Here is a 72,089-nt window from a genome sequence, read left to right as displayed (position 1 = left end):
ATAATCGTCGGTTTGGAAAGCACTGATAACTTAGAAATTAAGTTATATTGTTTCAACAATTTTAAGCCACTAATTATATAAGGAATAAAATCGCAATCTTATTATGCCAACTTATTTACAATTATAGTTCGATACATTGATTTTTTTTTACAAAATCCATACATGAACAATTCTTTGAATCCAATGCATTCATAACGGATTTGCTAAAAGTCATACTTTTGTACAGACAAATAACGCCAGTAATTGAATATATATATATATATATATATATACTTTGAATTTAGGTCGTACACGTTTTGGCTTGAAACCTAATATGCTAATTTAGTTATCATTCTGGTAGAACAAATTCATGTCTTAAAATAATATTTCTTTCATGGATACACAATTTATTTATCCTATCCTTTTTTACACATGCATTTACAAAAAATAAATTGCGTATAATCTTAGGATTGGAGAGCACAAATAACTTAGAAATTAAGCTTTATAGCTTGAATATGCACCTAATTATACTAGGCATCAAATCGCAGTCTTGTTATGCTAACTTATTTACCATTATTGTTCGATAAATTGATTAGTTTACAAAATTCATGCATGAACAATTCGTTGAATCCAACCTCACCGAAATATGCAATCATGGAAAATAGTTTTCAAATTCGCCTATATATCTTTTAGTCTTTTAAAAAACTAGTGACTCCGAATTTAAGTTTTATAGCACGTACAAACCTATAATCCTTCCTAGCTTTCAACAAATTGAATAGATATGGAGAAAGGTTCATTCAAGTCAGCTTTCCTCATTATGCTCTTTCTTGTTTCATATGATGGTAAAATACTTCTCTCAATTTATATTTTTGTTACAATGAAAGAGAAATTTATTCTTGACATACTATAATCCGAACAACATAGGCTAACCTCAGGGGCTGACTTCTTTGAGCAATACAACTGCATATAGGAATTTTTTTTTCTCCAACGTGGTTGACTTCACTTATTTTTTAAAATGTGTATATGTCGTTGATACATCGTTGAAATTATATACTTTAACCTAACAATTGTCGATATTTTCAGCCATAAAGTCTAGTTTAAGTGTATATTTTTGTAACGTCAACTTATGCATAAAGCAGTATGTTCACAATAAAGACAAAAAATAGTTTTATTATGAATTATTGAAATATTACTTGTGGTAGGTGTGCAATTTGGAGTCGAAGCAAGGGGTCCAATTGTAAATTATTCGTGCCAAACATCTTCTGAATGCGCCCACTGCAAATGCGTCGAGGGTTGGTGTAAGTGTCCGTCAAATGAAATATTGAAGTTCATTCCTCAAGACATCTCTACACACTCGCAAGCACAGAAGGAAATGCCATAATCAGTGCTACTTGATACATCAATATATATCATGTACTTATGATGTGCACCAAAAATCTTATGTTCTCCCAATATGTTCATTAAGTGTTTGAATGGATAATAAATAACATCACCTTCTTACTTATAGTTTGCTTGGTTTGAAATTCTTTTCATAATACTGTGACGATAAAGGTGTGGTATACGAGCAAACAGTGAAGTGATTCTAAATTACCGAACACAACGAAAAAAAATAATTGAAATAGTGTAACACCTAACAATTCTCGCTAATTAGGCGACAACATGAAATTCCACTTTATAGGACATAGTCTTCTATTCTCAAATCGTTGTAGTAAATATGGTAAATATAAGTGGTAATCACTTGAAAAACAGATAAATTTGTACATATGAGGATTACACAGAAGTTAACTAATATGTAGTTATTGTATATTTTAGTCTCAAGCACGTAGTTCTGAATCTCAAAACAAGTAAATATTACTAATTTATTCAGTGTGTGCTAAATATTATTATTTCTTACTAGTTTAGTGTTCGATCCACCGAATTACACGAAAGACTTAAATTTAAAAAACACCAGTATCTCTTTGCTTGTCATTTTTATTTTATTTTATCACCACATAACTCTGTTTTAAAAAAACCAGTATCTCTTTCTCATACAAAAAGTGGGTAAACAAGTTCGGCCACGTAGCGTTTTTGTATTTAAAAAAATAGACCATCAAGGTCCATTAATTCGATAACATATTGGGATCGGATTCTGGCCTTAGTTTCAATAAGATAATATTGAGAAATCTAAATTCCAATCTACCGTGGTTTCATCGCAGATTTACTAAAATTCATACTTATGTACCAACAAACAACGCCGAACTTGGAGTCATATATACTTCAATCGCAAGTTGTACTCGTTTAGGTTGCCAAGTTATTTATGGCATGAAACATAACATGTCAATTTAGTTACCGTTTTGTTCAACAAATAAATCTCTGGAAAAAAAAAAATCCTTTCATGAATACACAATTTATTGGATTTATCCATATGCACACATGTACATGTGAAAAATAAGTTACATATAATCGTCGGTTTGGAAAGCACTGATAACTTAGAAATTAAGTTATATTGTTTCAACAATTTTAAGCCACTAATTATATAAGGAATAAAATCGCAATCTTATTATGCCAACTTATTTACAATTATAGTTCGATACATTGATTTTTTTTTACAAAATCCATACATGAACAATTCTTTGAATCCAATGCATTCATAACGGATTTGCTAAAAGTCATACTTTTGTACAGACAAATAACGCCAGTAATTGAATATATATATATATATATATATATATATACTTTGAATTTAGGTCGTACACGTTTTGGCTTGAAACCTAATATGCTAATTTAGTTATCATTCTGGTAGAACAAATTCATGTCTTAAAATAATATTTCTTTCATGGATACACAATTTATTTATCCTATCCTTTTTTACACATGCATTTACAAAAAATAAATTGCGTATAATCTTAGGATTGGAGAGCACAAATAACTTAGAAATTAAGCTTTATAGCTTGAATATGCACCTAATTATACTAGGCATCAAATCGCAGTCTTGTTATGCTAACTTATTTACCATTATTGTTCGATAAATTGATTAGTTTACAAAATTCATGCATGAACAATTCGTTGAATCCAACCTCACCGAAATATGCAATCATGGAAAATAGTTTTCAAATTCGCCTATATATCTTTTAGTCTTTTAAAAAACTAGTGACTCCGAATTTAAGTTTTATAGCACGTACAAACCTATAATCCTTCCTAGCTTTCAACAAATTGAATAGATATGGAGAAAGGTTCATTCAAGTCAGCTTTCCTCATTATGCTCTTTCTTGTTTCATATGATGGTAAAATACTTCTCTCAATTTATATTTTTGTTACAATGAAAGAGAAATTTATTCTTGACATACTATAATCCGAACAACATAGGCTAACCTCAGGGGCTGACTTCTTTGAGCAATACAACTGCATATAGGAATTTTTTTTTCTCCAACGTGGTTGACTTCACTTATTTTTTAAAATGTGTATATGTCGTTGATACATCGTTGAAATTATATACTTTAACCTAACAATTGTCGATATTTTCAGCCATAAAGTCTAGTTTAAGTGTATATTTTTGTAACGTCAACTTATGCATAAAGCAGTATGTTCACAATAAAGACAAAAAATAGTTTTATTATGAATTATTGAAATATTACTTGTGGTAGGTGTGCAATTTGGAGTCGAAGCAAGGGGTCCAATTGTAAATTATTCGTGCCAAACATCTTCTGAATGCGCCCACTGCAAATGCGTCGAGGGTTGGTGTAAGTGTCCGTCAAATGAAATATTGAAGTTCATTCCTCAAGACATCTCTACACACTCGCAAGCACAGAAGGAAATGCCATAATCAGTGCTACTTGATACATCAATATATATCATGTACTTATGATGTGCACCAAAAATCTTATGTTCTCCCAATATGTTCGTTAAGTGTTTGAATGGATAATAAATAACATCACCTTCTTACTTATAGTTTGCTTGGTTTGAAATTCTTTTCATAATACTGTGACGATAAAGGTGTGGTATACGAGCAAACAGTGAAGTGATTCTAAATTACCGAACACAACGAAAAAAAATAATTGAAATAGTGTAACACCTAACAATTCTCGCTAATTAGGCGACAACATGAAATTCCACTTTATAGGACATAGTCTTCTATTCTCAAATCGTTGTAGTAAATATGGTAAATATAAGTGGTAATCACTTGAAAAACAGATAAATTTGTACATATGAGGATTACACAGAAGTTAACTAATATGTAGTTATTGTATATTTTAGTCTCAAGCACGTAGTTCTGAATCTCAAAACAAGTAAATATTACTAATTTATTCAGTGTGTGCTAAATATTATTATTTCTTACTAGTTTAGTGTTCGATCCACCGAATTACACGAAAGACTTAAATTTAAAAAAAACAAGTATCTCTTTGCTTGTCATTTTTATTTTATTTTATCACCACATAACTCTGTTTTAAAAAAACCAGTATCTCTTTCTCATACAAAAAGTGGGTAAACAAGTTCGGCCACGTAGCGTTTTTGTATTTAAAAAAATAGACCATCAAGGTCCATTAATTCGATAACATATTGGGATCGGATTCTGGCCTTAGTTTCAATAAGATAATATTGAGAAATCTAAATTCCAATCTACCGTGGTTTCATCGCAGATTTACTAAAATTCATACTTATGTACCAACAAACAACGCCGAACTTGGAGTCATATATACTTCAATCGCAAGTTGTACTCGTTTAGGTTGCCAAGTTATTTATGGCATGAAACATAACATGTCAATTTAGTTACCGTTTTGTTCAACAAATAAATCTCTGGAAAAAAAAAAAATCCTTTCATGAATACACAATTTATTGGATTTATCCATATGCACACATGTACATGTGAAAAATAAGTTACATATAATCGTCGGTTTGGAAAGCACTGATAACTTAGAAATTAAGTTATATTGTTTCAACAATTTTAAGCCACTAATTATATAAGGAATAAAATCGCAATCTTATTATGCCAACTTATTTACAATTATAGTTCGATACATTGATTTTTTTTTACAAAATCCATACATGAACAATTCTTTGAATCCAATGCATTCATCACGGATTTGCTAAAAGTCATACTTTTGTACAGACAAATAACGCCAGTAATTGAATATATATATATATATATATATATATATATATATATATATACTTTGAATTTAGGTCGTACACGTTTTGGCTTGAAACCTAATATGCTAATTTAGTTATCATTCTGGTAGAACAAATTCATGTCTTAAAATAATATTTCTTTCATGGATACACAATTTATTTATCCTATCCTTTTTTACACATGCATTTACAAAAAATAAATTGCGTATAATCTTAGGATTGGAGAGCACAAATAACTTAGAAATTAAGCTTTATAGCTTGAATATGCACCTAATTATACTAGGCATCAAATCGCAGTCTTGTTATGCTAACTTATTTACCATTATTGTTCGATAAATTGATTAGTTTACAAAATTCATGCATGAACAATTCGTTGAATCCAACCTCACTGAAATATGCAATCATGGAAAATAGTTTTCAAATTCGCCTATATATCTTTTAGTCTTTTAAAAAACTAGTGACTCCGAATTTAAGTTTTATAGCACGTACAAACCTATAATCCTTCCTAGCTTTCAACAAATTGAATAGATATGGAGAAAGGTTCATTCAAGTCAGCTTTCCTCATTATGCTCTTTCTTGTTTCATATGATGGTAAAATACTTCTCTCAATTTATATTTTTGTTACAATGAAAGAGAAATTTATTCTTGACATACTATAATCCGAACAACATAGGCTAACCTCAGGGGCTGACTTCTTTGAGCAATACAACTGCATATAGGAATTTTTTTTTCTCCAACGTGGTTGACTTCACTTATTTTTTAAAATGTGTATATGTCGTTGATACATCGTTGAAATTATATACTTTAACCTAACAATTGTCGATATTTTCAGCCATAAAGTCTAGTTTAAGTGTATATTTTTGTAACGTCAACTTATGCATAAAGCAGTATGTTCACAATAAAGACAAAAAATAGTTTTATTATGAATTATTGAAATATTACTTGTGGTAGGTGTGCAATTTGGAGTCGAAGCAAGGGGTCCAATTGTAAATTATTCGTGCCAAACATCTTCTGAATGCGCCCACTGCAAATGCGTCGAGGGTTGGTGTAAGTGTCCGTCAAATGAAATATTGAAGTTCATTCCTCAAGACATCTCTACACACTCGCAAGCACAGAAGGAAATGCCATAATCAGTGCTACTTGATACATCAATATATATCATGTACTTATGATGTGCACCAAAAATCTTATGTTCTCCCAATATGTTCGTTAAGTGTTTGAATGGATAATAAATAACATCACCTTCTTACTTATAGTTTGCTTGGTTTGAAATTCTTTTCATAATACTGTGACGATAAAGGTGTGGTATACGAGCAAACAGTGAAGTGATTCTAAATTACCGAACACAACGAAAAAAAATAATTGAAATAGTGTAACACCTAACAATTCTCGCTAATTAGGCGACAACATGAAATTCCACTTTATAGGACATAGTCTTCTATTCTCAAATCGTTGTAGTAAATATGGTAAATATAAGTGGTAATCACTTGAAAAACAGATAAATTTGTACATATGAGGATTACACAGAAGTTAACTAATATGTAGTTATTGTATATTTTAGTCTCAAGCACGTAGTTCTGAATCTCAAAACAAGTAAATATTACTAATTTATTCAGTGTGTGCTAAATATTATTATTTCTTATTAGTTTAGTGTTCGATCCACCGAATTACACGAAAGACTTAAATTTAAAAAAAACCAGTATCTCTTTGCTTGTCATTTTTATTTTATTTTATCACCACATAACTCTGTTTTAAAAAAACCAGTATCTCTTTCTCATACAAAAAGTGGGTAAACAAGTTCGGCCACGTAGCGTTTTTGTATTTAAAAAAATAGACCATCAAGGTCCATTAATTCGATAACATATTGGGATCGGATTCTGGCCTTAGTTTCAATAAGATAATATTGAGAAATCTAAATTCCAATCTACCGTGGTTTCATCGCAGATTTACTAAAATTCATACTTATGTACCAACAAACAACGCCGAACTTGGAGTCATATATACTTCAATCGCAAGTTGTACTCGTTTAGGTTGCCAAGTTATTTATGGCATGAAACATAACATGTCAATTTAGTTACCGTTTTGTTCAACAAATAAATCTCTGGAAAAAAAAAAAATCCTTTCATGAATACACAATTTATTGGATTTATCCATATGCACACATGTACATGTGAAAAATAAGTTACATATAATCGTCGGTTTGGAAAGCACTGATAACTTAGAAATTAAGTTATATTGTTTCAACAATTTTAAGCCACTAATTATATAAGGAATAAAATCGCAATCTTATTATGCCAACTTATTTACAATTATAGTTCGATACATTGATTTTTTTTTACAAAATCCATACATGAACAATTCTTTGAATCCAATGCATTCATCACGGATTTGCTAAAAGTCATACTTTTGTACAGACAAATAACGCCAGTAATTGAATATATATATATATATATATATATATATATATATATATATACTTTGAATTTAGGTCGTACACGTTTTGGCTTGAAACCTAATATGCTAATTTAGTTATCATTCTGGTAGAACAAATTCATGTCTTAAAATAATATTTCTTTCATGGATACACAATTTATTTATCCTATCCTTTTTTACACATGCATTTACAAAAAATAAATTGCGTATAATCTTAGGATTGGAGAGCACAAATAACTTAGAAATTAAGCTTTATAGCTTGAATATGCACCTAATTATACTAGGCATCAAATCGCAGTCTTGTTATGCTAACTTATTTACCATTATTGTTCGATAAATTGATTAGTTTACAAAATTCATGCATGAACAATTCGTTGAATCCAACCTCACCGAAATATGCAATCATGGAAAATAGTTTTCAAATTCGCCTATATATCTTTTAGTCTTTTAAAAAACTAGTGACTCCGAATTTAAGTTTTATAGCACGTACAAACCTATAATCCTTCCTAGCTTTCAACAAATTGAATAGATATGGAGAAAGGTTCATTCAAGTCAGCTTTCCTCATTATGCTCTTTCTTGTTTCATATGATGGTAAAATACTTCTCTCAATTTATATTTTTGTTACAATGAAAGAGAAATTTATTCTTGACATACTATAATCCGAACAACATAGGCTAACCTCAGGGGCTGACTTCTTTGAGCAATACAACTGCATATAGGAATTTTTTTTTCTCCAACGTGGTTGACTTCACTTATTTTTTAAAATGTGTATATGTCGTTGATACATCGTTGAAATTATATACTTTAACCTAACAATTGTCGATATTTTCAGCCATAAAGTCTAGTTTAAGTGTATATTTTTGTAACGTCAACTTATGCATAAAGCAGTATGTTCACAATAAAGACAAAAAATAGTTTTATTATGAATTATTGAAATATTACTTGTGGTAGGTGTGCAATTTGGAGTCGAAGCAAGGGGTCCAATTGTAAATTATTCGTGCCAAACATCTTCTGAATGCGCCCACTGCAAATGCGTCGAGGGTTGGTGTAAGTGTCCGTCAAATGAAATATTGAAGTTCATTCCTCAAGACATCTCTACACACTCGCAAGCACAGAAGGAAATGCCATAATCAGTGCTACTTGATACATCAATATATATCATGTACTTATGATGTGCACCAAAAATCTTATGTTCTCCCAATATGTTCGTTAAGTGTTTGAATGGATAATAAATAACATCACCTTCTTACTTATAGTTTGCTTGGTTTGAAATTCTTTTCATAATACTGTGACGATAAAGGTGTGGTATACGAGCAAACAGTGAAGTGATTCTAAATTACCGAACACAACGAAAAAAAATAATTGAAATAGTGTAACACCTAACAATTCTCGCTAATTAGGCGACAACATGAAATTCCACTTTATAGGACATAGTCTTCTATTCTCAAATCGTTGTAGTAAATATGGTAAATATAAGTGGTAATCACTTGAAAAACAGATAAATTTGTACATATGAGGATTACACAGAAGTTAACTAATATGTAGTTATTGTATATTTTAGTCTCAAGCACGTAGTTCTGAATCTCAAAACAAGTAAATATTACTAATTTATTCAGTGTGTGCTAAATATTATTATTTCTTACTAGTTTAGTGTTCGATCCACCGAATTACACGAAAGACTTAAATTTAAAAAAAACCAGTATCTCTTTGCTTGTCATTTTTATTTTATTTTATCACCACATAACTCTGTTTTAAAAAAACCAGTATCTCTTTCTCATACAAAAAGTGGGTAAACAAGTTCGGCCACGTAGCGTTTTTGTATTTAAAAAAATAGACCATCAAGGTCCATTAATTCGATAACATATTGGGATCGGATTCTGGCCTTAGTTTCAATAAGATAATATTGAGAAATCTAAATTCCAATCTACCGTGGTTTCATCGCAGATTTACTAAAATTCATACTTATGTACCAACAAACAACGCCGAACTTGGAGTCATATATACTTTAATCGCAAGTTGTACTCGTTTAGGTTGCCAAGTTATTTATGGCATGAAACATAACATGTCAATTTAGTTACCGTTTTGTTCAACAAATAAATCTCTGGAAAAAAAAAAATCCTTTCATGAATACACAATTTATTGGATTTATCCATATGCACACATGTACATGTGAAAAATAAGTTACATATAATCGTCGGTTTGGAAAGCACTGATAACTTAGAAATTAAGTTATATTGTTTCAACAATTTTAAGCCACTAATTATATAAGGAATAAAATCGCAATCTTATTATGCCAACTTATTTACAATTATAGTTCGATACATTGATTTTTTTTTACAAAATCCATACATGAACAATTCTTTGAATCCAATGCATTCATCACGGATTTGCTAAAAGTCATACTTTTGTACAGACAAATAACGCCAGTAATTGAATATATATATATATATATATATATATATATACTTTGAATTTAGGTCGTACACGTTTTGGCTTGAAACCTAATATGCTAATTTAGTTATCATTCTGGTAGAACAAATTCATGTCTTAAAATAATATTTCTTTCATGGATACACAATTTATTTATCCTATCCTTTTTTACACATGCATTTACAAAAAATAAATTGCGTATAATCTTAGGATTGGAGAGCACAAATAACTTAGAAATTAAGCTTTATAGCTTGAATATGCACCTAATTATACTAGGCATCAAATCGCAGTCTTGTTATGCTAACTTATTTACCATTATTGTTCGATAAATTGATTAGTTTACAAAATTCATGCATGAACAATTCGTTGAATCCAACCTCACCGAAATATGCAATCATGGAAAATAGTTTTCAAATTCGCCTATATATCTTTTAGTCTTTTAAAAAACTAGTGACTCCGAATTTAAGTTTTATAGCACGTACAAACCTATAATCCTTCCTAGCTTTCAACAAATTGAATAGATATGGAGAAAGGTTCATTCAAGTCAGCTTTCCTCATTATGCTCTTTCTTGTTTCATATGATGGTAAAATACTTCTCTCAATTTATATTTTTGTTACAATGAAAGAGAAATTTATTCTTGACATACTATAATCCGAACAACATAGGCTAACCTCAGGGGCTGACTTCTTTGAGCAATACAACTGCATATAGGAATTTTTTTTTCTCCAACGTGGTTGACTTCACTTATTTTTTAAAATGTGTATATGTCGTTGATACATCGTTGAAATTATATACTTTAACCTAACAATTGTCGATATTTTCATCCATAAAGTCTAGTTTAAGTGTATATTTTTGTAACGTCAACTTATGCATAAAGCAGTATGTTCACAATAAAGACAAAAAATAGTTTTATTATGAATTATTGAAATATTACTTGTGGTAGGTGTGCAATTTGGAGTCGAAGCAAGGGGTCCAATTGTAAATTATTCGTGCCAAACATCTTCTGAATGCGCCCACTGCAAATGCGTCGAGGGTTGGTGTAAGTGTCCGTCAAATGAAATATTGAAGTTCATTCCTCAAGACATCTCTACACACTCGCAAGCACAGAAGGAAATGCCATAATCAGTGCTACTTGATACATCAATATATATCATGTACTTATGATGTGCACCAAAAATCTTATGTTCTCCCAATATGTTCGTTAAGTGTTTGAATGGATAATAAATAACATCACCTTCTTACTTATAGTTTGCTTGGTTTGAAATTCTTTTCATAATACTGTGACGATAAAGGTGTGGTATACGAGCAAACAGTGAAGTGATTCTAAATTACCGAACACAACGAAAAAAAATAATTGAAATAGTGTAACACCTAACAATTCTCGCTAATTAGGCGACAACATGAAATTCCACTTTATAGGACATAGTCTTCTATTCTCAAATCGTTGTAGTAAATATGGTAAATATAAGTGGTAATCACTTGAAAAACAGATAAATTTGTACATATGAGGATTACACAGAAGTTAACTAATATGTAGTTATTGTATATTTTAGTCTCAAGCACGTAGTTCTGAATCTCAAAACAAGTAAATATTACTAATTTATTCAGTGTGTGCTAAATATTATTATTTCTTACTAGTTTAGTGTTCGATCCACCGAATTACACGAAAGACTTAAATTTAAAAAAAACCAGTATCTCTTTGCTTGTCATTTTTATTTTATTTTATCACCACATAACTCTGTTTTAAAAAAACCAGTATCTCTTTCTCATACAAAAAGTGGGTAAACAAGTTCGGCCACGTAGCGTTTTTGTATTTAAAAAAATAGACCATCAAGGTCCATTAATTCGATAACATATTGGGATCGGATTCTGGCCTTAGTTTCAATAAGATAATATTGAGAAATCTAAATTCCAATCTACCGTGGTTTCATCGCAGATTTACTAAAATTCATACTTATGTACCAACAAACAACGCCGAACTTGGAGTCATATATACTTCAATCGCAAGTTGTACTCGTTTAGGTTGCCAAGTTATTTATGGCATGAAACATAACATGTCAATTTAGTTACCGTTTTGTTCAACAAATAAATCTCTGGAAAAAAAAAAAATCCTTTCATGAATACACAATTTATTGGATTTATCCATATGCACACATGTACATGTGAAAAATAAGTTACATATAATCGTCGGTTTGGAAAGCACTGATAACTTAGAAATTAAGTTATATTGTTTCAACAATTTTAAGCCACTAATTATATAAGGAATAAAATCGCAATCTTATTATGCCAACTTATTTACAATTATAGTTCGATACATTGATTTTTTTTTACAAAATCCATACATGAACAATTCTTTGAATCCAATGCATTCATCACGGATTTGCTAAAAGTCATACTTTTGTACAGACAAATAACGCCAGTAATTGAATATATATATATATATATATATATATATATACTTTGAATTTAGGTCGTACACGTTTTGGCTTGAAACCTAATATGCTAATTTAGTTATCATTCTGGTAGAACAAATTCATGTCTTAAAATAATATTTCTTTCATGGATACACAATTTATTTATCCTATCCTTTTTTACACATGCATTTACAAAAAATAAATTGCGTATAATCTTAGGATTGGAGAGCACAAATAACTTAGAAATTAAGCTTTATAGCTTGAATATGCACCTAATTATACTAGGCATCAAATCGCAGTCTTGTTATGCTAACTTATTTACCATTATTGTTCGATAAATTGATTAGTTTACAAAATTCATGCATGAACAATTCGTTGAATCCAACCTCACCGAAATATGCAATCATGGAAAATAGTTTTCAAATTCGCCTATATATCTTTTAGTCTTTTAAAAAACTAGTGACTCCGAAGTTAAGTTTTATAGCACGTACAAACCTATAATCCTTCCTAGCTTTCAACAAATTGAATAGATATGGAGAAAGGTTCATTCAAGTCAGCTTTCCTCATTATGCTCTTTCTTGTTTCATATGATGGTAAAATACTTCTCTCAATTTATATTTTTGTTACAATGAAAGAGAAATTTATTCTTGACATACTATAATCCGAACAACATAGGCTAACCTCAGGGGCTGACTTCTTTGAGCAATACAACTGCATATAGGAATTTTTTTTTCTCCAACGTGGTTGACTTCACTTATTTTTTAAAATGTGTATATGTCGTTGATACATCGTTGAAATTATATACTTTAACCTAACAATTGTCGATATTTTCAGCCATAAAGTCTAGTTTAAGTGTATATTTTTGTAACGTCAACTTATGCATAAAGCAGTATGTTCACAATAAAGACAAAAAATAGTTTTATTATGAATTATTGAAATATTACTTGTGGTAGGTGTGCAATTTGGAGTCGAAGCAAGGGGTCCAATTGTAAATTATTCGTGCCAAACATCTTCTGAATGCGCCCACTGCAAATGCGTCGAGGGTTGGTGTAAGTGTCCGTCAAATGAAATATTGAAGTTCATTCCTCAAGACATCTCTACACACTCGCAAGCACAGAAGGAAATGCCATAATCAGTGCTACTTGATACATCAATATATATCATGTACTTATGATGTGCACCAAAAATCTTATGTTCTCCCAATATGTTCGTTAAGTGTTTGAATGGATAATAAATAACATCACCTTCTTACTTATAGTTTGCTTGGTTTGAAATTCTTTTCATAATACTGTGACGATAAAGGTGTGGTATACGAGCAAACAGTGAAGTGATTCTAAATTACCGAACACAACGAAAAAAAATAATTGAAATAGTGTAACACCTAACAATTCTCGCTAATTAGGCGACAACATGAAATTCCACTTTATAGGACATAGTCTTCTATTCTCAAATCGTTGTAGTAAATATGGTAAATATAAGTGGTAATCACTTGAAAAACAGATAAATTTGTACATATGAGGATTACACAGAAGTTAACTAATATGTAGTTATTGTATATTTTAGTCTCAAGCACGTAGTTCTGAATCTCAAAACAAGTAAATATTACTAATTTATTCAGTGTGTGCTAAATATTATTATTTCTTACTAGTTTAGTGTTCGATCCACCGAATTACACGAAAGACTTAAATTTAAAAAAAACCAGTATCTCTTTGCTTGTCATTTTTATTTTATTTTATCACCACATAACTCTGTTTTAAAAAAACCAGTATCTCTTTCTCATACAAAAAGTGGGTAAACAAGTTCGGCCACGTAGCGTTTTTGTATTTAAAAAAATAGACCATCAAGGTCCATTAATTCGATAACATATTGGGATCGGATTCTGGCCTTAGTTTCAATAAGATAATATTGAGAAATCTAAATTCCAATCTACCGTGGTTTCATCGCAGATTTACTAAAATTCATACTTATGTACCAACAAACAACGCCGAACTTGGAGTCATATATACTTCAATCGCAAGTTGTACTCGTTTAGGTTGCCAAGTTATTTATGGCATGAAACATAACATGTCAATTTAGTTACCGTTTTGTTCAACAAATAAATCTCTGGAAAAAAAAAAAATCCTTTCATGAATACACAATTTATTGGATTTATCCATATGCACACATGTACATGTGAAAAATAAGTTACATATAATCGTCGGTTTGGAAAGCACTGATAACTTAGAAATTAAGTTATATTGTTTCAACAATTTTAAGCCACTAATTATATAAGGAATAAAATCGCAATCTTATTATGCCAACTTATTTACAATTATAGTTCGATACATTGATTTTTTTTTACAAAATCCATACATGAACAATTCTTTGAATCCAATGCATTCATCACGGATTTGCTAAAAGTCATACTTTTGTACAGACAAATAACGCCAGTAATTGAATATATATATATATATATATATATATATATATATATATATATATACTTTGAATTTAGGTCGTACACGTTTTGGCTTGAAACCTAATATGCTAATTTAGTTATCATTCTGGTAGAACAAATTCATGTCTTAAAATAATATTTCTTTCATGGATACACAATTTATTTATCCTATCCTTTTTTACACATGCATTTACAAAAAATAAATTGCGTATAATCTTAGGATTGGAGAGCACAAATAACTTAGAAATTAAGCTTTATAGCTTGAATATGCACCTAATTATACTAGGCATCAAATCGCAGTCTTGTTATGCTAACTTATTTACCATTATTGTTCGATAAATTGATTAGTTTACAAAATTCATGCATGAACAATTCGTTGAATCCAACCTCACCGAAATATGCAATCATGGAAAATAGTTTTCAAATTCGCCTATATATCTTTTAGTCTTTTAAAAAACTAGTGACTCCGAATTTAAGTTTTATAGCACGTACAAACCTATAATCCTTCCTAGCTTTCAACAAATTGAATAGATATGGAGAAAGGTTCATTCAAGTCAGCTTTCCTCATTATGCTCTTTCTTGTTTCATATGATGGTAAAATACTTCTCTCAATTTATATTTTTGTTACAATGAAAGAGAAATTTATTCTTGACATACTATAATCCGAACAACATAGGCTAACCTCAGGGGCTGACTTCTTTGAGCAATACAACTGCATATAGGAATTTTTTTTTCTCCAACGTGGTTGACTTCACTTATTTTTTAAAATGTGTATATGTCGTTGATACATCGTTGAAATTATATACTTTAACCTAACAATTGTCGATATTTTCAGCCATAAAGTCTAGTTTAAGTGTATATTTTTGTAACGTCAACTTATGCATAAAGCAGTATGTTCACAATAAAGACAAAAAATAGTTTTATTATGAATTATTGAAATATTACTTGTGGTAGGTGTGCAATTTGGAGTCGAAGCAAGGGGTCCAATTGTAAATTATTCGTGCCAAACATCTTCTGAATGCGCCCACTGCAAATGCGTCGAGGGTTGGTGTAAGTGTCCGTCAAATGAAATATTGAAGTTCATTCCTCAAGACATCTCTACACACTCGCAAGCACAGAAGGAAATGCCATAATCAGTGCTACTTGATACATCAATATATATCATGTACTTATGATGTGCACCAAAAATCTTATGTTCTCCCAATATGTTCGTTAAGTGTTTGAATGGATAATAAATAACATCACCTTCTTACTTATAGTTTGCTTGGTTTGAAATTCTTTTCATAATACTGTGACGATAAAGGTGTGGTATACGAGCAAACAGTGAAGTGATTCTAAATTACCGAACACAACGAAAAAAAATAATTGAAATAGTGTAACACCTAACAATTCTCGCTAATTAGGCGACAACATGAAATTCCACTTTATAGGACATAGTCTTCTATTCTCAAATCGTTGTAGTAAATATGGTAAATATAAGTGGTAATCACTTGAAAAACAGATAAATTTGTACATATGAGGATTACACAGAAGTTAACTAATATGTAGTTATTGTATATTTTAGTCTCAAGCACGTAGTTCTGAATCTCAAAACAAGTAAATATTACTAATTTATTCAGTGTGTGCTAAATATTATTATTTCTTACTAGTTTAGTGTTCGATCCACCGAATTACACGAAAGACTTTAATTTAAAAAAAACCAGTATCTCTTTGCTTGTCATTTTTATTTTATTTTATCACCACATAACTCTGTTTTAAAAAAACCAGTATCTCTTTCTCATACAAAAAGTGGGTAAACAAGTTCGGCCACGTAGCGTTTTTGTATTTAAAAAAATAGACCATCAAGGTCCATTAATTCGATAACATATTGGGATCGGATTCTGGCCTTAGTTTCAATAAGATAATATTGAGAAATCTAAATTCCAATCTACCGTGGTTTCATCGCAGATTTACTAAAATTCATACTTATGTACCAACAAACAACGCCGAACTTGGAGTCATATATACTTTAATCGCAAGTTGTACTCGTTTAGGTTGCCAAGTTATTTATGGCATGAAACATAACATGTCAATTTAGTTACCGTTTTGTTCAACAAATAAATCTCTGGAAAAAAAAAAATCCTTTCATGAATACACAATTTATTGGATTTATCCATATGCACACATGTACATGTGAAAAATAAGTTACATATAATCGTCGGTTTGGAAAGCACTGATAACTTAGAAATTAAGTTATATTGTTTCAACAATTTTAAGCCACTAATTATATAAGGAATAAAATCGCAATCTTATTATGCCAACTTATTTACAATTATAGTTCGATACATTGATTTTTTTTTACAAAATCCATACATGAACAATTCTTTGAATCCAATGCATTCATAACGGATTTGCTAAAAGTCATACTTTTGTACAGACAAATAACGCCAGTAATTGAATATATATATATATATATATATATATATATATACTTTGAATTTAGGTCGTACACGTTTTGGCTTGAAACCTAATATGCTAATTTAGTTATCATTCTGGTAGAACAAATTCATGTCTTAAAATAATATTTATTTCATGGATACACAATTTATTTATCCTATCCTTTTTTACACATGCATTTACAAAAAATAAATTGCGTATAATCTTAGGATTGGAGAGCACAAATAACTTAGAAATTAAGCTTTATAGCTTGAATATGCACCTAATTATACTAGGCATCAAATCGCAGTCTTGTTATGCTAACTTATTTACCATTATTGTTCGATAAATTGATTAGTTTACAAAATTCATGCATGAACAATTCGTTGAATCCAACCTCACCGAAATATGCAATCATGGAAAATAGTTTTCAAATTCGCCTATATATCTTTTAGTCTTTTAAAAAACTAGTGACTCCGAATTTAAGTTTTATAGCACGTACAAACCTATAATCCTTCCTAGCTTTCAACAAATTGAATAGATATGGAGAAAGGTTCATTCAAGTCAGCTTTCCTCATTATGCTCTTTCTTGTTTCATATGATGGTAAAATACTTCTCTCCATTTATATTTTTGTTACAATGAAAGAGAAATTTATTCTTGACATACTATAATCCGAACGTTAATCCTAACAACATAGGCTAACCTCAGGGGCTGACTTCTTTGAGCAATACAACTGCATATAGGAATTTTTTTTTCTCCAACGTGGTTGACTTCACTTATTTTTTAAAATGTGTATATGTCGTTGATACATCGTTGAAATTATATACTTTAACCTAACAATTGTCGATATTTTCAGCCATAAAGTCTAGTTTAAGTGTATATTTTTGTAACGTCAACTTATGCATAAAGCAGTATGTTCACAATAAAGACAAAAAATAGTTTTATTATGAATTATTGAAATATTACTTGTGGTAGGTGTGCAATTTGGAGTCGAAGCAAGGGGTCCAATTGTAAATTATTCGTGCCAAACATCTTCTGAATGCGCCCACTGCAAATGCGTCGAGGGTTGGTGTAAGTGTCCGTCAAATGAAATATTGAAGTTCATTCCTCAAGACATCTCTACACACTCGCAAGCACAGAAGGAAATGCCATAATCAGTGCTACTTGATACATCAATATATATCATGTACTTATGATGTGCACCAAAAATCTTATGTTCTCCCAATATGTTCGTTAAGTGTTTGAATGGATAATAAATAACATCACCTTCTTACTTATAGTTTTCTTGGTTTGAAATTCTTTTCATAATACTGTGACGATAAAGGTGTGGTATACGAGCAAACAGTGAAGTGATTCTAAATTACCGAACACAACGAAAAAAAATAATTGAAATAGTGTAACACCTAACAATTCTCGCTAATTAGGCGACAACATGAAATTCCACTTTATAGGACATAGTCTTCTATTCTCAAATCGTTGTAGTAAATATGGTAAATATAAGTGGTAATCACTTGAAAAACAGATAAATTTGTACATATGAGGATTACACAGAAGTTAACTAATATGTAGTTATTGTATATTTTAGTCTCAAGCACGTAGTTCTGAATCTCAAAACAAGTAAATATTACTAATTTATTCAGTGTGTGTTAAATATTATTATTTCTTACTAGTTTAGTGTTCGATCCACCGAATTACACGAAAGACTTAAATTTAAAAAAAACCAGTATCTCTTTGCTTGTCATTTTTATTTTATTTTATCACCACATAACTCTGTTTTAAAAAAACCAATATCTCTTTCTCATACAAAAAGTGGGTAAACAAGTTCGGCCACGTAGCGTTTTTGTATTTAAAAAAATAGACCATCAAGGTCCATTAATTCGATAACATATTGGGCTCGGATTCTGGCCTTAGTTTCAATAAGATAATATTGAGAAATCTAAATTCCAATCTACCGTGGTTTCATCGCAGATTTACTAAAATTCATACTTATGTACCAACAAACAACGCCGAACTTGGAGTCATATATACTTTAATCGCAAGTTGTACTCGTTTAGGTTGCCAAGTTATTTATGGCATGAAACATAACATGTCAATTTAGTTACCGTTTTGTTCAACAAATAAATCTCTGGAAAAAAAAAAAATCCTTTCATGAATACACAATTTATTGGATTTATCCATATGCACACATGTACATGTGAAAAATAAGTTACATATAATCGTCGGTTTGGAAAGCACTGATAACTTAGAAATTAAGTTATATTGTTTCAACAATTTTAAGCCACTAATTATATAAGGAATAAAATCGCAATCTTATTATGCCAACTTATTTACAATTATAGTTCGATACATTGATTTTTTTTTTACAAAATCCATACATGAACAATTCTTTGAATCCAATGCATTCATCACGGATTTGCTAAAAGTCATACTTTTGTACAGACAAATAACGCCAGTAATTGAATATATATATATACTTTGAATTTAGGTCGTACACGTTTTGGCTTGAAACCTAATATGCTAATTTAGTTACACTATGTCAAATTTCACTTACAGCAACACTAGATAGGCATCGGTAAAGAGGGAAATCGATGCTATTAGCAGATTAGGCATCAATTTGGAAAATAACGATACTAAACAGGTATAAAGACATCAGCGCGCATTTTTGTTTATTTATGATGATGGCTTTATTCCCCTTTAGCATCATCTACATAAATATAGATGCCTAAAGTGATTAGTTTTTATTTTATTTTTAAGAGGGTCATTTTTTGGTAATATACCTCTGATGCCTAAAGTCTGAGTCAACGCCCTAACCCAAAATTTTTACTCTCCCTCGCAAACACTCTCTGAAACTTCAGCTCCCTCTCAAACTTCAGCCCCAATTCTTCTAACTCCCTCTCAATTTTTTCACTCACTCTGAAACTGTACCCTAAAAATTCATCTCCTAAACAAAACTCTCCTTCAATCCCTCTGAAACTCTCTCATTCTTCTCTCTCCTCCATCGTTGCCCCATTCTTGCTAAAACCCTCAGATGCTCAACCATTACGATTCACAGTGAGAATCATTCTTCCATTCGACGATTCTCAAGCTAGCTCACGCAATTTCTCAAGCCCAGACACTCAGACGGAAGTTTAAGTTGACAATTGTGTGATTTCATCTATCAGTTCGAAGCACATTTCCCTTTCCCCCAAAAGTTAGGGTTTTGACCACACCCCACACCTCCTCTTCCGGTAAGCTTTTCTTCTCTCTTCACAACTAAAATTTAAGGTTAAACATTCTTTCTCTCAATACTAGGAAAATCTTCGAATTTTAGTAAATAGCACCAGATCAATTTTTTTAAATATTTTTTTATAGCTTTTTGTTGTGTTATGTTGCTAAATTTGTGATTGATTATCTTGGAACCTGCTTGATGGTTTAATTTGATTCGGTGGCTTGGTTTATTTGATAATTTTATTCCGTGGCTTTTGTATTTTCATGTAGAATTGAGTTTTGGGAATTTTAGTTTTTGATGGGTGTTTGCTTTCAGTCTAAGCTATAAACATAATTGGGTTTTTTTTTCACATTCGTCAAGTTAGTAAAATACGTAGAGCTTGGCTTGGTATTGACCATTTATGTAATTCATCAAACAAAATTCCTACAACTCTCATATATGAGAAAGACAGGTGAACCATTGCAAAGCTCATTGACTATGCAATGGGAACTGAATTGACGTCACAAATTGCCACCATCAGTTTCAGAGACCATGTGTTTAGCTTGTTATGTAATTAGTTTGACAAGTGGTTTTGCTATTTTCTAAGTGTAATTTGTCAGTTTAGGTTTTGAATTGTTCTTTTATCTAAGAGAGAACATTTATCAGTTTGGGTAGTTTGTTGGAAGTTGCAAATTTAAGGTGGGTTTTTAAACATTCCTTACATGTTCAATACACCTGAAGGTGGCTGTAACTTCTATTAGTAGATTAGCTTTTTATTTTTATTTTTACTAAGTTTCAATTTCTGTGTTTACTTTGTAAATAATATTGTACAGTTTTCTAGTCCAAGTTGCCTTAATTTCTGTGTTTACTTTGTAAATAATATGTTAATTTGTATTTGCCTTAATTTGCAGGGTTGTCAAAGAGGGATCAGATCTGTTTCTGCAACTACTGATCTTTTGACTGCTGTAAGTACACTTGTATTTCATCAAAATTTACAAGTTCTTGCACTTTTTCATGCCATGCTTAAATTTGGGTTTCTTTCTTTCTTTCTTTTTTTTCTTTTTTTTTGTGAAGTACTCTAAATGCTAGCTATAGGATAAACTGCATATGCATCATTAAAACACTCATTCAGTTAGGGTTCAATTTATATATTGTTTGGGCATATTTGTTTTTTATTTGCAATATTAAAGCAACTTGAGATGCTCTCATATAATAGGCAGCTTCCCTCATTATTTGAAATGTGAACTCAAGTTGTTTATAATATTTTTTGTGTTTATGAAATGGATTGGTTAAAGGGATATGGATAAATCTTGGATGCATGAAGATAGAAGAAGCAAAGAGTATGAAGATGGGGTTGAAGAATTTCTAAGGATAGCATTAGCAAATGCTATTGATCATAGGCGCATTCATTGTCCATGCCAGAGATGTGGGAATAGAAGAAAGTTTACTATTAGAGTAATAAGGGAGCATTTGTATTTCAATGGGGTTGACCAAAGGTATAAGGATTGGATATGGCATGGGCAACCTATTGAATCAAATGGAAGTGAAAGTGTAAATCAAGAACCATATCTTGAACGTGATGTAGTGGATGAGACAATTGATATGTGCGAAGGTGCACATGAATACTTCACTGAAAATCCGGACGAATTTAGGAAGTTTGTGGAAGAAGCAGAAAAACCTCTTTATCCTGGGTGTCATAAGCACACCAAGTTGTCGGGATTGGTTAAGTTGTACAATCTTAAAGCAAGGCATGGCATGACCGACAATTGTTTCTCCAATATGCTTATTGAAGTTGGACATTTGCTTCCAATTGGTCAAGAGCTACCATCATGTATGTATGAGGCAAAGAAGACATTGAATGCCTTGGGATTGAAGTATGAGAAGATACATGCATGCTACAATGATTTCATTTTATATAGGAATAAGTATCACGATTTGACAACCTGCCCTAAATGTGGCCTCTCACGATGGAAGGTGACAAACAAGAAAGATGATGGAAGAACAACAAAAAAGGCATGAAGCTGCGCAACAAGCTCTTCAAAACCAAATCGAGATGCTAAAGGTGGTGATTAACACTCAAGTTCCTAATAACACATCTCTCCAATCCCCAAATATGCATCCATCTCCCATCTTATCCGAGAAAGCATCAACAAACATAGAGAGAAATTTGTGGTGAAGAAGGTTGTGAGGATGTGGTGGAGCAAACTGAAAGTGAGTTTATGAAGGTAATGCTGATTTTTCATTTACTTTGATATACTTGCTCTAAATATGTACACACAAAATTACTGATTAGAATACGATTTATATGAATTTCATGGCCATAATATCTGAACTTTTTTACAAATTCACTGGAAATAAATGTTGTTAGTTTTGTGCAGATTGGTGTAATGATTCATCATTGCTCTCCTTTTTCATTTATTTGTTTGTTCGTGATCTTAATGTTATGAATTGCTTGCTTACATTAATTGTTTGACTAATTATAAATTTTTTCCCTGTCTAATGTTAGAAAGCATGTGCATGCAGAGAATTACTTAGCACTTTAAAAGATGAATTCCTATTTGCCCAAGATATTGTTATTAAGTAGGAAAAGGGTTTATATTCTTCATTCTCATTTACCCAATAAGGCAATGACATTTGATTCTACAATTAAATAGACCACCCACAATCTCTTACTTAATTAATTTGTAAGCCAAGCTCGTGAATATTAACTGTGAAGCTTCCTAGGCCTCTGGTTTTTTCCTAGGCCTCTACGATCTCTTTCTTTTGACTCCATCTTCTACTTAATTGATATAAATGCTTGCTGAAATTGATATGTTTAGCTTGTATTATATTTGTGACTTGCCTTTTATATGCATCTTAGGGGAAAGAATGCAAAATGGCTTTCGGCGAAAAGGCAAACCTTGTTGCAAGTGGCACAATAGTTGAGATTAATGTGCCAAACCAGCTGGTTCATAATGTTCCTTTGGGAGAGGGGAACATAAGAGTAGCTGTGAATTGTGCACTAAAGGGAGATTCTCCACTACCAATCCCTGTGAAAGGAGTGTTAGAAACGGTTGGGGATGCCATTGGGTCGCAAGTAGCTTGGCCTCAAGATCTTATTGTCTTTGATGATAAAGTGGTAAACTTCTTTTCTTTTAAGCTTTGTATGTTTTGTTCTAACTAATATGTATGTAATTGCATATATTTATATATATAACCTTCTGCTTTATGCAATAATTGTAGAAGAAGAGGGAAACTACAAAGGAAAAATTAGCAAAGACTTTATTCAAGACTATATCACCAACAATGCCAAAGTCTTGCAAGGTTTTATATGCATACGCACATCAAGTGATGTCCAAAGGTCAAACTATCTCCACAAATATTGATGAGGACATATTTGGTGTGAAAAAGATGGTATACATCTTTCAAGAACAAGTTATTGCGTTCGCTGAAATGAGAGAAATAGGACAAGCTATAATAACTGCTTATATTAGGTAATAGTAACTTGATGTTTTATAATTTTCTGTTTCTCATATTGGCTATTAATCTTGTGTCTCATTTAGTTAGTAACTATGGAAAATGGTTGGCAGCTATTTGTTTCGCTTGGTAAAAAGCCAACAAAGGGATCAAGTCATTGGATTTATGGACCCAGCACGTACCGCACATGATCCAAGAGATGGGAATTTGAGGTCGGAATACATTACGAAATGTTTGAAACAAACGAGCATTGACAGCATCTTTTTGATTCCATATAATCCTGGGTAAGTAAAGTGGTTTTTTTTTTTTTTTTACAAGGAATGTTTGAGTATTACTAATATGTTTTGAATTAACATTAGGGGACATTGGATCCTAACAATAATTGATGAGGACAAAGATAATGTGTATGTCATGGATCCTCTTGGGGCTCGTCACCCTCATGATGCATGGAAAACTGTTGTAAATGAGTAAGTCCGTCTCTCTTAGTTATTTCCTTAATATGTAAATTTTTTGCATTTGGCTTACGGTCTATAACAAGTGTTATTTATCTGTTAAAGTGGGATCAAAGCTTTCAATGCGCAAATTGGGAGACGACCTCGTAAATTACCAGTGTGGATTATGCTTTCGGTATGCTTGTATTTCACAAACATTGTAAGATTAATTTTAGGGTAAATTGCCGAAATGCCCCTCGAACTTGTACCTAACTATCAATTTACTCCCTGACCTTTTTTTTTAGCAAATTAAGGGCTCGAATTAAATTTTATTATCAATTCCCCCCTACCGTTTAAATCAACAACATGTCATCCAATAATCTGTTAGATCATTAAAAAATATATATTTTTTGAAAAAATTAAAGAAAAAAAACAAAAATGAAAAAAATAAATCTGTTAAGTCAAAACACCATCTTCTTCTCCAACCCATTCCCCCATGACCACCAACCCTTCACTCCAGACCAATCCCCCCACCTCCCTTCAAATTTTTTTTTACCCCCAGACTATTCCCATCCCAACCCGATTCCCCCATGACTACCACCCCTCAACGAACACAGAACCCACAGACCCACCCCACAACAACCAAGAACCCACAGACAAACCCACCCCCCCCCCCCCCCCCCCCCCCACCCCACGAACCCATAATTCCCAAAAGCCACACCAGTGGCTTTGTGCCAATCAGAAACATGGAACATAGAGTAGAGAAAAAGAAGCACAAAATCACAAATGGCAAACCTCATTAAATTCAGCCATGGAAGAATGAGATTGGGATTTGCAGAAAAGAAACCCAAACCCATTCGCGCCCTTTCCCCTATGATTTTTTCCCCATAGCCTTAAAGGTCCAGACCTCTTCACCTCACAAGTTCATTGCCCCTTCACCCAAAATCTCGACCCTAAATCGCACAACTCATCAATGGATTCAAGATCTGAATAAAATGGGGCTGTTTGGAGGGTGAGGGCTGATGGGTTTGGTCGCACACAGAGAGAGAGAGAGAGAGAGAGAGAGAGAAGAAAGGGTGTTTATTAAAATAAATTTTTTTCATTTTATATGTCATATTATTTTATTTTACAGTATTTAATTATTTTTAACATATGAAATGACCAATTTGCCCTCATATTTAATGGCAAATTGGATGAAATGTTGATGATTTAGACGGCAGGGGGAACATTGATAATAAAATTTAATTCGAGCCCTTAATTCGCTAAAAAAAAATGTCAGGGGGTAAATTGATAGTTATGTACAAGTTCAGGGGGCAATTCGGCAATTTACCCTTAATTTTAAGGAACCTAACTAACTAAATGTTGAATTGTTGTGTAAAAATGTAGGGTGCTCCTAAACAAAGCGATGGCAAGTCATGTGGGTATTTTGTGATGAGATACATGAAGGAAATTTGTAAAGATTCCTCCCTTGATTTTCGAAATAAGGTACTTATGGAAATTTGCAACTTCTGTTTTTTTGGTAGTTAAGTCTGTGTTATATGAAACTTGTGTAATTTTTTTTCACAGCAATGTGCCTCTGTTTTTTTGGTAGTTAGGTCTGTGTCAATTGAGAAAAAAATGCTAGCTGTGCTTGTCCAACTCTCTACCCCATCACATGATCATTTAATTGCTAGTTTAAACATGAAGTGGGATCCAATTAATGACTTCTTGTTATCTAATTAGATTGATTGACAAGTTAGATTTTCTTGTTCACCAATATGATTTCGTAAATTTGCATATTGGTTCATTTGAAGTGACAACATATCTTATGCAAATTTAGTACCTTGCACTTTTTAAGCTTATGTTCATATTTTGTGTTTACATTCTATGTGTTTTTTTTTTTCCAGTATAGAGCTAGAAGGAAGGGCGCGTACACCCAAATGGAATTGGATGAGGTGCGAGAAGAATTGGCAAGTCATGTCCTAGAATGGCTTTTTGATTAAGCTAAACATTCCTTCATTTTATATGTCTTTCTAGCTAGTATTTTGCTTATGCATAGACAAGTATGGATAATTTGTGGTGTAGGGCTGGTAAATTTGTGTTTTGGATGTGACAAGTATGGATTATTCAAGTATTTTGCTTATATATATATAGACAATTATGGATATATTTAAATTACTGTTGATATAATGTTTTTTTTTATGAGCAATGGCAACACAACATGATTTGGAAATGAGGCCTTTCTTAAATACTATTACAGTAACTAAGTAAAGTGTGATGTGAAACAAGCAAAATACCTACCCTTTCCTTACCTAAATGATGCCTATTGTTTATAACAACTTCAGTTTTCCAGAAATAACTGAAGTTGAAAGATAAAAACAACAACTAAACATCTATTATCACTGATGCCTAAAACGAGAAGTAGCATCAGAATTTATGTAACCACCAGCACTATTGGAGGCTTTTCACGTCCGCAAAACAAAAAAAGCGATGATGTATAACATAATTCACAACACCACTATTTGTTTCTACGATGTTGTAATTGATAATATGCATCAGCATAGTAGATATCACTGATGTTGTTAGACCTCTTTAGCCTCATCCATTTTAAAACTACTGATGATGTTAGACCTCTTTAGCCTCCTCCCTTTTGAAAGTACTGATGCTGTTTCGGGTTTAGGCATCAGAAGTCAACCTTTTTTTGGCACCCGGAAATCATATAGGCATCGGAGTTTCCTTGATATACGATGTAGTAAGTGATAAACAGCGACGGAGAATATCCGTTGCCTATAACATAGGAATAGGCAACAGTCACCAATACCACGGTATTTATGTGTAATAGGCAACGGACTAAAGCCCTTTTTTGGCATAGTGTTATCATTTTGGTAGAACAAATTCATGTCTTAAAATAATATTTCTTTCGTGGATACACAATTTATTTATCCTATCCTTTTTTACACATTCATTTACAAAAAATAAATTGCGTATAATCTTAGGATTGGAGAGCACAAATAACTTAGAAATTAAGCTTTATAGCTTGAATATGCACCTAATTATACTAGGCATCAAATCGCAATCTTGTTATGCTAACTTATTTACCATTATAGTTCGATAAATTGATTAGTTTACAAAATTCATGCATGAATCCAACCTCACCGAAATGTGCAATCATGGAAAATAGTTTTCAAATTCGCCTATATATCTTGTAGTCTTTTAAAAAATTAGTGACTCCGAATTTAAGTTTTATAGCACGTACAAACCTATAATCCTTCCTAGCTTTCAACAAATTGAATAGATATGGAGAAAGGTTCATTCAAGTCAGCTTTCCTCATTGTGCTCTTTCTTGTTTCATATGATGGTAAAATACTTCTCTCAATTTATATTTTTGTTATGGCATTTCCTTCTGTGCTTGCGGATGTGTAGAGATGACTTGAGGAATGAACTTCAATATTTCATTTGATGGACACTTACACCAACCCTCGACGCATTTGCATTGGGCGCATTCAAAAGATGCTTGGCACGGATAACGAACAACTGGACCCCTTGCTTCGACTCCAAATTGCACACCTACCACAAGTAATATTTCAATAATTCATAATAAAAAACTCAAACCTCTTGAGGGTATTGGTGGCGTGAGATGGCATCTTCTTTAACTTTGGTGGAGTAATCTCCTTTGTCTGATTTTCAATTTCCTCTTCTCTTTTCATCTCCTTCAAAACAACACCTACAAACAAGACCTTATGTCCAGGCCCCAAATCTGATTTCATGGAGTTAATGAAGTTATTTTAATAGAGAGATGTTTCATAATTAGAAATCAGTTTTCCAAATTCCAAACAAAATAAAGAATGAATCCAAAACTAAAAACAAAATGAAAGTTCATAACCAAATGAACACATAAGGAAATTTAAAACTGTGCATAACGATTTCTGTATTGCTTTAGCTAGGAAAAGAAAGAAACGAAAATGGCAATCAGATTTGAAGAAGATTTCTGTATTGCTTTATGCTCTGCAAATAGCAGAGAGAAAGTTCTCTTTCTTACACAGCACACACACTATGCATAACGATTAGTTATGCATAGTGATGCTCAGTGCTTCCAGCATGTGAAACAATCCCAGCCACACATCTCTCTAGACTAATGGATCACTCTCCACATGTCACTTGGACAAATTACAATAAAGGCCCTACACTTGGTTTAATTACCAAAGTGGATACACACATGATTACAAGGCATTGCTTAAGCTAAGCTTTAATTAGCTCATAGCTTATACACTAACACTCCCCTTTAAGCTTTGAGCTGATACAATTCCGAGCTTATCTCTAAGATAGTTGAACCTCTCCTTTGTTAAGGACTTGGTAAAGATGTCTGCCACTTGGTCTTTAGTAGGACATTGAACCAAATCAATAACACCTTGTTGTAGAGCATCCTTGATGAAATGATACCGCTTGTCAATATGCTTTGTCCTTTGGTGAAACACAGGATTTTTAGTGATGGAAATTGCAAATGTGTTATCACATTTCAGAGGAGTAGCATCTGCTTATAATTCACCAAAGTCCTCCAAAACAAACCTAAGCCAGATTGCTTGAGTTGTAGCCTCTGAAGCACTAACATATTATGCTTCTGCAGTAGAGAGAGCTACACAGTTTTTCTTGATAGACGCCCATGAAAACACTCCACTTCCAAATGAGAATGCATAGCCAAATGTACTTTTTCTATCTTCAAAAGAGCCTCCCCAATCACTGTCAGAGTATCCAACCAAAACTGCCTCCTTACCTTTCTCATACATCAAACCATGGTCCAATGTCCCTTTAACATACCTTAGCACCCGCTTAGCTGTTCCATAGTGCTTATTTGAAGGACCATGCATATATCTAGCTAATAAGCTAGCTGCATACATTATATCTGGTCTTGTAGAAGTGAGGTACAACAAGCTTCCCACAAGCTTCCTATATTTCTCTTCATCTGCAGCACCACTACCATCCTCCTTGGTTAATTTTTCAGTAGCAACAAGAGGAGTGGACACAGGTTTACACTCATTTAAGCTAAACTTATTCAACAAGGAAGAGGCATACTTCCTTTGATGAATAAAGATGCTTGAATCTGTCTGAATCACTCCCATTCCTAGGAAATGATGAAGAAGTCCCAAGTCAGTCATTTCATACTTCTCTTTCATGTCTTCCTTGAATTCATTCAACATTTTTTTATTGCTTCCTGTGTATATTATATCATCCACATAGATGGATACAATTTGTATATCGTTTGCTCCCCTTGTCTTGGTATAGAGAGTAGCTTCACTCAAGCTCTTCTTAAATCCACACTCAGCAAAATAGCTGTCAATTTCTCCATACCAGGCTCTAGGTGCCTGTTTCAAACCATAAAGGGCTTTGTGCAATTTATAAACTTTATCTTCCTTGCCTTTAAGCACAAATCCCTCAGGTTGCTCCACATAAACTTCTTCTTGCAGTTTTCCATTCAAGAATGCAGACTTGACATCTAGTTGATATAGCTTCCAGCTTCTTTGTGCAACAAGAGCAATTAAAGTCCTGATTGTGTCCAATCTAGCCACTGGAGCAAAAGTCTCATTATAGTCAATTCCTAGTTTCTGCACATATCCCTTGGCAACCAATCTTGCTTTGTTCTTTTGCACTGAACCATCTAGATTGAGTTTGGTTTTGAACACCCATTTCACTCCAATAACTTGTTTGTCACTTGGTCTGTCTACAACTTCCGAAGTCCCATTTTTCTCAATCATAGAGAGTTCATCTTCCATAGCTTTTATCCATGCCTTATCTTGTGCAGCTTCCTCATACTTCTCTGGTTCCACAATGCAAAGGTTGCATTGTGCTAGGATATCACTAATGTTTCTCCATTTAATTGGTGTATGATCATATGGTCTTGTGATCGCAACAGTTTCAGGGACATCTCTCTCTTGTTCTTCCATTTGATAGCTGTCTTCTACTTCTGTCACCTTATGTAGACTGGAATCAATTACAGCTCTAGATTGATCTTGAATATTTGGCACTACAATCGACATCTCTGTCTGCTCTTTCCGGTTCCAAGCCATACCTTCATCAACAACATCCCTTGACAAGATCAACTTCTTAGTGGAAGGATCAAATACTCTGTACCCTTTCTCACAAATAGAATATCCAACAAATACACCTTTAACACTCTTAGCATCAAGCTTCTGTCTTGTTTCAGTTGGTACATGTACATAACAGAGGGATCCAAACACTTTGAGATGACCAATGCCCGGTTTTTTGCCACTATATGCTTCAAATGGGGTCATATTTTCCAATGCTTTGGTAGGTGATCAATTGAGAAGATACACTGCTGTGTGAACAGCTTCTGCCCATAGAAAGTAAGGCATATTCTTCTCATGGAGCATTGCCTTGACCATTTCCACCAAAGTCCTATTTTTCCTCTCCACCACACCATTTTGTTGTGGAGTATAGGCTGTGGTTAATTGTCTTTGAATTCCACATTCTTCACACAATTTGCTGAATTCACTAGATGTAAATTCTCCTCCTCTATCACTTCTCACACACTTCACTTTGAACCCACTTTGCAATTCTACCATCGATTTAAACTTTCTAAAGCAATTTATTGCATTTGATTTATACCTTAGAAAGTAAACCCAAGCCATCCTTGTGTAATCATCAATAAGTAGCATAAAATACCTATTTCCAGCTATGGATTCAGTCTGCATTGGACCACACAGATCTGTGTGTATCAATTCCAATGGATTTCTTGCTCTCCAAGCCTGCTCTTTAGGAAACCAGTCTCTATGTTGTTTTCCCAATTGACATCCCTCACATACACCACTAGTTTCTTCTAGATGTGGGAGACCATGAACCATATTCTGTTATCTCAATCGTTTGAGACTTCTGAGTTTAAATGACCTAGTCTCTTGTGCCAAATCCAAGTGCATTCTGTCACACTAGCCTTCAATGCAATTTGATCATTGTGCATTAAGGATAGGGGATAACATCTGTTGCTCTTCATCTTAACCTTGATAATTAGTTTGTCAAGTGAGGGGCCATAAAAAATGCAACACATACCTCCACCAAAGAGCAAATAGTACCCATGTTCATCCATCTGACCAACACTCAACAAGTTTTCCTTCAGTCCAGGTAGAAACATGACTTCCTTGATGTATTTCTTGCCAGCACTAGTGTCAATCACTAATGAACCTATTCCTGCAACATCTACCAGATTTCCAGCAGGCATTTGCACCTTTCCATGAACATTTGTCCTTACATCAACAAGCAACTCAACATTTCCAGTCATGTGGTTGCTACAACCACTATCAATATACCAATTCTCATTCATTTTGACATCTGTAATTGCACTGTTAGCATAGAACAAATTACCAGAAACCTCCACTTGATTTGCACAGTTAGCCTTTTGAGTAGTCTTCCCCACAGTACACTCTTTAGCCAAGTGACCAAATCTGTCACAATTGTAACATTTTGGCTTACCTTTATATCTGCATTCTCCAAAATGGTACTTAGAGCACACTCTGCACTGAGGCTTCACAGCTTCTTGATTAGCCGGCTGTGATGAACTGAATCTGTGATTTGGAGCAGGATTGTTCTGCTGAGACTTTCCTTTTGACTCCCATGGTTTCCCCGTAGAATTCCAATTCTTTTGAGACTTAGGGCCACTGGACTGAGAGTTACCCCTATTTTGTTGCCCTTTTGAGCTCACAGAGAGTGAAGCAAAAGCTCTTTCAATGGTATCCACATTATGCAAATCAAACCTCTGCTCTTGGCTTTTCAAAATAGCCACAACTTCCTGCAATTCCATCGTCTCCAAACTTTTGGTATTTTCAATAACCAAACATATAGGATCGTATGGTTTACTAAGACTAATCAACACTTTCTGGACAAGTCTTTCATTAGACAGAAGCTCACCAAATGTTTTCACTTGGTTTACCAAGTCATTTAGCCTTGTCAAATAACCAGATAAGGTTTCAACACCTCTCATCCTAGCATACTCAAATTCACGCCTCAGATTTAGTAGTTTTACCGACCTCACCTGATCACCACCATGATACTCTCCATACAACAAATTCCAAGCCATTTTTGTTGTTTCAGCATTAGCTATTCGTGGGAAAATCTTATATGAAACCGCAGTTTGAATAATGCCCAGAGCCTTAGCATCTTGCATATAGGCAACTGCTGTTTTCTCATCAACTTCCTCTTCTGAGCTTCCTTCAGCCTTCTTCTTCTTTGGATCTGAGGTCGAAATCCCCTTTTCATCCAATTTCCATAACCCATGAGCCTTGAAGATCATCGTCATTCTGATTCTCCAGAATTCGTAATTCTCACTGGAGAAGATCGGAGTTCTCACTTCAGAACTTCCAGATCCAGCCATCTCTTAGCTTAGATGAAACGAATCACAGGTCGAAATATGATTTTATGAACTTTCTGTAACTTCGCCTGAGCTCAACCAATCTTGAGTGGAGCTCAATTTCTTACGCCTAGATCTTAATTGATCGAACCTGGCTCTGAGGCCATGTTGAAGTTTTGATTGTGTGTGTGTGTTAGCTAGGAAAAGAAAGAAACGAAAATGGCACTCAGATTTGAAGAAGATTTATGTATTGCTTTATGCTCTACAAATAGCAGAGAGAAAGTTCTCTTTCTCACACAACACACACACTGTGCATAACGATTAGTTATGCATAGTGATGCTCAGTGGTTCCAGTGTGTGAAACAATCCCAGCCACACATCTCTCTAGACTAATGGATCACTCTCCACATGTCACTTGGACAAATTACAATAAAGGCCCTACACTTGGTTTAATTACCAAAGTGGATACACACATGATTACAAGGCATTGCTTAAGCTAAGCTTTAATTAGCTCATAGCTTATACACTAACAGTGTCTTCGGCCCACCCAACAGAATCAGAGTTGCTTAAGGAAGGAAAAAAAACACTTTCAGCCTTAAATCGAATGGAAGGAATTGTGAATGCCCAAATCCTAAATCGAAATCCTATGGATTGACAAATATTACACAGAGCAATTCAAAGAATAGCCTTTGGAAACCCAATCAAAACCCTAAATCCTTCATAACAATCAAAACCAAAATTGGCCCCCAAAAATAACCTAGGAAGTTGAAAATCAAAAGAGAATAGTCAAAAATTTAAAATTAAAAGTTAATTATAATTTTTGTTAGCCATAGAAAAAAGGGATGGGGCCTTACATATGCTTCCTTTGCTTGGGCTTCCCAGAACAGATGAACTAGCAATAAAATAAGGGAGAGAAAGGGGTGTTTGAGAGGGATAGGCTGAAAACCAAAGGAGTGATAGAGGGGGGAGGTGGGAGAAGGGGAGAGGGGTGGAAGAGGAGGAGAGAGTGAGAGGGCTTAAGGCTGAATGGGTTTCTCAATTTGAACTTGGTTTTCATAAAAGAAAAAAAAAATTACCAAGTTTGCTCAGTCCAAAAAAAAGAAGAGGGAGTTTGCGAAAAAAATTCCTGCATAAACTTTGTTGTCACTTAGTATATGTTTTCTCTTACCAAAAAAAAATAAAAATTTCACAACGTACTAGGCACGTTGTAGACTTTAGTGAAACTTGCAACGCACTTGTGTGTGTTGTAGAATAGCCTTTTAACAACAGACAACTCTTCCATGTTGTCAAAAAAAATTTAGGCAACACACATTCAAAAGCATGTTGTCAAAAGTATATTTTACAACACCCGTTAAACGCACGTTGTTATATTCATGTTGTTATATGGTATTTTTCTTGTAGTGTGATGGCTTTGCATGAAACGAAAGTTCATGATGTTGACCTTATTGATTTCCAGTCATAAACAGCACGGAAATGATATAGACGTCTACTTAGAGCCTTTGATTGATGATTTAAAATCTCTGTGGGATGAGATTAGAGGAGTGTATGATGCACACATAGGAGAATACTTTACACTCAGAAGTGTATTACTGTGGACAATTAATGATTTTCCTACCTATGGGAACTTATCTAGTTGTGTCGTTAAAGGATATAAAGCTTGTCCAATATTCGGCGATGATACACCTAATCAAAGGTTGAAAAATGGCCACAAAATTTGTTACATGGGGCATAGAAAATGGTTACCAATCAACCATCCATATCGGAGGTAGCAAGCAGCTTTTGATGGGAAACCTGAATATGGCACACCTCCCGAGCCATTAACAGGAGAAGAAGTGCTGCATATGGTTGAAGATATTAATTACATATGGGGATCGAAAAATGGGGGAAGTGTTGGTGAGAATGATGGTGTGACAGAGTTTGTTGGAAGAAGAAATCAAAAATCTTTGATCTCGAGTATTGGAAATACCTTCCTGTGAGGCATGTCCTAGATGTTATGCATATTGAGAAAAATGTTTGTGTTTCACCCGTTTTTGTTGTGTTCCTGTGACGGTAAGGTAAAAATCCTCATTGGCTTGGAAACCATTTGTGGTCAACAGGTCAACTTTCTTTTGCGCGAGCGTGCCACTGTTAGCAGTGTAAAACCCTAACAGACTTGAAAAAATAGTTGATTTGCGCCCTAAGTTACTGACTTTAATCAAGTGATTGTGAAGTTGGGTGAGGAATGTCTTCCCAAGTAAAGTTCTTTTCTATGCCTCAGACTGGTGAGGACTTTAACAATTTATCACAGTACAAAATTTTGGGAATTCAAGCCGGGAATTAAAACTGCTGAAAACGGAAATATGTGTACAACAATGAAAACGATGAAAATAACTGCCAAGTCCGGATTGAATATGTATACTGGAATGGCACATCAGTATCTTCAACTAAGAGGTTTCTTCAGTTGGCAATCGATGTCAATGTTGGAATTGACAGAGCTTTAAACCTGTTCTGGCTCCTGGGAGGCTTCGTTGTTTGAGCAGAATTGCCGTTTTCTCAGCCTGGACCGAGTTGCAAGTAGCTGGATCAGTGATTGGCGATCTGGAATTACGCCAAGGTACCTGTTTTGCTTGATTAAGACTCAAGATAGGGACTATGAGCTTTTCTTGTTAGCTGTGCTGGAGAATGGACAGAGTTCTGTCTGATCTGGCTATGAGCTGAACCAAATTTGTAACGAGAGGGATGTCTCATTTTGTTGGTTTGTGAACTGGGATTCGAATCAGAAGCTGTGTTCTAACTGTCTTTGCTGGGAAAAAACAGTATGATTCTGCAAGCTTATCGTGAAGCTTTTGAGATTGAAATGTTTCAGACTCTGGGTCTGTTTGAATATTTGTGGCATCAGGCCATTTTTGTTGAATTGGTTGGTTGAGTGTGTTGGAGGGGGCCTTTCTTAGTGTCCGGTTGTCTTGTATTTATAGCCAATGCTCTCAATCCAGCCTTTGATTTGCCAATTCTCGCCGCTTCCGTATGTCCACCTTAGTTTGTCGGGTCATGGCAGCTTGTTTATTTATTAATTTTGTATTGCCATAATGATCACTTCCGTCTGTCCATCCTTTTGCCCATTATTCCCTGTTTTCCGGAATCTCTCTCTGCTTTCTCCCAGCTTTTCTTCACGTGGGCATGGGAAACATTCCCTCTTCTTTGTTTGATTGATTTGTTGTCCGATTGGTGAGTGACAGCCAAAAGTAGTGACTAGCTGTCCAAAAGAAATGGTGAGATAATGACCACCATCTCTACTTCTTTTATTTATTCATTCCTTTAGCCCACTTGCATATTATTTATTCTTCTTTCAACTTTGGTGTAGACTCTTCACGTGCATGTTCGCACCACTTTGCAAAATCCAAGGGAGGTGTCGTATAGTAGTGTAGCTCGGAAGTCCGAGTGTCGTATCCACAGAGAGCAGTGTAAAGAAAATAACAGAGATGAAAAAGAACAAGTGTGATTGAGAGGTTGATTTATGCAAGATTTGATTTAGAGAAAATTCAATTGATTAAAACACTAAGGCATTGGGTTTCCACTTTTAACATAAGCATGCAACTCTTAATAATTTGATCCACAAAATATTTTCCTTTGTAGTTGTTCAAAATAATTAAAGCCATTTTTAATTTCCTTTAGAAGTATTCTAAGCATAACTTGTACCATTGGCAACAAACTATCAAAAAATAATCTTCATCAAAATTCTATTAATCTTTAGTAATTCTCTTCTCTTTTAAAAGCATGAAAGTTTTTACTACACAATGGGAAAAACATGATTGAACCCATGAAATAGATTATCAAACATTCATCAATTAATTAAAAAGAAAACTACAAATTCCATTTGAACAAAAACTACAAATTCACATTAAAGCTTAAGTTTGGATCAAACTAATAAAAATTACACACTTATATTAAAAGCTTTCCCCCTAGCCTTAGCTAGGGAGTTAGTTCCCCATAAAATAAAACTAAAACAGAAATTTAGAACTAGAAGAATTGGAGGAAGGAGAGAGAGCTCAAGAGAAGATTGTGAGCTTGGTGTGGTTTGAAGGCTTGTAGAGCTTCCTATTTATAGCCTTAAATCTCAACAACTAGGGAAATATTAAAATCTAAAATTCTCATCTCATTCAATGCACAACCGTAACCCTCATCTTAATATTTCTTCTTTTCTTCAATTGTTGCTCCACTTCTACTTGCTTTTGTTATTCAATCCTTTCTTTTGGTTAAGTGTTGCACCTCTTATCATCATCCTTAATTTCATTTGCTTAACTCACAATTTTAATAGTTCATGATTCCACATCTTCAAGCCACCATCTTGTTTGTTGCTTCATCCACTCCATGCATGAATTGAATATGTCTTCCACTTGCCATCAAACCAATTGCCAATTTGCTTCCTTTATTTATTTCATAGTGTTGATGACTCCATTCTCCAAATTCTTCATCTTTTTGTTTCATTGGTTGTTGCATCCCTTTGCCTACTAGCATCCAATAATCTTCTTCAACCTTAAGATGAAATCATCATCAATTATGTAATGGGTATGTAAGCAAGTGCAAAAGTGAAAAACAAACCTAATTAACTAAAATTGTCAGAAAATCAATTACTAACAAATATATTTAGGGATAATAAATGTGATAGTTTATGTTCTCATCAGTGCATATTGAACTTTGGCTTTGTTGTAATATTCTTAATCACAAAGAATATTAAAAGGTTTCCATCCACCCCACCATTATTTAATTCTTCTTTCAATCAACTCACTTGTGATGAAGTCTCACCATTGATGAAGTGAAACTTTATTTGCAGCCACTGAGTTTCTCCTCTGAACATGCCTTGATGCATAATAAACTGGGGATGCTAGATTGATCCAATGCTGCAAATTTTGGATATGTTGATCTCCACGTAAGTAGGAACAACATTCATGAAGAACTTAATTCTATTTGAGAAATAGAAAATCTGATTTAGCAACTGACTGGTCGTCACAGACTGCTGTCACGAACAAAAATCATGATTAATACTCTGAAGATTCAATACTTGTGTAAATGATGCCAAATTCGGCTAGGTCGTAGTAGACATCCAAATGAACAACTTTCATGAAGGATGAATGTTCATTTGAGGACTGGAAGCGGGCCAGAATTGGGCCATAATTAGGCCAGAATTGCCACTGTTTTCAGCTTTCGCTGTTGCTGGTATGCTTCTGATTTTTGATGTCGCGAGGATCCCACATTTATCCGAATGACGCCAAATTCGGATATGTCGTAGTCGACATCCAAATGAACAACGTTCATGAAGGATGAATGTTCATTTGAGGACTGGAAGCTGGCCAGAATTGGGCCATAATTAGGCCAGAATTGCCACTGTTTTCAGCTTACGCTGTTGTTGGTATGCTTCTGGTGTTTTCAGCTCTTACGATTCCAAATTTGTCCAAATAAACCCAAATATGGATATGGTGCGGTAGACATAGAGATGAACAACTCTCATGAAGAACGAAAATTGATTTGAGCGCTGGAAGTTGAATTTTGAGCTCACCCCATCTGACTGTAGCAATGCCTGTCTAGCCATATTTTGGCCATTTTGATGTTCATGGAAAATTATCTTCCATTTTAGGCAAAAATTCGATTTTTGGTACAAACAGTTTGCGATAGTATCATTGGTACATTGCTAGAGATCCCTGGAAAAAATAAAGATGAAATTGCTGCTCGGTTAGATTTATTGAACATGGGGGTCAAACTTGATTTGCAACCCGAGTATGGAGAAAGACATACTCGTTTGCCTCCAGGACCTTGGAATTTGTCAAGAGCAGAGAAGAGAGGGTTTGCAATTCTTTCTATGTTATGAAGGTCCCTGAAGGTTATTCTTCAAATAAATAAAAATCTTGTATCGTTAAAAGATTCAAGACTTCTTGGACTTAAATCTCATGATTGTCATATTTGATGCAATAATTGCTCCCTGTGGCAATTCGTTCTATTTTGGAGAAGCCTGCAAGGTATACAATAACTCGATTGTGCTTCTTCTTCAATGCTATATGTGCAAAGACGGTAGATGTTTCCAAGCTAAATAAGTTGGAAGAAGATGTAGTAGTTACTTTGTGTTTGCTTGAGAAGTGTTTTCCCCCTTCATTGTTTGATATCATGGTTCTTCTAGTAGTACATCTTGTCAGAGAAGTTCGTCTATGTGGGCCAGTATATTTTAGATGGATGTATCCATTTGAAAGATATATGAAAGTGCTAAAGGGGTATGTTCAGAACCGTACTTGTCCTGAAGGTTGCATTGCTGAGCGATATATAGCTGAAGAAGTTGTAGAGTTTCGCACCGAGGATTTGTCTGATGTTAGTACAGTTGGAGTGCCTTCAAGCCAGAAGATGGGAGTTTCAAAGCTATTATCAGGTTGCACAGTACGCTTAGTTGATCAGGACTTGTTGAACTAGGCACATCTATATGTCTTGGAGAATACGGAGGAAGTCCTACCTTATATCGACTACGTATGAATTTTATTTTTCATATGGAGCCATTTTAAATATTATTATTCCTTATGTTTATCTTATATATAAGGGACCGTAATGCTTGATTTTTTCATGTCAATCTAGTGAACATATGATCCACAGCAAGACCACTTATCCAAAATTTAGAAAGAGAACAAAATGGCTACAAGATAAGCACAATAGCACTTTCATTCAATGGCTACACTTTAAGGTATATATGTTATTGAATGACATATTCGACTTGTAATTTTCTTCCTTTCTAAATGTTAGATTGAATTAAGATATATATGATTAATTTGCAGGTTCAAAGTGAACTTAATGGGGAAGAGAATAATGGCGTATCATAAAATTTGAGGTGGCTAGCAGCTGGTCCAAGCATGGCAGTGACATAGGAATGACCAATTTGTTATGGCTTCTCAAGTCAAACAAGTATTTTGTGTTGATGATTCAATGCATTGTGGTTGGTCGGTAGTGTTATCAATGCCTAATAGAGAATATAATGATGTTATTGGTGATGATGTGCTAGGTGATATTAGAATTGAGTGTGAGCCATTTACTAGAGGGATACCAAATGTTCACATATTTGATGACCTAGTGGGTGAGTTTGGGAGTGAAAATATTAGAGAAGGGTGTGAACATATATGAATTGATTGATTGTTGTAATGTATGACATTAATTATGCAGGCTTTGGGCGTGACAAATCAAAAATTAAAAAAACAGGATTAAAAGTGTAAAATACGACGGTCCAATAAAAAAAATTGGAAAAACAGACGTCTAAGCGTCGTGGAAAGAAAACGAAAAAGACCGTAAAGAAACAAAAACCGCCATTTGAAAATGAAAACATGTCGGTTTATTACAATTAAATAAAAATCAACGACCGGCTACAAAACAACCGTCGACGTATATTTCATAATAACACGACGGTGGAGGGTCTCAATCGACGATTTTGTTAAACACTACTTCCACGATTAAAAGAAACCGTCGTCTAAAGCCTGAAAAAAAGGCAGATAAGTTCCATTAACTGTTGTGACAGATATTCTGCATGCCGGTTAGTCTAAAACAGCTGACATCTCATATTTTACACATCAAGGAGGGTTAAACAAGGGACTTTTAAAAGGACAACCACGTCATCATGTATCAGAAACCGACGCAGTAAGGAGTTACAACGTCACACAATTGGATCCTCGTGATGTAGTGAACGAATTAACCACGTCCATTATTGTACTCAAACTGACGTTGAAGATATAATCCACGTCGGTAATTTTTTTGTCCACGCCTTCAATATTATTTTTAACGTTAGTCTTTAAGAAGAGCAGCCGTGGGTAAGATTTGTTACGTCGCTATTAAGTAATATGGTGTCATTTTAAAATGTTTAAACGTCTGTTTTCCAACAAGAGCGACGTCTAACTCTGTCCAAGGGGCTTCTTTGTGTAATTTAAACGACAAATCTTGCAAGAAACAGACGTATATGGTTAAAATAGCGTTATCTTCCTACATTACGTCGTGGATAATCACATAAACGACGGTCCTGTGAGACTACTGACATGTAATACTCTTTCAACGTCTATTTTGGTGTGTATTCGTCGTCTTTGATATTTTAGACGTCAATTTCTTTATTCATTTAACGTAGTATAAGTTAACCACGACAGTTTCTAGGTTATAAAGTTTGTATTCCTTCAATTAGGGACGTGAATAATTATTTGTACGTCGATGGTTAACTTGGTCTTGAGTTCATTAAAGCTCTCCTCACACACAATCACAAAGCGATCCAAATAACTTCGGAACACTCTGTTCATGAGATCCATAAACGCAGCTGGTCCATTAGTTGGTCCAAATGGCATCACCAAGAATTCATAATGGCCATATCTTGTCAGGAAAGCAGTCCTAGGCACATCCTCCTCTCTGATCTGCAACTGATGATAGCCTGACCTCAAGTCAATCTTAGAAAACACCTTAGCACCCTTCAACTGATCAAACAAATCACCAATGCGAGGCAACGGATACTTATTCCGCACGGTGACCTTATTCAACTGCCTCTAATCAATGCACAACCTTATGGTGCCGTCCTTCTTCTTTACAAACAAAACTGGTGCGCCCCAAGGTGAAAAATTGGGTCAAATGAAACCCTTGTCCACCAGCTCCTGTAACTGTGTCTTCAATTCCCTCAATTCAGCTGGTGCAATTCTATACGGTGCCTGAGAGATATGATTTGTTCCTGAAACAAGCTCAATAGTGAACTCGATCTCCCGGTGAGGAGGTAACCTAGGAAGATCCTCAAGAAACACATCCGGAAATTCCCGTACCACTGGAATATCTTCCAACCTCAATCAATTATCCCAAGTGTCAATTACATGAGCTAAGTACCCTGAACATCCCTTTCTGAGCAACCGTCTCGCCATCATGGCTAAAATGAGGCAAGATGGAAGAACTCTATGCTCACCATAAAATGTCACCTCGGGTCGTTTGGGATTACGGAGTACGACCTCCTTCCGAAAAGAGTCCACTAAGGTATGGTGCTTGGCTAACCAATCCATACCTCGAATGACATCCAAATCCACCATATCTAAAGGAATTAGATCGGCCTCCATAATTACGTCTTCTACCAAAACCATACTACCCCTGTATACCACACCAACTGTAAAGATATCTCTCGTGGGTATGAAAATAGTAAGTTCCTCACGCAGAGCCGTGAGTCTCACATCCGTATCGTGGGCAAAACTATGTGCAACGAAAGAGTGTCTAGCCCCGGGGTCAATCAAAACTCTAGCAGGAATCCCAAAGACTGGTAATATACCTATGATCGACACTACTACAAATATTCAAAAAGACAACGTTGAATACACAATGGTTGGCTCCAAAATCGTTGTCGTTGTTTCTTCCACAACGGTTATTATGTAACCATTGTTAAAAAGGGTTTTTAAGCGTTGGGGTTTAGGGTATGTGGTTTTCTGATTTTTTTCCATAACTTTCCACAATGGTTTTTGTTTCAACCATTGTAATTGAAGCTTAAAAAAAAACACGGAGTGAACATTTTTTCTTAAGCTCGATAGTTCTCATTCTCTCTTATCTCTCTTCTATCTTCTTCTACCTCTCTCCACGGTCTTGCTTCCCACCTCGTCGCCATGCTTTTGCCACGGCCATAGACAGAGAGACTCTGTCTCTCTCGTCTCCCTCTCTCCACTCTCTCTCTCTCTCTCTCTCTCTCTCTCTCTCTCTCTCCTCCCTCTCCCGTCTCTTTCTCTCTCCTCCCTCCTTCTAGTTCAGAGGGATTTGGGTTGTAATTTTAGGGTTACTGATTTGGGTTTTAATCTAACCATTTGGGTGTTGGCTTGCGGTCGCTCTACCTCAATCAACAAAGGTAAAGAAAAAAAATTTAGGGTTTCAATTTATTTCGACACTGTTGTGATTTGGGTGTTAACAAGGTCTAAAATATCGGTGATATCGGAAATATCGGTAGGCCAAAAACACTGAAATTTCGATGCAAATATCGGGATATTATCGATATCGATAAAAATTAAATAAAAACCACGGAAATTGTAAGAAAAACTTGGAAATTTTTATTGAAACTTTGCAGGATGTTTATTTAGTCAATTATCTATTAGTTTACCATAAAAAAAAATTGGAAGGAAATACATTGCATGATGGATTTAACAGATTTAAGTTGATTATATAGCGAGCTGGCAAACATTGTGAGTGTAGAAAATATGTAGTAATTAATGAAAAAAGATTAAACACACCATAATCATTTATATATAATGAATTAGTACAATATTTTACACTTTATACATTGCATGGTAAGATACATGAGTGACTTAGTACGAAGCTGAGTTGGATAAGGCACTGGACTGTTCTCACAGAGGCAGGGGTTCGAATCCCTCCATGCGCAACTCGACCTAGGAAAATAATAGTAATGATAGTAGAAGAATCCAACCTCTCTTTTCGTCCCAAAAAAAAAATAAAAACCAACCTCCCTTTAATTGTTTTAAATTTTTAAATTTTTAATTTACCCCTAAGTACGGCCCCTTTCCCCAAAACGACGAGGGTGACTTGAAGTATTTACATAAAATAATTTTTTTTTGTTTAAAAAAAAAAAGGTTTTCCAATGCGAATCTTTGTTTGGGAGGCTATCTCACCAAATGGTGATTCCATCAAACTCCTAAAAAAACCTAGAACAAAACTCCTCCTCTACTTCCGAGTCCCAAAACCCTCTCCCTCCCTCCACTGTCGCTTTACGCTTGCGCTTACTCAACACACACCTTCTCTGCAACTCTCCCATGGCTGCCACCACCACCAAGCCCTCCCCTCTCTCTTCCTCTCTCTCCAAACCCACACCCCTCCCTCTAACCCACAAAAACTCTCCTTCTTTCTCCCCCAAAAACCCCCCTAAACCCTCTTTCCCTCTCAAAACCTCCTCTCTCTTACATACCCACAAAGCTTCCTCCTTCACCCTTCGCTCCAAAAACCCAATTTCCGAGTTTTTTCCAGCAAACAAACAAAACCCAGATGGCGATTTTATTGATTACAATGATGATGATAACCCCGGGAGGAGTGTGGGGTCGTGGGCATAATCTCGAGAGTATCGATATTATCGATAATCTCGATAATATCGAGATATTAAAACGGTTTGTGTGTTCACGTTGCTCGATAATATCGGGATCGACATATTGGCGATATTTTCGGGGACAATTTCGATACTTGGACGAAATATGCTTGGGTTGTTCCCAGAATATCGATGGGAAAAAAAATGATATTATCGCTGATATTTCGGTGATAATATCGATTTTTTAGACACTGGGTGTTAACCATCTCTGTTTGTTTCCTCTGCAGGTGCTTAGCTTTTCCATCTCTGTTGCCATCTACGGCTGTTGCACTCACTCTGAAGCTTTGATAGGTAAGAACTTTGGAGTGCTTTTCTCTATTTATGTTTCTCTTGTTTTCCCATTGTTTCCTTGTTTCTCAATCACGATGGTTGCCTCCTCTCATCTTAATTGTCCGTTTTGCCCCTTCCTTTACTTGATTCAGATATGACCAATGCTTCATATCTTATTTAACCAAGTCAATTTCGATCCCTGGCAGCATGAATTTGCATTCTTCTCTTGATTTGACCGCATACCTTATTTTTAATTAATTAATTATTTGTGTTTCTAAAATGTGGTTAATTTGCTTTTATTTTGGTATGCGAATTTGTTGCTTTCGTGCTTTGAATTTTTGTAATGTGTTGTATAGCTTGCTATATATGGAATTTGGAGTTGTCAATAATGAACGTTTTAGCTAACCCTTGACATTTCAAACATGGAAAGTTTTTTAGTACAAAATTGTAAGGAGGAGCCTCATCACAAAACCAATTTAGATTAAATGTGATCTTCTGCTATTCGGCTTTCAAGAACTGTCTTCCTTCAAAGCTTTGTACATAATCTGTCACTGCTATTCTGCTATTCTACTAGGATTACTATCATGGCTCTGTTCTGTATGGCAGAGGTTCCATGGACTTCTCTAAATTGTGGAAGGTCTAGACCTGAGCTAGCTTCAAAATATCTATTTTTTCTCTTAGACTAAAAGCAAACACCTATCAAAAACTAAAATTCCCAAAACTCAATTCTACATGAAAATACAAAAGCCACAGAATCAAATTATCAAATAAACCAAGCCACCGAATCAGATTAAACCATCAAGCAGGTTCCAAGATAATCAATCACAAATTTAGCAACATAATACAACAAAAAGCTATAATATATATATATAAAAATTGATATGGTGCTGATTACTAAAATTTGAAGATTTTCCCAGTATTGAGAGAAAAAATGTTTAACCTTAAATTAAAGTTGTGAAGAGAGAAGAAAAGCTTACTAGAAGAGGAGGTGTGGGGTGTGGTCAAAACCCTAACTTTTGGGGGGAAGGGAAATGCTTCGAACTAATAGATGAAATCACACAATCATCGACTTAAACTTCCGTTCAAGTGTCTGGGCTTGAGAAATTGTGTGAGCTGGCTTGAGAATCGTCGAATGGAAGAATGATTCTCACTATGAATCGTAATGGTTGAGCATCTGAGGGTTTTAGCAAGAATGGGGCAGTTGTAACAACCCAATCCTTAATTAATATTTAACTAACAGTTTAACAAGGAAAAAGACTAAACTATCCTTAGAATATTTTATTAGGTTTTAAGTTGACTTGTTGACCGGGGAAGAATTTGGAAAATCTGCTTGTACCGTTGCGTAGAGCACGACAAAATGAGTTCGTAGACACATAATGGACTCGAATCGGACTTGTAACGAAGAAATTACGAGCAAAATACTAAAAAAAGGACAAAATAGTAATTTTCGAAAAAATTGGATTTTTAAAATCTGATTACTTAGGGCCAGTTTGGCATTGCTGTGCTGTGAAAATAATCGCTGTCAGATTTGCTGTGAGAGAAAGCAGTTTGGCGTTTGGTAAACTTTTTGTTATAAGTGCTGTTTGTACAATAATCAGTTTCTGAGTGTTTGGTAAATTTGTTTGTAAAAGTGCTGTGAACTGTGTATAATGACTAAAAAGGGCATTATGCTGAAATGACTTTTCTGTTCAAGTGTTTGGTAAAAGGAAAAGCACTTTCACTTTAGCTTATATAATTTTTTTAAAATTAAATATGTTTCCATCACACCCTAAAAATTATTTTAATTATAAAATAAATAAAGTATTCCATTAAAAATAAATATATTGTCAATAATATGGTTATAACAAAAATTAAACTAGTCCTAAACAAGCAATCATATACATTTCTAAGCAGATGAACTCATTAAACTTGCGGCTATATTATTTCTCAATGCCTCCATTTCTTGTGTTACAGGACCATCTTCTTGTTGTGCATCAACCTCTCTCTCAATCTCTTCATCTTGAGTACCATTTAGGTCATCTTCACTTTCATCAAAATGACAATCACGTTTGGCATGTCTTCTTATATAGTTATGAAGTGCCATGGTTGCAATAACTATTTTGACTTGTTTTGCAAAAGGATAACTAGGCATGTCTCGTAAAATACTCCATCTCTTTTTCCATACTCCAAAAGTGCGTTCAATAACACTTCTAAGGGAAGAGTGTGCATGATTGAATACCTCTTTATGACCCATCGGTTGAACACCCTGTTGTGTAAATACAACTGCACCAAAATGGATTCAGTTGCATCCTCAACTTGTGATACTCGCAAGTGCACGAGCCGTTCGGTAGTATAGCGTATGTAAGTGCGAGGTCGATCCCACGAGGATTGGTGATTGAATGATCCAATTTAGTTTCCCTACACAAAATAGAAACAAAAACAAAGAACATAAAACAAGGAAGAAAGAAATAAGTAACTCAAGCAAATAAGTTCCCAAGTTCAATTTAGATTAATGGATTGATTCTAGCTAAAGTATGATTAAGCCATGGTGTGTGGTCATAACCTTGTGTTCCTAATTCCCTAATTTGATCATTTGTTGTCTAACCTAAAATTAAGCATTAGGAACCCATTAAGCATAGAAGAACAATTTAAACAACCAAGCATGTATCTAATCCCTGTTGTCGAATGTCCATACATACTCTTCCTATTCATAGTTCAATTCGAATTAAAGCATGGTGTATACTCTTAATTCAAACCAAGATAGCTAACATGCAAGCCTAAATGGTGATCAATCATTCAAACTAGCATATTAACTTATAAGCATAATGAATAAGAACAAAAACCATAATTGAAACTTGGAAACTAATTAAACTTGAATACTTAAGAAAGAATGTACATTACAAGAAAAATAAATTACAACTAAGAAAACATTAAAGAAAGCTAGAATTGAGAACTAGAAAGCAAAACTAAGAGAATTTGAGAGAGAGAAGGGAAGGGAGCTCTAGAGAAGTGTTTGAGAGCTCCCCCCCTTGGGGTGTGTTTACAAGCTTAGAGAACTTCCCTATTTATAGGCCTAGGGGAAGTGAAAATCTGAATTCAATATGGCTAATGCATACAACACTTGTTTTATAAAATCTGAAATGGTTGATGCACTTGTATTAGAAAATCTAAATTGGGTGATGCACTTGTATTAGAAAATCTTGAATTGGTTGATGCACTTCACCAATAGATCCCACCAGCAGCCCTAGCTCATCTTCATGTCACCATGACCAAGCTTCCAACCAGAAATGATAGCTCATACCTAGCTCACCATGACCAAGCATCCAACCAGCACATGCTGAGGTCAGCATGACCAGCAACTTCAAGGGCTTACAACTTGGGCTTCCCTTAATCAAATTAGGACTTTAAGCACTCTAAATTGAAGTTCGGAATGTCTTCTTTCCAGCCATATGTTATTTGGGCCAATCCAAGGTCGGAGGAGGAAGTTAAGGCCGAAACAAATTGCTAACTCATTTTCCGCGCTGATAAGATCCATCCTGAGCATGGTTCTGTGTTTGCTAGGTAACCGACTCCATATTTATCCAATGGGGCTGAATTTTGGATATGTTATAGTACACACCAATTGGAACAACTTTCTTGAAGAATGTGGCCTCATTAGAGCTATGTAGGTTGTTGAAACAAAGCTTGCAATATGACCTACGGAACTGGACTGGCAGGGGGCTGTAGCCAAAATGAGTTTGTCTTTAAGCTCTTCATCCATTCATCCAAATTAGGCCTTAACATGCTTGAATTGCATGAATTATGCTCTCTAAAGCCATCATTATTACCTAAAGCTCAATGAACTGAAAGATAAACACAAAAAGGATTAAAAGCACAAGTTTAACTAAAAAACATAACCAAATCATAAGCTAGAAGGGTACAAAATGATATACAATTATGAACCGATCAAATACCCCCAAACCTAGATTTTGCTAGTCCTCGAGCAAAACAAAAGGAAAATGAAGAAAAACAAAACAAAATAAGAAGTTAACTAGACCACTTTCATAGGTAACTCGATTGCATTGAGCGTATGCAACAAGCCTTTAAACCTCTAGGCATCCCTAGTAGGAGGAGTTGTGTCTCCTGAGGGTTTAACAGATACGATACCCACAAACGTTTTACTAACTCTACAAAACAAAGTGGTTAGAAAACTTATTAAATTTGTTAGTCTTTAAGCAAAATAAAAGAAACACAAAAACCAAAACAAAAATAATTACAAAAACAAAACAAAAATAAAAAAAAATTAAAAAATAAAACTGAAAACAATCATTCCGAACATTTTCTGAAGAGAAATGACTCATTCACATGACTCAAAAGTTTTAACAATAAAAACTCAATTTTAGACATTATTTACAAGGTGGCAAAGTTCAAAACACAACATGCTCAAAGTGTAGTAGTGTGATAGCCAAATGCAACAAATTCCCCAATCTTAGTTTTCACACAATTTCAAAAATCATACCAAACACAACTGCAACTTCAAATCTCACCAAAGTTGTCCTCTCACAAATGAATCACTCAGAAGAGGGCTACAATGCATCACTCAGTTATAAACATGAGATTAGAGTTAAACCATAAGGGACTTAACTCAAAATAGAAAGATGAAGAACTTGCATTAATATGATCTCAAGAAGGATGCCAAACACTTAAAAGTAGAAAAATGGATGCAATTCAACCACATGACATTTAAGATCAATTTAGGTCTTTAGTATAGGTTGTAATGGGGCCAAGGGTGTAAGATGAGTAAGAAATGAAAGGTATGGATAATACAAAGTCCAAGGAACTCAAAATGTAAGAGCATAAAATAATTGTTTACAAGACTTCGAATCATCACGATTAGATTTTTTTTCTTTTACATGATCAAAACTCCTTATACCTTCATTTACATTGATTCCAACTCCTTTCCAAACACCAAATTATTTTGAAGGCCCAAAAATGAATTTTCAAACAACCGCCACTTTCTCTTTTCTTTCACCAATTGTGTGATTTTTTTTTTTTCTCTTTGTTTTTTTTCGAAATGTAACACCTCTTCCCAAACTTAGCATGAAAAACACATCCAAAATAAAGCTCATCAGTTCCTTAGAAAGGTGAATATTTGTTTTTCAGGCTAAGGCGAGGACATATAATTGGTAAATGAAAGAAAAAGGTTTACATGTAGGCTCAAAATGGTTAACAATGGAAAATCATGCTTAAGCATGCATAAGATTAGCTTGAAAGGTACAAACGATCCAAAGAGAGCCTTAATATCATTTCTTAAATGTCATGAAATCGAATTGCAAAAGAATGAATGACTTTTAAGTATTCAACCAAATCAATGAATACTGAGATCAAACAACAACTTTGATGACAAGAAAATAAGAGTATGTGTATAACACTCATGAAATGAAGCACAAGGCTCAAAAGCTCACATTTATGGTTATATAAGTCTAATTTATGCTTGATACAATTCTTTGGGTCATGCAAATCCTTTAATTGGAAAATTATGAAACAAATGGCAAGTGCAAAGAAGGTTTCGAACATGTCATGCTAGAACGATGCCAAATTAATTAATTAATTAATTATTATTTTTTACAATAAAAATTTACAAGGAAAAAAATAAATAATAAATAAAATTCAATTTTTTATTTAAGTCATGCAACATTTATCACAATCTCATCAAATGTGTTCGGAAAGTGACTAAACAAAACAAGATTCAAAACAAGAAAGAAATTTAAATTTTTTATGTTTTTTTTATTTTTAAAATTTTAAGAAAAACCAAGTTTACTTGCTAAACTCCAATACCCCCAAACCTAGAAATGAGCATTGTCCTCAATGTTTAAAAATTAGCCACAAACAATGTCATAACAACAAATGAAAGGTATTAAAGCAAATAAAAATAAAAAAAAATCACAAAATCACAAAAGAAAACAAAAACAAAATAATTATAAAATAAAAATTACAACACAAACAAACAAAAAAAATAAAAAAAACAAAAATGAAACAGTAAAACACTCGAAACAGAAAGCCCTAAACAGACAAAACAGTAAGCCCTAAACAGACAGTCTTACGCAAACCAAAACCCAAACAATTGAAAGCCCAACCCAAAAGAAAGTTAACCCACCTTGAAACCTAACAACGGTGAAAACCCGAAGCCCACAATGAAGTCCGAAGCCCACATGTTATTATTAATTTTATTTATTTATTTATTTATTTTAATTTAATGAAACGTGAATTGGGAGTGCGAAGGCGGGTATTTACGAAACAGAAAAAGTGTGGTCCTTGATGCCTTGGTTCCTGGGAAGTCACGGGGAAAATAGGTGAGGGACGTGTCGGCGTGCAGAGGCCGCTTTCACATCCCCCAAGCTAGAATTATTAGACTCGTAGGAAGGCGCGACGACTTTTTCACTTGAAGGTGGTGAAAGGTGAAAATGCAATTAAGGGGGTTGGGAAACGGGTGCGGCGACATATAGAGATAAGCCGTAAGGGCCGCACAAAACTCATAACCGCAATGGCTAGGGTTAGCAAAAACTAAGTCTATAAAAGGTAAAAAAAAGAAAAGGTAAAAAACACAAACTCAGAAACACACAAAAGAGAAAAGAAAGAAAGAAGATAAGAAGTGAGAAATCAAATGGCCTCTTCCTACCCCTTTTCGTTGGATCTCAACCTAGCTCCACCGACTCAGACACGAGGCCAAGCAGCGGCACCAGTATGGATGCCCTACTTTGCTTCCGCACGGGGGCCTGTGACAGTAACTGACTCAATACTCCTGGACAACGATGTTGCCATTGGAGTGGCTAGAAATTTAGTGACTCCTAAAGATATACGTGTTCTGGGGACAAGGGATGACAACCGGGTCGTGAGCGATGCCCTGGCACTGAGCGTGCAAAGTACGGCAACAGTCGCAAGTTTGGGTCATCGCCTACTTGCGAAGTCCCATGAGGTAGAGGTGCTGAAAGGTCAGTTGGCGGCGGAGCGAAGTATGGTTGAGGAGTGTCAGACTGCTATAAAAAGCTTGAAAAGGGAGAGGTCAAGGATAGTGGAGGTGAATCGACACCAGCTAGAAGTATTGCGGGACGAGAATAAAAACCTATCAAAAATGGTAGAGTTGTACTCTCGCGACATGCGAAAACAGCTGGAGGACCTAGACCGACCGGGTAAACGCAAACAAGCAGATCGCGAGAGTAGTTACGCTCAAGCTAAGATTGCGATCTTTGGGAGCTCAAGTGATGAGCCCCAAGAAGCTGTGCGTGAAGCCCCGGAAGAGGACAGCCAGAGGGCCAAACTCAAAGCTCCAATGGTCGAGACACCAAGCACCGAGAAGAAATGATTTCCTACTGCATTATTGTTGTTTTTATTTTATTTTGTTGTTTTTGTATTTTCGTTATTTTGTTTTGGAAATAAAAGAGTAAGGTTGCAGAAAGAAAAAGAAAACGGAAAAGAAAGCACAGTTCCCTAACTAAAATAAAATAAAGGTGACAGCCGAAAGGGAAAAGCAAAAACACAAAGCTCTAGAAAATGAAAGTAACGGGCAAAAACATTAAACACCAGAAAACACGGAGGAAAAAAAAAAGAAAAGTAAAGTAAAGGTGCTCCCCCTTGAAGCGATTAGGTCGAGCATGCCCGGGAAATCCGAAATGGTGTTGGCTCTCTCTCATCAGCATATGTCTATTTAAACCACACCTCTGCAAGCGGATGATACCCAGCATTTCTTCCTGCAAACTCAAGGAAAAACATCAAAAAATTCAGAAGCAAAACAAATGGCATCCTCATGCACTCACCTTGATGATCTCAACCTTGAGCTCTCACTTGCACCACCGAATGCCCAGACAAGGACTCCTCCAAACACTGTCTTTCCAAACTCTTCATATCATCACGGCACGGCCTCAAACTTTGCTGAGGCAATACCGAACTTTTCTGAGGCACTGTCGAACAGAGCAGTGCTGCTAGGAGGCATGATTAGCAGCAAGCTCACTCCGACAGATCATCTGCATGTGGCACAGAGGTCTGATAAGGCAGCGGTAGAGGAGTCCCACAATTTAACTGTGCTCCACGCGGTCTCCGCTACCAATTTGGGCATGCGATTACTGGCCAGGACAAGGGAGTGTGCCGCGATGAGCGAGGAAATAGCTTCCTTGAAGGCTATGGGGGCGGACTTGCAGAAGCGGCTCTACTGTGCCAATCAGCACGTGGAAGCACTGCAGAGAAAAAATGAGGACCATGTGGAGCTGCTGCAGATTCTACAAGTGCGAGAAAATAGAGGCAAGCCATGATGATGATGGAGATGAAGAAGATGAAGAAGATGATGATGTTGTTTTTTTATTTTTATTGTTTTTATTTTTGTTTTAGTGTTTCTTTTTTTTTTTTTTTTATGCAATGTTTGAAATAAAATAAAAAATGTTTTAACACTCAGAAATAAACTAACTAACCATACCACGTAAATAAATAAACTAACATAACAAAACAAAAACAAAGACTCAACAGAAAAGAAAACAAAGAAAATAAAGAAAACTTAATTTAAAAACACACGAATATACAAGCAACTCACGGATGACCAGTTAAGGGTCTCAGAAAACACAGCCAGGGGATCCGGGAAGGTTGGAGGGGTCACAATGGTCCCGCTTAAAACCCAAACTTCTTAGACACCGAAGGTGTCGCCTAAAGAACTCCTAGACACTGTATTAACGGAAGTGCTCACTGGGGTTACCATAAGTCGGCTCATATGAAAAATCTTTCTTTTTTAAAATTTTTAAGATAAGAAACAAAAACACATTAAGATAAAATGAAACAACAAACCACAAACAAAAATGAACTAAGTACTGTAAACAAATTCAAACAAACAACATAAATTGTTGTACTAAAGGAAACAAACCAAGAAACCAAAGAAAAAAAAACAAACAGCACTTTCTATCACCCGTTTATCACCATTTGGACAGATTCGTTTCTATGTTTTTCAACTTCGACCTCTGTTCAGTTTTTAGGCTATAACTTTCCAACCGTAAGTCCAAATTTTACGTTCTTTATATGGTTGGATTCAGCATAGAAAAACAAAGAACTCTTCGCGGACCAAAAGGTAAAAACAACTACGGAAATAAACAGAATTCAAAGAAGAGAAAGGATTGAAATGCTCCCCCTTGAAGCGATTAGGTCGAGCATGGATGCACTTGGAGGTCGCGACTTCTCCCACTGCTCCACACTTCCCATTCTTATGATTGAGGTTGCCATCTCTCTCCATTTATTATTGAGCTATAATAAATTGCTAAAACAAACATAGAAAACTTGAAATAGAATTAAAAGGATTAGGAAATAAAAACTAAAATGAAAAGGAAAATCAACACACATCCAATTCCATGCTTCAAAGCAACAAGCGCCAATGGGTTGTGTAAGCTGGGACTTAAACCCAGTTCTCTTGCTTGTTGGGCAATTGTCCTTTTCTGTTGGACTACAAACACAACTTGTCCATTAACGTCATTAACTTTAAAACTTGAAATTGTTCAGTTAAGAGAAAAAAAAAAAAAAAAAAAAAAAAAGCCAAATAGAATCAAACAATGTTACCGATCCCCGGCAACGGCGCCAAAAACTTGTTGTGTAAATACAACTGCACCAAAATGGATTCAGTTGCATCCTCAACTTGTGATACTCGCAAGTGCACGAGCCGTTCGGTAGTATAGCGTATGTAAGTGCGAGGTCGATCCCACGAGGATTGGTGATTGAATGATCCAATTTAGTTTCCCTACACAAAATAGAAACAAAAACAAAGAACATAAAACAAGGAAGAAAGAAATAAGTAACTCAAGCAAATAAGTTCCCAAGTTCAATTTAGATTAATGGATTGATTCTAGCTAAAGTATGATTAAGCCATGGTGTGTGGTCATAACCTTGTGTTCCTAATTCCCTAATTTGATCATTTGTTGTCTAACCTAAAATTAAGCATTAGGAACCCATTAAGCATAGAAGAACAATTTAAACAACCAAGCATGTATCTAATCCCTGTTGTCGAATGTCCATACATACTCTTCCTATTCATAGTTCAATTCGAATTAAAGCATGGTGTATACTCTTAATTCAAACCAAGATAGCTAACATGCAAGCCTAAATGGTGATCAATCATTCAAACTAGCATATTAACTTATAAGCATAATGAATAAGAACAAAAACCATAATTGAAACTTGGAAACTAATTAAACTTGAATACTTAAGAAAGAATGTACATTACAAGAAAAATAAATTACAACTAAGAAAACATTAAAGAAAGCTAGAATTGAGAACTAGAAAGCAAAACTAAGAGAATTTGAGAGAGAGAAGGGAAGGGAGCTCTAGAGAAGTGTTTGAGAGCTCCCCCCCTTGGGGTGTGTTTACAAGCTTAGAGAACTTCCCTATTTATAGGCCTAGGGGAAGTGAAAATCTGAATTCAATATGGCTAATGCATACAACACTTGTTTTATAAAATCTGAAATGGTTGATGCACTTGTATTAGAAAATCTAAATTGGGTGATGCACTTGTATTAGAAAATCTTGAATTGGTTGATGCACTTCACCAATAGATCCCACCAGCAGCCCTAGCTCATCTTCATGTCACCATGACCAAGCTTCCAACCAGAAATGATAGCTCATACCTAGCTCACCATGACCAAGCATCCAACCAGCACATGCTGAGGTCAGCATGACCAGCAACTTCAAGGGCTTACAATTTGGGCTTCCCTTAATCAAATTAGGACTTTAAGCACTCTAAATTGAAGTTCGGAATGTCTTCTTTCCAGCCATATGTTATTTGGGCCAATACAAGGTCGGAGGAGGAAGTTAAGGCCGAAACAAATTGCTAACTCATTTTCCGCGCTGATAAGATCCATCCTGAGCATGGTTCTGTGTTTGCTAGGTAACCGACTCCATATTTATCCAATGGGGCTGAATTTTGGATATGTTATAGTACACACCAATTGGAACAACTTTCATGAAGAATGTGGCTTCATTCGAGCTATGTAGGTTGTTGAAACAAAGCTTGCAATATGACCTACGGAACTGGACTGGCAGGGGGCTGTAGCCAAAATGAGTTTGTCTTTAAGCTCTTCATCCATTCATCCAAATTAGGCCTTAACATGCTTGAATTGCATGAATTATGCTCTCTAAAGCCATCATTATTACCTAAAGCTCAATGAACTGAAAGATAAACACAAAAAGGATTAAAAGCACAAGTTTAACTCAAAAACATAACCAAATCATAAGCTAGAAGGGTACAAAATGATATACAATTATGAACCGATCACACCCCTACGAAAATCAGGAAGATGATATCTTTCACCTTTATATGGTCCTAAGTAGCCTCTCATTTGTGGGTATCCCGCATCTACTATATAATATTTTCCTAACACAAAATTTTATAGATTATTCACAATGTAAAAAACTGAAATATAAATTATATGAATTTTTTTTCTTTAGATAGAAATAGTACCATTTGGAGGTTTAGGAAAATTCAAACTTTGATCACGTAAAGCTGATAGAAATATCCTTGTGTCATGGGCCGTGCCTTCCCATCCGGCACATGCAAATATAAATTGCATGTCAAAATTGCATGCAGCCATCACATTTTGGGTAGGTATCCCTTTTCTACCAATAAATGGTATTTGATTAGAAGGAGATACTACAGCTTGCACATGAACACCATCTATAGCACCAATACAATCCTACAAGTGATAAAAAGACAAACATAATATTAATTATAACATAATAAAACATAGACAAATATTTAATAGTATATGCAATAGTTACCTTGAAATGAGGCATATATCTAGAATCCTGTAGGATTTCCTTTGGAGTGTTGTTAAACGCATTTTCCAATGGTTTAATTACATCCACAGCCAAACGACATACAACATCAAGTAAGATACTAAAATATCTGCTCACAGTCTCACCAGAATGTTGAAAGCGATCTTGTGCTTGCCTATTTGCAGAACCATGTCCTAAGATGTTCAAGAACATCCCTAACATCTCAGCAGCACTCATTCTTCTTGAACCCTTTAATCCATAATTGTTTTGCAATTCATCACACAATCTTAGAAATACATATTTGTCCATCCTAAACATATCATGGCAACGACTTTCATTTCCTTGTAATACTCCCATCAACCAAATATTTCCTGTTTGATGGTCATTCATACACGGGGTCTTATGAATATATTTCACGTAATAAAGTTCAATAAGACGAGCAGTGACACATATAATTTGGTTGATCTCCTCCTCGTCTTCTAGAATGGACATGTTCTAAAATAACCTGCAAATGTGTTTATTTCCTTCAAATATCATTTTCACTATGCATGCATGTTTAAAATATCGCTCACAAATTCAAATAAATGATCATCCAACATTAACTCAAATATCATTCACAAATTCAAATAAATTAACAACATAACAACGAAATATAAATTAAAGTCACTAAACTATCAAATTCTAGTTTTCAGCTAACTCATGATTAAGGAATTGAAGCTTGAGGTCAGGATCTTCCATGACAACAAACATCTCTCTCTTCTCTTGAGCACAAAACAATTTAGTTGCAAACCACCACAACTTGCTACCACGTTCTGCCCCAGGTAAAGTTGCAACATCTTTCATCACTTCAGCAATACTAGTTCCTTGTGAAACTATATTAGCCATTGATGATGTTCCAGTACTCCTACTCTCAACCACCTCAACAAGACGTTCAATTTGTAGTGATAATTTTGCAGCACCTCCCATTTTCCCCCCTCCTTTACCTTTCTTCTCATTATTATCTTGAATTTCAAGTGATTGATTAGTTCTCTTTTTTGGCACATTGTTTGTAGTTTGAGTGGTTTCAATTGGCACAGCCTCATTTGAATCACCATTAACTTCAAGTTGGTTGACATCATCATCACTTTCAATTGGAAGTACACCAGATGAAGGTGCCCAAGAATGCTTACCAGTGGCTGTGACATTCAAAAACATCATATCTAACTTATCCTCCATCTCAGGACTAATACCCTCAAATTGGAATCTTGCATATTTGGGTTCTGCCTGCATTATGACATATACAAATATTATAATGAATTTTTAAACATAGTTTAAAAAAATGGATATCTATACTATATCAAAAACAAGAACAAAAAATTAAAATACCTTAATTTTATCTTGCCACCATTCATCAGATGCATCAACGGTATTCTTAGCGACATTCCACCCAAGACCAGTTTCCTTCCCTTTTAGATCTTTCCATAATTTCCATTCTTTTTTTAGTAAATCCCACTTGTTTTTCAATTGTAATTTTTCATACGGTCTTCCTATCTCTTTACTAATATTTGTAACCAACCTTGCCCATCCAACTTTATTAAAGTGAGTACCGGGACGATTGCCTAGATCCACCTCCTTGATACAAAGGTCAATGAAGATGGCTATAGTTTGAGCATTCCACAATGCTGGCAATTTTCGGGATCCACTTGCAACATTTTCAGTTGTGGTGAAGTTACTATTCTTCTTTGACATCTTATTGCAACAAAGACATTATATATAAGCACAAAAGAAAATAATAGGAATACAAGCGAATTACAAAACAAACCAAACTAGCCACAACTCAAATGCAGTGCATAGATGTTTATCTAATCTAAACAGTGCATAGATGGTTCAAACTAGCAAAAAGATAAAATTAAGGAGAACTATGAATACAACTTTGCTAATAAAAATTAAAGAGGAAAGTTTCATACTGTGAAATATGTAGGAATTTTAGGAATCACAATCTTGAATTACTCAGGAGATAGACCCTGTCATATAATTAAAGTAAAAATTGGGTAAACCACATTGTCAAAAGAAATCTTATAATAAACTGACAAGTAAATGTATTCCAGCAATAAAAGTTCCCAAAACAGTGACCACATTTTGGAAAGCATGCTCTGTGTGAAACGGCGCACTGATATAAATTATAATCCAAAAGTCTCATACTCTCCTTCAATCATTTTGTTTTTTAGGATACGAAATACATAGTATTTCATAAATATCCAAGTTCTTATTTACACTGCTAGTATTTCATAAATATCCAAGTTCTTATTTACACTGCTAGTATTTCATAAATATCCAAAACTCTTATATAATTAACAGTATTAACCAGAAATAGAAAGCCTCTTGAACTGTGGCAACACTTGACTTTCTTTATCTCTATCTCTAAACTAATAAAAAGAATTCACCTAACCAACTTGCAACCCAATAAGATACCAAATAACAGTGGCTCATACAAATGCTTTTTTTCTGTGAAAACCTTCGAGGCTTTTGTATTGACTCTGCTCAAACCAAGATTTTAATGCTGGCTTATTTCAGAATGGATAAAAATAACAGAATGCAGAAATGCCACAGCTCAAAGCTGCAATCTAGGATTGAACTGTTGTATATCACATTGTGGTAATCAAAATGGGCACATTGTATACAGAATGATATATTTTATTCCATTTCTTTATATCAACCATAACCAAAACGTAGGTGATAGCTAGATTTATGGGAGCTAATTAAAAATCTGATAGAGCTCGATACATTATCTCTTCCCTATCAATGAAACGCTCCAGCAACTCTTTCTCTTGCAAGACCCAAAATTCATCTAGAACCCAAAATTCCAAAATGAAAACATAACCAATGAATCAATGATAGTTTTTCAGCATACATATATTAGGGAGACAAACAAAACAAGACCATAACAAAATCTGTCATATTAACACGAATGCAAGCATTTCAGACCCTTACAGTGAAATATAAAAAGATTTAAAACCACTGAGAGGGGTTTAGAGCTTTATTCTCTGCTCAAACCAAGATTTTAATGCTGGCTTATTTCAGAATGGATAAAAATAACAAAATGCAGAAATGCCACAGCTCAAAGCTACAATCTAGGATTGAACTGTTGTATCACATTGTGGTAATCAAAATGGGCACATTGTATACAGAATGATATATTTTATTCCATTTCTTTATATCAACCATAACCAAAACGTAGATGATAGCTAGATTTATGGGAGCTAATTAAAAATCTGATAGAGCTCGATACATTATCTCTTCCCCATCAATGAAACGCTCCAGCAACTCTTTCTCTTGCAAGACCCAAAATTCATCTAGAACCCAAAATTCCAAAATGAAAACATAACATAGGTGATGTGCATTGTTGCTGTTGGTTTTCTATATCACGTATTGGCATGAGAATGACATTTTTCCATTTGGGAAGATAGTTAAAACCCTAGAAATTAAAGAGAAAGAGGGAAGATTGAAATTGAAAAAAAATAAACATAATATGCGTCTCTTACCTGAGTCTTGTGGCTCAGCAGTGAGCTTCAATGGATCCAACAACAAAAAACCGTAGGCAGAATGGAAGAGAAGGAGAAGAGTGGGCTCTGTGAAGAGATTGTGTGAAGAAGCAACGTGATGTGAGGGAAGGAGGAAGAGAGAGCGTGAAAATAGATTGGGGTATTTTCGGAAGTTGTAAAATTCATTAAAACCTAGCGCTCTCTCAAATCTGATTACCGTATAATCAGAAAATGAAAGCAGGTCATTAGCTGCTTTCATTTATTGCTTTCTCTCACAGCAATTTTTAACAATAAGTGATTTTCTTATAGGTTACCAAACGGGCTGGGCTTCCCGAAATTTTTTAAAAATCACTTATTACCCCAAATAAGCAATGCCAAACGGGTACTTACTCTCTCCTCACTCTCTTCTTCCTCATGATCAGAACCCCTCCCCGCCTCCTTCTTGCTCCAGCCAAACCACCATAACCACCTCCAGCCGCCACCACACCTCATCGGATCAGCCAAGTAAGCACCGCCGCCACCTCCGCAACCCAGCCAGCCTGCTCCGCCGTCCAGCCGCCACGAAGCTGCCAGAAAAACCAGAAAAATCGCGGCAGATTTTCTCCGATTTTCAAATCCCTCAAACTCCCTCCTCCGGCCACCAAATCGAACGAATTAGGTATGGTTTTTCGACTGATTTTCATTCTCTAGCTGATGGTTGGGTAGGATTGGAGAGATTTTGAGGTTTGAGAGGTTAATTTTCGAACTGAAAATCTGCCGGTTTTACGTCGCCGATTTCAGCCACTTACGGCCACTTTTTGGCCACAGTCCAAGAACAAAAGTGGTTCCAAATAGGGTGTATTGCCTAGGATAGGAGTTTGGGTCGACGGTTTGGAGATTTTCCGGTCACCGGAAATTGTTAGGCACACCCACGCACTGCCGGCGCGTGGGCCAGGTAGCAGGGACCACTCTTGTCCCAGAACGATCCTCGTGTCCTCATGAGTGCGTAGGAGTTTACGGATCGCAATTCGGATAACGTTTGAACCCCGAACGGATCTCGCATAGTGTGCGATTTCCGGGTTCAATACGTTTGGACCGTTGGATCGTAGTCAATCTGGAGTATGTTGTTCTAGGTAATTTCAAGATCGTGTAGGATTCGACGGATCGTCAATCGGAGTCTTGGATACTCTAAAAGGCCAACCCTAGGGCTAGGTTTACGGAAAATCGTTCGTCCGTCCGATCGTGCGATCGTGAGCAATCCGACCGTCCGATTGAAACCAAACTCTCGGGACATGTGTCCTAGACTTATCGGAACCTCTAGTAATGATCTAATCAAAATTCTGAGGTCGTGGACCCTATGGGGTCCCGAGTTGACTTTTTGGGACTTTATCACTTTTGAGTCCCTATTTATTTTTAAATCGTGCCCATTGAGAGAAAAGCTAACGTGGGCATCGGAATGACCTTTAAAGTGGTGCACACACTTTTAGGAGCTGGGGGTCAGGGTTTTTAATTTAAAACTATATTACTGAGCAGAGTTATTAATAAAATATTATGATGATTATACAGGCACCTGGGCACCAGGTGACCCGCAGGAGGGACCTTCGAAAGGTCCAGCTAGCTCAAATCACCAGTGAGTGGACCCTTTTGTTTTCATAAATGAATTGATGCAAATTAATCTTATTACTTGATCTTGAATAAGTTATTCATTGCCCAGAGTTTTAATAACTTGATTATTGTTGTTTTACATGTTTGTTTTATATGCTGCCGAGTTGAGAGTGCCTAGAGACTTTGGCATAGCATAATTTTTAAATAATTAACAGATAAATTGGCAGCACAGTTCAAGGGCAAATAAGAATTCAATTAAATTCTTATTTACTTTTCAGAATTTTATATTTCTTAAAAGCCACCCTAGGTACCCAAACGTATAAAATGAGCCTTCGGTTATGTTGATGTCGACGGACATCCAGTTGCCTTCGGGTAGGTCAGCATGCTAGACACCGCCCCACGAGTTCCGGGGACGCCCAAACCGTGGGTGTGAGGAACGCGGCTCAGATGGACCAAGTGTCCCCTGAATCCCGCGAGGATTGCAGCTCGGGTGACTTTGTGTTTCCCGAGGTCTGCTAGGACGTGTCACTCCGGTGGCATGAGGATGGAATTGACGGAAACTAAAGGAATTGACGGAATAATAAAGGGGTACACCTAGGTGGTAGATTAAAGTGATTTCAATACTCTTAAGATTTTAATGTTTGTTTAAGCATGTGATTGGATCTATAGATATAAATATGTATGCCTTGAATTTCAGTACAAGTATAATAAGAAATGGTTTAATTTTATAACTGATTTTACAGTGGGGGTTAGTATGTTTTTATATTATTTTTCTAAAAGCTTGTTTTTGGTCCACTCACCCTTTTCATGTTTCACGCCCCCCAGGCAGTAAGCGTGCATAGTGAGCCACCATCGGCCCAAGTCCAGCTTCCGCCACCCCCTTGACGACGTAGGGTCATGTATAATTATTTTATTCCTGTAACCTTCTGTATAGAGCTCTGATATTGCCCTAGTATGTTTGTTTTACTGTTGGAATGTAAATTTTTGCATACTGGCAGTTGGTGTGTATTTTTGGTTTGCTTGTTCACAGGTGTAACCTTGGGTTTGGTCTAATTACAGGGGAGACTCTGCCGAATTTTCGGCAGAAGTCAAACCATAGTTGTTTTTGAATTTTGACTAGAAGGGCAATAAGATCAAATGTGTCTGGCACCCGCCAAGTGTCGGATAAGCACAGGGTCCGGCTCGGATTCCAAAGTCAAATTTGGGTCGGGTCCTATCAACTTGGTATCAGAGCATTAGGTTAAATTCCTGTAGACTCTGCACTTTAAGTGCAACCCAGTTTTAATGAGTTTCTTTTTCTTTTGACAGAATCATGGGCCCAAAACGTGGTGGCACTAGGAGAGGGACTAGACAGTCGTCCCGGCTTAAAGGAGAGGAACCCCATCCTGAACCAGAGCAAGTAGAACAGTCTCAGGTGGGAGGTCAGACAGGGGCCGCACCGGCGGCAGTTCTTCCACATTTGGACCCTAACTTCCAGCAGACTTTAGAGATGTTGACTCAGGCCCTGTCTAGGACTGGGCAATCCAGGGACCCCTCTTTGAGTTATGCAGATCAGGCTAGGAGGATTGGGGCCACAGATTTTATTGGTGAGGGTGATCCAGCTGTAGGTGAGGAATGGATTGAGCGGATGGAGCGAATCATGGGGGTAATGGCTGTCCCACAGAATCATAGGGTGACCTTGGCCACTTTCTTTTTGGCCAGAAATGCGAGACACTGGTGGGAGTCAGTCATGAGGCGATATCGGGACCCATCAACCATTACATGGCAAATGTTTAGAGCAGCATTTGACAGTCAGTATTATCCTCTTGCTTACCATAACATGAAAATGGAAGAATTCTTGCAGTTGGAACAGGGGGCAATGACGGTATTAGACTATGAAAAGAAGTTCCATGAGTTATCCAAGTATTCTATCCCACTGGTGCAGGATGAAAGAAAGAAGTGTCAGTTGTTCACCCGAGGGTTGAAGGCGTCCGTCAGGGACATTGTGATTGGTCAACGCCTGACTAACTTTGAGGGCTTGGTCATGTCTGCGTCCCTGATTGAGAGTAGCCAGATGATGGTCCGAGTACGGGGCGATTCCCGCAGGTGACAGTTTGAGATGGGTGGTCCCAGTCAAGGGTCATCCAAGAGAGGCAATTTTAGCTCTGGATCATCTAGTGGCCGCAGTTACGAAGGTTTTTGAGGGGGAGGTAGTTCCAGTGGAGGATCTAACTAGAGTGGTAGTTCGGGGAATCATTCTAGAGAGAGCACAGCTAGAAGTGCTGGGAGACAGCTGCAGGCAGGTTCTGGCAGGAGTCGTCGTTCTCAGTGTGCAGAGTGTGGCAGGTATCATTCTGGCCGTGCCAACAGGGTGCTACTGGATGCTATTACTATGGACAGACTGGGCATTTCCGGAGGGAGTGCCCAATGCTCCTCTAGGGTGGAGAGATCACAACTGCACCGACACAGGGGACTACCACCCAGGGCAGATCGCAGGGCATGCCACAGTTGTTAGTGGCCTCGTCTAGCGGTGGGGCCCAGACTAGTGTAGCCAGCAGAGGTGGTAGTCAGCAGAGGGGACGAGGTGAAGGTTCCAGGGCTACAGGCAGAGTTTATAATATGTCGCAGCAGGAGGCACAGGCATCACCTGACGTGATTATAGGTATTACACCAGTCTTTGGGATTCCTGCTAGAGTTTTAATTGATCCTGGGGCTACGCATTCTTTTGTCACACCTAGTTTGGCACACAATGTTGACATGAGACTCTCAACTTTACGAAATGAGCTGGCGATCTCCGTACCTACAGGAGAGACCTTCATGGTAGGTACGGTGTATAGAGATAGTATGGTACTGGTAGGAGATGTGTTATTGGAGGCAGACCTGATTCCCCTAGATATGGTAGACTTGGATATAATTTTGGGCATGGATTGGTTGGCCAAACATCATGCCTCAGTAGACTGTTTCAGGAAGGAGGTCGTGATCCGTAGTCCCGGATGACCTGAGGTAACATTTTATGGTGAGCGCAGAGTCCTTCCATCTTGTCTTATTTCAGCTATAACAGCAAGACGGTTGCTCAGGAAGGGATGTTCAGGATATTTGGCGCATGTTATCGACACCCGGGATAATGGATTGAGGTTGGAGGATATTCCAGTAGTACAGGATTTCCCAGATGTGTTTCCGGAGGATCTTCAGGGTTTACCACCTCACAGGGAGATTGAGTTCACTATTGAGCTCTTTCCGAGTACGAATCCCATTTCTCAGGCGTCGTACAGAATGGCACCAACAGAGTTAAGGGAATTAAAGACTCAGTTACAGGAGCTGGTGGATAAGGGTTTCATCCGACCCAGTTTTTCACCATGGGGCGCTCCAGTGTTATTTGTTAAGAAGAAAGATGGCACCATGAGATTATGTATTGACTACAAGCAGCTGAATAAGGTCACAGTAAAGAACCGGTATCCGTTACCACCGATAGACGATCTGTTTGATCAGCTGAAGGGTGCCAAGGTATTTTCTAAGATTGATTTGAGATCTGGGTATCATCAACTACGCATTAGAGAGGAGGATGTGCCTAAGATAGCTTTTCGGACGAGGTATGGGCATTATGAGTTCCTGGTGATGCCATTTGGATTGACTAATGCGCCAGCTGCGTTTATGGACCTCATGAACAGAGTGTTCCGATGTTACTTGGATCGCTTTGTGATTGTGTTCATAGACGATATTTTGGTATACTCCAAAAGTCAAAGAGCGCACATGAAGCATCTGGAAATAGTGCTGAAGACTTTGAGGAGGGAACAACTGTATGCCAAGTTCAGCAAGTGTCAGTTTTGGTTGGACAAAGTGAGTTTCTTGGGGCATGTGATCTCTGCAGAGGGTATTTATGTGGATCCCCAGAAAGTTGAGGCAGTAGTGAATTGGCCACGACCAACCAATGTTACGGAGATACGGAGTTTCCTTGGGTTAGCCGGGTATTATCGTCGCTTTGTGGAGGGTTTCTCTACCATAGCGGCACCTCTCACTCGTTTGACAAGGAAAGGCGTCAAGTGCACTGCTCCGGTGTTAGCACTTCCAGACGACACGGGGAATTTCGTATTATACAGTGATGCATCCCGCCAAGGATTAGGTTGTGTGCTGATGCAGCATGGTAGAGTAATCGCTTATGCTTCCAGGCAACTTAAGAAGCATGAGTTGAATTATCCTACTCATGATCTAGAACTTGCTGCAGTAGTGTTCGCTCTGAAGATTTGGCGACACTATCTCTACGGGGAAACGTGTTAGATTTTCACAGATCATAAGAGTTTGAAGTACCTGTTCACCCAGAAGGAACTCAATATGAGGCAAAGTAGATGGCTAGAACTGATTAAAGATTATGACTGTACTATTGAGCATCACCCAGGGAGAGAAAATGTGGTAGCTGATGCCCTTAGTAGGAAGTCCTCGGGATTGGTAGCTTATTTCCGAGGGAGGTATGTGCCACTGCTGATTGAGATGAGGAAATTGAGAGTTGGACTAAGTGTGGATGATCAGGGAGCACTGTTAGCTACTCTTCATGTGAGACCAGTGCTAGTGGAACGAATAATCGAAGCCCAGTCTCAAGACCCATTAGTTTGTACTTTGAGATTAGAGGTCGAGAATCGGCCCATTGTATGACCCCGATGATGAGGCACTAAAGAGGGAAATTCTTGAAGAGGCCCATTGTTCAGCTTTTGCTATGCACCCTGGCAGTACTAAGATGTATCATACTCTGAGGGAACACTACTGGGGGCCTTTCATGAAGACACAGATAGCAAATTATGTCAGGAAATGATTGGTGTGTCAACAGGTTAAGGCAGAGCGACAGAAACCGTCGGGATTGCTGCAACCACTTCCGATTCCTGAGTGGAAGTGGGAGCACATTACCATGGATTTCGTGTTTAAACTTCCTCGGACAACGAATAAGCATGATGGAGTGTGGGTTATTGTAGACCAACTCACTAAGTCAGCTCACTTTCTGCCGGTGAGAGAGAAGTATACTTTGAATAAGTTGGCCAAGATTTTTATTGATGGGATAGTGAGACTCCATGGGGTACCAGTATCTATTGTTTCCCATAGAGATCCTTGATTCACGTCCCGTTTTTGGACGAAGTTGCATGAGGCATTTGGGACCCAGCTGCGGTTCAGTACTGCATTTCATCCCCAGACAGATGGTCAGTCTAAGAGGACGATCCAGACTTTAGAAGATATGTTGAGAGCTTGTGCACTGCAGTTTCGGGGTGACTGGAATGAGAAATTGCCACTCATGGAGTTTGCTTATAATAACAGCTTTCAAGCGAGTATAGGGATGTCCCCATTTGATGCATTGTATGGAAAACAGTGTAGAACGCCCTTGTTTTGGGATGAGGTAGGAGAGCACAGGTTTGAGGCATCGGATGATGTGGAAAGAACCAAGAAACAGGTGGAATTAATCAGAGAAAGGCTCAAGGCAGCCCAGGATCGACAAAACAGTTATGCAGATAACCGGAGAAAAGATCTTCAGTTTAAGGTTGGTGACTGGGTGTTTCTGAAATTGTCGCCTTGGAAAGGCATAGTGAGAATTGGGAAACGGGGAAAACTAAGCCCTCGCTATATTGGGCCATACGAGATTGTGGAGCGTGTGGGCCTAGTAGCTTACAGACTTGCCTTGTCAGCAGATCTTTCCCGTTTACATGATGTGTTCCACGTGTCTATGCTCCGGAAATATATTTCAGATCCATCCCATGTTTTGGAGGAGCAGCCCATAGAGTTGAGAGATGATTTGAGTTATGTAGAGCAGCCTGTTCAGATCCTGGATTGGAAGATGCAGGTCCTTCGGTCTAGAGAGATTCCACTAGTAAAGGCGTTATGGAGGAGTCACACTGTGGAGGTGGCCACTTGGGAACCCGAAGAACAGATGCGGGCCCAGTATCCTTACCTCTTTGAGTGACAGGTATGTAATTTCGAGGACGAAATTTTCATAAGGGGGATAGATTGTAACAACCCAATCCTTAATTAATATTTAACTAATAGTTTAACAAGGAAAAAGACTAAACTATCCTTAGAATATTTTATTAGGTGTTGGACAGATTTTACTCTATCTATTTCTCGCAAGTGCACGAACCAATTATAGTATAGGAATGCAAGCACGAGGTCGTTCCACAGATACTTGGATGAAAGACACTTATTACTACTACTTAGACTCACAAGTAATCCTAAGACTAAACAGAATTTAAATGAGGTTGTGTTGAGTTTGTTTGGAGTAACAACTACAAAAAGGGAAAGCAAATAGCAAGTGACTGAAAACTACTAAAAGGGAATGCAGAATAGCAAGTGACCAGCAAGTAGATGTTTAGAAAATTTAGAGACAAAGGAGACAAGCACTAGGGTTTCAACTTCACCATGACAATCCAATTTCAAGCAACAAGTTAACAATCACCTAAGTTGATTACAATTTCTGGAGTTCGTTCTTTCTTATGTATGATTATCGATATGGTGTTTGGTTTTAATCAAGTACTCAGAAAACAAAACTTAGCTATGGTGTTTAGTCTAAGCTATGAATCTAAATCCATTAAGCTTAAGAAGAACACAAAGGAACCAAGTAAACATTTAAACATGGTGTTTGTCCTAAATGCATTACCCACTCATTCACTAATCGGTTCAAGAGTCATATGGTGTTTATGTAAACTTGAACTAGATAACCAACATGCATGTGTTCATAGTGGCCAGTTATTTAAACATGCATAAAGATTCAACTAAGAACAAGTGAATGAGACCAGAAAATTAGAAGTAATCAACAAGAGTAACATTAACTTGAAAACATGAAATTGTCTTGTCATGTTACATTGAAACCCTAGCTATGGTAATTAGTTACACTCCATTAATGGAAAATGCATTTGAATCATAATAAACATGGAGAGAATAAGAAAAACCCGTGAAGAACGAATTATGTTGTTGTAGAGCTTCTCACAACTTCCACCATATATGCTGCAGCTAGAGATGAAGAGTGGTGTAGATAGTGTGGATTGTATGGATTGTGTTTGGGAGAAGTGTATGAGGATGTGGTTGATGAATGTTTGAGAGGGGATTGTGCTGGGATGAGTGGTCTGCTAGGAATTGGAAGAGAGGGATTGTGAATCCCAGGATATGATTGATGAAAGTGTTTGAAATGGAAGTGGTATTTATAGGGAGAAGGAAGTGAGAAATCTGAATTGAATATGGCTAATGCATACAACACTTGTATTAGAAAATCAGAATTGGTTGCTGCACTTCACCAATAAATCCCACCAGCAGCCATAGCTCATCTTCATGTCAGCATGACCAAGCTTCCATTCAGAAACCAATAGCTCATGCCTAGCTCACCATGACCAAGCATGCAATGAGCTCATCTTCCTGTCAGCATGATGAACAACTTCTTGGGCTTAAGAATTGGGCTTGACTGAATCAAATGATGACTTTAAGATGTCCATTTTGAAGTTCAGAATGTCTCTTATCCAACCACACAAGAATTGGCCCAATCCAAGCTCAGATGAAGAAGATAAGTTCGAAATGAATTTATAACTCAGTCTCCAGTTTTTGCACATTTTTGCACCATTTTTGCTTCAAATGCCTCAAGTGGTACCTAGAGCTCAATGAACTGAATAACAAACACAAAATGGATTAAAAGCACAAGTTTTACCTAAAAACATAACCAAACAATAGGGTAGAGTGCTACAAAATGATACAGAATTATGCATTGATCATTAGGTTTTAAGTTGACTTGTTGACCAGGGAAGAATTTGGAAAATCTACTTGTACCGTTGCGTAGAGCACGACAAAATGAGTTCGTAGACATGTAATGGACTCGAATCGGACTTGTAACGAAGAAATTACGAGCAAAATACTAAAAAAAAGGACAAAATAGTAATTTTTGAAAAAATCAGATTTTTAAAATCTGATTACTTCTTTCTCTCTCCTCACTCTCTTCTTCCTCACGATCAGAACCCCTCCCCGCCTCCTTCTTGCTCCAGCCAAACCACCATAACCACCTCAAGCCGCTACCACACCTCACTGGATCAGCCAAGTAAGCACCGCCGCCACCTCCGCAACCCAGCCAGCCTGCTCCGCCGTCCAGCCATCCAGCCTGATCCCTCCTCCGGCCACCAAATCGGGCGAATTAGGTATGGTTTTTCGACTGATTTTCATGCTCTAGCTGATGGTTGGGTAGGATTGGAGAGATTTTGAGGTTTGAGAGGTTAATTTTCGAACTGAAAATCTACCGGTTTTGCGTCGCCGATTTCAGCCACTTCCGGCCACCTTTTGGCCATAGTCCAAGAACAAAAGTGGTTCCAAATAGGGTGTATTGCCTAGGATAGGAGTTTGGTTCGACGGTTTGGAGATTTTCCGGTCACCGAAAATTGTTAGGCACACCCACGCGCGTGGGCGGCGCGTGGGCCAAGTATCAGGGACCACTCTTGGTCCCAGAATGATCCTCGTGTCCTCACGAGTGCGTAGGAGTTTACGTATCTCAATTCGGATAACGTTTGAACCCCGAACAGATCTCGCATAGTGTGCGATTTCCGGGTTCAATACGTTCGGACCGTTGGATTGTAGTCAATCTGGAGTATGTTGTTCTAGGTAATTTCAGGATCGTGTAGGATTCGACGGATCGTCAATCGGAGACCCGGATACTCCGAAAAGGCCAACCTTAGGGCTAGGTTTTCGGAAAATCGTTTGTCCGTCCGATCTTGCGATCGTGAGCAATCCGACCGTCCGATCGAGACCAAACTCTCGGGACATGTGTCCTAGACTTATCGAAACCTCTAGTAACGATCGGATCAAAATTCTGAGGTCGTGGACACCACGGGGTCCCGAGTTGACTTTTTGGGACTTTATCACTTTTGAGTCCCTAGGTATTTTTAAATCGTGCCCATTGAGAGAAAAGCTAACGTGGGCTTAGGAATGACCTTTAAAGTGGTGCACGCACTTTTAGGAGCCGGGGGTCAGGGTTTTTAATTTAAAACTATATTACTGAGAAGAGTTATTAATAAAATATTATGATGATTATACAGGCACCCGGGCACCAGGTGACCCGCAGGAGGAACCTTCGAAAGGTCCAGCTAGCTCAGATCCCTGTTTATCTTCTATTGCCTTCTTCCATAGAAGAGAACGATCGATTTCTCCATTGGACAGGTTTCTTCTAACTCATCCTCCAATCCAACATTACATTTTCGAGATAAACTATGGTTGTACTCGCATTTTTCCCTTCTCTATGACTGCTCAGAATGCATAGCCTCAAAATTTGGGGATAACCTTGAAGCTACAAAGGCATCCCATTGTGATTTCTTTATGAAGTTATAAAGTTGAGGGGGTTCTTTTAACTTCTCCTTGTCATTTGCGAATGCAAGGATAAATTGCCTTGTTAAGGTAGACTTGAAATCCTTTCATTTTTTGGCGTCAGACGATAGCGCCATCTTTTTGCCCCCTTCCCCAACAACATAAGCCATTTCAACAGCTTCCCAAATCTGTTCCTTCAAGTCCTTGGGCAATTGAGTCCATTTCTTGTCCACATGAGGGACTCTGGTGCATGCCAAAACACTAATGTAAGATTGCATCTCAACAGTAGCCTTGCCATATGGTCTGCCCCTTTTATTGTACTCAACCACGGGCTTAATCTTCTAGATTTTTCTCTTCACAACACAGCTCATTGTGTTGATACCGCGAGTTGATTTTGGCTCCTCATCAAATGTCACTGAGCTTGGGTCTTTCTCGGAGGTTGAAGTAAATCTCATCTTCTTCGCGGGATTGCTTTGAACAGATTTGGCTTCACTCATTTGAGCCTTTGAAACTGCAAGGTCCTTGCTTTGACCTTTTGATACTTGAGCCTCCTTACTTTGAGATTTCGAAACCATATTTAGAGAGAAACAAAAACTGCAAGTAAAAAAACGACGGTTAATTAAAAAGAATGATGTACTATTACAGTGAAGACGTCGGGAAAAAAACAAAACTGTCGTTGTGATATTCTTTAGAACGACGGATGTGAAAATCCGTCGTGGTAAGAGCGTTAAAATGACATAATTAAGATAAAACCACCGTATTATTATTATGAGTTGATATAGAAAAAACCGCTCAGATTTCTCTCTCCCACGATCATTTCAAATAAGAAGATGGTTAAAGAAATGAGACAAAGACGAGGAAGATGAAGAGATTCAGACACGCCGCTTTTGGGAAATGAGAGGGAAATTGAGAGGAAACTGAACATTTTTAACAGTTAGAGAGAACGTAAAACTTTAGGTCAAGTGACAAAAAAGTTTTTATATTGTCCCAAAGATCAATAAGACGACGGTTTTGTCCAAAACCACCCTAGTATGTCTTTACAACGGCGTTAAAATAGTAGAAACCGATGTGGTTAGTAATAAAGCCAATTGACTTTTGGTATTCCAAAAATGATGTGGTTATCTAGGTTTTACACGACAAAAGTTTACTTTTGAAGAAGTGATATTATAAGTTACGATGTCACCTGTTTATAGAGAACTGTCATTGTTGGTTTTAAAAGTCAATGAATTTAGTTTACCAAACCGACGTGGTTAGATAGGTTTACACAACCGCAATTTACTTTTTCTGGCGCTCTATATACTTTAATACGTCCCTATTTATTACACATCGACATGGATTTTTGTAATTAGACGACACAATGTATAGGAGGACCAAATTGATTAGTGAAGATTATTTGTATAAATTGGGTTTTTTCATGCGTTCTTTCACTTTCATTTTTCAATTAGAGTTCCAACTTATGCTTGCCCTTGGCTACCGCCCTCACTTCAGACCTTGGCTCTGTCTCACCTCTCTGGAGGCAATAGTTTAGATGTTGATGTGTGTGCGCGTTTGTGAGGCAACCGTTTTGGATTTTGATGCGTATGTAATTTTGTATATCTGAAAGACACAAAAACACATATGTCATCAACGTCTAAAATATTGTCTTACTCTCACATTGGTGGTTCTATTATGATGAGGTTTTCTATATTAACCGCCGTGGTTTTTCGCAGTTCTTGACATTTTGTTGATCTACTGTCGTAGGCTACCAAAATCCAAGAAATGAAACTTAAAAGAAATAAAAATTAAGACGACGATTCACTGATAAGGTCAGACGTATAAAATGAATTATTATGACAGTAGTTTTTGTTTTCTTGACTTACCGTCGTAGGCTACTAAAATCCAGAAATGAACTCTAAAAAACGAATACAAATTTTGGATGACGGTTTTTTCAAATAACAATGTGGTAACACAATGTTAACGACGCTATAAC

At 36.1% G+C, this 72,089-nt stretch overlaps 3 protein-coding genes and 1 pseudogene across 3 annotated transcripts; 2 read left to right on the top strand and 2 right to left on the bottom strand.

Annotated features, from left to right (window-relative positions):
* Positions 1-22,405: 22,405 nt before the first annotated feature.
* Positions 22,406-26,273, top strand: LOC148292770 (uncharacterized). The gene is made up of 8 exons (XM_088243996.1): positions 22,406-22,629; positions 23,265-23,522; positions 23,627-23,877; positions 23,974-24,072; positions 24,220-24,327; positions 24,418-24,487; positions 25,678-25,776; positions 26,178-26,273. The coding sequence occupies exons 1-8, from the start codon at positions 22,624-22,626 to the stop codon at positions 26,271-26,273; spliced, it is 987 nt and encodes a 328-aa protein (XP_088100122.1). The 5' UTR covers positions 22,406-22,623.
* A 4,308-nt stretch (positions 26,274-30,581) lies between these two features.
* LOC148292769 (uncharacterized) lies at positions 30,582-32,647 on the bottom strand. The gene is made up of 2 exons (XM_088243995.1): positions 31,330-32,647; positions 30,582-30,841 (listed from the first exon to the last, which is right to left on the bottom strand). The coding sequence occupies exons 1-2, from the start codon at positions 32,645-32,647 to the stop codon at positions 30,582-30,584; spliced, it is 1,578 nt and encodes a 525-aa protein (XP_088100121.1).
* Positions 32,648-56,308: 23,661 nt separating this feature from the next.
* Positions 56,309-57,461, bottom strand: LOC110771239 (L10-interacting MYB domain-containing protein-like). Its single transcript, XM_021975503.2, has 2 exons — positions 57,099-57,461; positions 56,309-56,996 (listed from the first exon to the last, which is right to left on the bottom strand). Exons 1-2 carry the CDS (start codon positions 57,459-57,461, stop codon positions 56,415-56,417), a joined length of 945 nt encoding a protein of 314 aa, XP_021831195.2. The 3' UTR covers positions 56,309-56,414.
* A 4,689-nt stretch (positions 57,462-62,150) lies between these two features.
* Positions 62,151-65,915, top strand: LOC148292768 (uncharacterized; annotated as a pseudogene).
* Positions 65,916-72,089: the final 6,174 nt, after the last annotated feature.

This window comes from Prunus avium, chromosome 7 (genome assembly GCF_965620075.1).
Source record: "Prunus avium chromosome 7, drPruAviu1.hap1.1, whole genome shotgun sequence".
NCBI lineage: Eukaryota > Viridiplantae > Streptophyta > Magnoliopsida > Rosales > Rosaceae > Prunus > Prunus avium.
This window is presented reverse-complemented; position numbering and strand designations above follow the sequence as displayed.

Bases quoted from the DNA above. Each gene is read 5' to 3' on its own strand.
- LOC148292770 (XM_088243996.1), top strand. The intron at 24,328-24,417 runs GTAAGTCCGTCT...TATCTGTTAAAG, and splicing joins TGGAAAACTGTTGTAAATGA to TGGGATCAAAGCTTTCAATG. The intron at 24,488-25,677 runs GTATGCTTGTAT...GTAAAAATGTAG, and splicing joins CAGTGTGGATTATGCTTTCG to GGTGCTCCTAAACAAAGCGA.
- LOC148292769 (XM_088243995.1), bottom strand. From the start codon at position 32,647: ATGGCTGGATCTGGAAGTTCTGAAGTGAGAACTCCGATCTTCTCCAGT. The intron at 30,842-31,329 runs GTATGTGTTGCA...AATCGATGGTAG, and splicing joins CTATTTGCTCTTTGGTGGAG to AATTGCAAAGTGGGTTCAAA.
- LOC110771239 (XM_021975503.2), bottom strand. From the start codon at position 57,461: ATGTCAAAGAAGAATAGTAACTTCACCACAACTGAAAATGTTGCAAGT. The intron at 56,997-57,098 runs GTATTTTAATTT...GTCATAATGCAG, and splicing joins GGTGGCAAGATAAAATTAAG to GCAGAACCCAAATATGCAAG.